Source organism: Carex rostrata, chromosome 18 (genome assembly GCF_964058835.1).
Source record: "Carex rostrata chromosome 18, lpCarRost1.2, whole genome shotgun sequence".
NCBI lineage: Eukaryota > Viridiplantae > Streptophyta > Magnoliopsida > Poales > Cyperaceae > Carex > Carex rostrata.
The window spans coordinates 3,735,312-3,807,400 of NC_135935.1; the positions used below are offsets into that span (position 1 = coordinate 3,735,312).

Below are 72,089 nucleotides of genomic sequence, written 5' to 3' on the forward strand. Positions count from 1 at the left end.
GACACTTGACAAGAAGGCTTCACTATTCAAATCATCCAAATTATCTGATTCAATGACACAAAAAAGGTTCCAATGAATCATTCTCACCAAACATTATGGTTCAAATTTATGGATCATCCTTGTGGTCTCATCTGCTATTAATTGAACGGTCCAATTTGGATATAGAGGCCTTCCTTAAACGCGGATAGCATCAGATTCGATGATTCTTAAAAGAATTGACTCGTTCATTTCAAATTAGACTATCCAGATCTTTTCTTCTTCTTTTTTCTTCTTTTTTTTTTGAATCAGGCAGAGGCTGCAACCAGATCAAAGTCTACTTTCTCATCATTGCCAAGTGCCAACCAATAGATCCAAAACAAATCGAAATATATATTTTCTTCTTTCATGTTATCAACTCAATTAATTAACATGCAATGAGTACAATATGCCGCAGAAGAATTGAAAATGGTTTGGTTCTGTTTCTTTGTACATAATGCATTGATGGTTCTGGACAGATATATAAATTAACATCATATTTATTCTTGATCGTACTGGCAGAGTCCAGAGTTATGCGGTCAAGAATGAGCTATAACATCTTTTATATCCAAGTTGTTCGTTCATTGAGAAGGATTCCAATGCCTCATCCTTTTTATTCCTCGTCATATCTCATATTTTATATCTTTGTTTTCAAAGTACAAATTATCGATCTAAAACGTTCAACATAATATTTATACTAAAATATGCATGGAGGTGAAATTTAATATTTTTTTGATTATTTTTACTATTTTTTAAGATAGATACAAAATTATTATTTTTGAACCGTTAAAAAAACAATGATTTTTCTACCCATCTTAAAAAATAGTAAAAAAATTTCAAAAATTATAAAATTTCATCCCTAACCATATTTTAGTATATATCATGTTGAACGGTTCAGATCGATAATTTGAACTTTGAAAACGAATATATAAAATATGAGGTATGAAAGACATGAGGCATTAGAACCCTTATCTTGTTCATTTTGGTATATGGGTAAGCACCTATGTTGCATGTATATATGTATATAGGGGCAGAACCAGACTTTCAAGTTATGGGGGTCAATCATATAAATTTTTCATGTTGAACGAGGGTCAATTTGACAGTACCAATAGCATTTTATCCTAAACTATATAGAAAATCATATAAAAATACAAAAAAAATGAAAATTAATGGGGTCAATTGACCCCCATTCACTATACATGGCTCCGCCCCTGTATGTATATGGATGTACCGATACAATAATTTTTAAAAGAAAATGAAAACAGGCGATACAGGTAGGGGTGTAAACGGATCGGATATTATTCAGAAAATTGCTTAAATTGTATGATCCGTATCCGAAAAATTATAACGGATAAGGATACTAAAAAAAAAAATTTAACTATCTGTAACAATTCGTATCCGACCCTTACACTCCTGAACCACAACAAATATACTATATATTCTTAAATTGATTTATGAAATTGCATATTCATACCAATGGTTTATTAAACTTGATATACATATATATTTTGATAAACAATAAAAACACTATGACATGATTAGTGGCTAATATTTTGATAATATGATATATGGTTTGTAACCAACATACTTATTATAAAAACTATTAGACCTAATTTATGAATGAAAAATTATATTTAGATATTATTCTTTACTAGAATATACATTAGTAATTTATCTTTAATTATTTGTATATGTCTGATATCCGGTCCATATCTGTAGCGTTTAATATCTGATCCGCATCCGTAACCTAGACTATCCGTATTAGTATTTGTATCAGAAAAATTATAACGGATAATGATACGGTTTGACCACTATCCGATCCGTATCCGACCGTTTACAACCCAAGATTCAGGTATGATGTCATAGATGAAAAATTGAGGTAACATAGATAAGCACGAATATTGATACGGTGTACAATTGTCAATCGTCATGTATTTTACTCACTAAAATACGAGGAGAGAATGTTATTCTCTCTAATATATTTGATTGATTATACTTGTCAGCTGTTAAGGTTTTAAAATATATATGTTCGATTGAAACTTAAATTATAAAATAAAAGATTTAGAATTCGGTTAACTCGTAAAATATGAAATAATTAAACAGACATAAGATAATATAAATTTAATTTTTAAGTCGGTATAACTTAAAGCCGGCCACTACTCAGTGGGTGACTTAAATTTATTCTGTTTGTAGAATCGCTGTTATATTTATTTTTTCTTTTCTCTCTCACACTCAAGTTTTTTTTTTTTTTTTGAGATTTTTCAAAATCGCAAGTTTTAAAAGTGGGACGTACCGGTTAGCCAGCAAAATAAACAAAAAATAACTTTTTTTGGACATAAGCAATGTTATTAGAACCGGTCAGTGTTCTAATACTCGGGCGGGTACGGGTACCCCGGGTATACCCGACTCGGGTACGGGTACAACTCGGGTACGGGTATACTCGGGTAGAAGGGTATTCGGGTACGGGTATGGCGGGTATAGTTTTCAAAAACCATACCCTACCCGCCCTATACCCTTACCCGTGTACCCTTGACGGGTAAGGCGGGTACGGGTACGGGTAGGGCGGGTACGGGTATTTATTTTTTTTTTTTTTTTTTGCTGTTTTTTTTTCTGGTTTTTTTGTTTTTTTTGGTTTTTTTTGGTTTTTTTCTGGTTTTTTTCTGGTTTTTTCCTTTTTTTCTGGTTTTTTTTGTTGGTTTGGGGGGGAAAAAATCAGAATTTTTGAATTTTGAAATGGGATGAACAGTAACTCGGGTATACGGGTACGGGTTTAGTCGGGTACGGGTAAACTCGGGTAGGGTATGGTCGGGTATTGGTCCAAAATAACGGGTCCGGTCCGATTTTTGCCCGTACCCGCATACCCGAGTACCCGACCCATACCCGGGCTCGGGCACGGGTACCCTAGCTGGCGGGTACGGGCGGGTACGGGCGGGTATACCCTTAACGGGTTTTATTCATACACTTCAACCGGACCGGACATCGAACCGCTAAAGCTCCGATTCAACGGTTCACTGGTCAGACCGATGGTTCTACCGGTTCAATTGTTGGTTTTTAAAAATATATATAACAGTCATATATATTAGAGGTAAAGCTCAAACTAAATTAAAGAAATGTGCAAAGCAAGATTTGATGCAGTTGAAGTCATTCCTTATGAACATCGAGCTTGGTTTGTGCTGTTGGGTTGCTTATTACTTGATTAGTTTTGATTTAAGCATTTCATCAAACACTTAGAGTGCATTTCAATTGTTGAATACCCCAAAATGAAATATTAGTCAAATAAAGTTCCAAGTGCTACATACAAACAAAAATCACCAATTAATGAGATTACCAACAGCCTTATCCCTATAATGAGTTTGACTGAAAAATAGTTCGAAATGAAGGTTGAGTTGCCTTCAGGTGATTCACTGAAAAATAGTTAGAAATAGTTGAGCACAGTAAAAAGAAAGAGTAAAAGGAAAATAGACACCAAAACAGTGTGAAAAACAAGAATACAGGGAAAAACAGAAAATCAATGCAAGCTCAAAAATTCATAACGTGATTAAGTATTTTGTGATCACCTCAATAGAGCAACAGGAAAAGGAATTGATCAACACTATAACAGGAGATTATAAACAAAGATTGACTGTTATTCAGCAGCACCGAATAAGGGAAGCAAAGATACGAATTCAGGGCGAACGACACATGAAGAAAGAGATTGGAAGAAAAGAACAAACGAATTGAATTGGCAAAAGATCGGGTTTTTAAGCTGCACGGTTCAAAGTTTTTATAAAAACAACCGGTCGGTTTAACCAATCTTGACCGGTTCAAGTACATACACGGTCATTCTAAAGAACCAAACCGTAGCCCCATTCGGTTCCGGTTTATTCCGGCCGGACCGCCCGGTCCGGTCCGGTTTTAATAACACTGGACATAAGCACATTTTTAATCGATTTTGTTTTTATTTGACATATATTTTTATTAGTTTGCCATGAAATATTAGTAATTAATTGGTTGCTGTAATCACATAACATAATTCTTATTGTAAAAATAATTTAGTTTGAACTATGTACTTTCACTGTTGTATTTTTTTTACGCAATTAATAGATATAACAACACTATAGTCAACTTATAAAAAAACATGCAAGCTTAAAAAACATAAATAAAGTGAGAAAAGTCCAATAAAAATTAAAATTACTTCATACACGGTTTTTTTCATTATTTATAAAATATTTTTTTTCCTCTTCTTTTCCCATATCTTTTCTTTAAATAAAACATTTATTTAAAAAGTTTACATAAAAACTTAAAAAGAGGTCGACTCAGTCAACGTTTTTAAGTTATTTTTATTAATGACAACATTGAAAACTGTAGGAGACAATAAATTTAACTTCATTCAGCCAAGTCAATATAATGTAACAAAGAAGCATCAATTAAATATTTTTTGTCTTAATTTATTGATTTCTACGAATGGTATATTTATGCCATTTTTCAAATAAAAATAAAAGTGGAACTACGTAGTCTATAATCTGATCTGTAAGTCAAGTTTTGTTCTCTCGGAATCTCTATATGAAATTATGAACTGATACTTTTAAATTATGAACTTCTGTTTTTTTTATTGTAATGTTTTTGAAATTGTTATTCATAAATTTTTAATTAGGATGCCACTTATTTTCTTATTATGAAATATTATTTTTATTAGATTATTCTATGTTAATTTTATTTTTAATATGTAAAAATATTCAACTTAAAACAATAAGTTAAATCACAAACTCGAATCAAACATTAAATAAGTTTAATCATGACTAACTTTAGATCTAAAATAACCAAATCTCTTTTAAGCCTCGTCTCGTCAATCGTGTATTCGTGTGAAACAGTAAAGTCTATCATACCTACAATCATGCCTAAATCATTCAACAGCTCCACCCCCTAATCCCCAAAAAAAAAATACACAAAAAATGAATGAAGGAAAGACATGAAAATACAGATTTGATTTCAATGAAATAAAGTTGAATCACACGTCGATTCTCTGTACTTGACCCATTTAATTCCCGAATTTGTGCGCACTTATCGAGGATTCATACCTGCATCATACCCTCCAATCCATAAAGACGGTACGGGCTCTTTGACGGTTTTGCTCTCGGATCCATTTGCTCTTTTTGGATCCACAACCCAATATTTTGCCAAAGATGAGAGAAAAAATATATCCGTCGAGCAGGTCCCTGGAAGATACGCGATTCAGGTCTCCTTTTATAGAAAGAACAAAGTTTCCTGATCCTGCTAGGCTGGCTGCTTTCCAGGGTTTTTATTGCTCAAGCAGAGGTGGGATTGGATGTTAAAATGTAGATCCGACCCGTTATAGGAGGGTGACAACAACTAACAAACAAGAAGTAGCATAATAGACAAGATGCAAGTCCAGGTGTTATAAATGGCTGGTCGGGCAGCCTTTTCAACCTACTTGAATTCCATTAATTTAATGCTCCTCTGTACGGCCAGAAGAGCAGAAAACATGGGAAAAGAGTCTGAGCAACAAGTTCATTTCGTTTTTTTTTCTTCTTTTTCTACTGGGTCAGGTTCGTGTAGACGTACTATTCACCCGTTTGATTTAGGGGTGTCAATGATATCCATTTACCCGTTTACCCTATTCGTATCGCATTAGATAAGACGGCACGGGGAAGATTTTTTTTTCGTTAGCTTATTGGATATGAGTATGAGTAAGAATTTTTTTCGTTAGATAAACGGATATGGGTATGGATAATTATATAAAATAAATTAAATCATGAGAAAATGTATGCATGTTATTGTAAGAAGAATATTATGCTAAATATGTTTTTTTTTTATTTGAATGTTTTGTTATTTAGTTAATGAATTAAATTTGTTAGAAGAGTTATTTGTAATTTTGATTTGTTTTACTTCATAAAAAAATTATTAGTTAGAATTGGTTGTATATTTGTATTTTAATTTTATATATTAGTAATTGTGATTGCATATGCATGAGATGATAAGTTTTGATAATTTATTTGTAAAAATAACAAAACTATTATATTTGTATTATTTGTTATTTGCCCAATACCGTTTCGTTACCATCTAATCTTAACGGGTATGAGTAAGGTAGGGTAGGATAAAACAAATTCTTAACGAGTATGAGTAGGGTATGAATAATGTCAATTTTTAATGGGTATGGGTATGAAAATAGTTCCACCCTACCCGTATTGTACCCACTGACACCCCTAGTTTGATTCCTTAGATGGTTGTAAAAAAATTGTATTTAATAAAACTATAATAAACGACATTTCTGTCATATAGCAATTTTAATAATTTTAATCTTTTTATATTATAATGTTGTAATTGTTAACAAAAAAAAGTTGCTAATACACTTAAAAAAATTTACAATATTAAATTTTCTGCTGTGACATAGTCAAACATGTTACGAGCAAGTTCGCCTGTGGTCATAACAGAAACAAATAACTCTTGGATGTCAGAGTAGTCTAGGTATAAATATATATAGATTAGACTTGGTTGTATCCCTAAATGAGCATGTTTAGCATCTAAACTGGGTCCCCTTGTGAAATGTAGTAGCTATGAGGATCTCTTCCTCTTCTCTAACCTTGCCATTGGTCAACAGGAACAGATAACCCTTTAAAAGGCCCACCTTACCTTATTGATTAAGGATCATTAATTTCCTCACCGCTAAAGCGCTTGACCTATCGTACACTGCATGTAGAAATTGTTAAATGATTTCGAATTTAACTTCTTCTTCTTCTTCTTTTTTTTTAAATATAAAACTTTTAGTGTTACGAGAAGTAAAGCATGACCAGCGGCAAATTAGGAGAGGAAGAAGAATTCAATGGAAGAGACATTTTTTTGAATTTAAATAAGACACTTTTTTTAGAAGTACAAATTTAGTGGTGTTGATTTCTACTTTTTTACCGTATTCTTCTTTTTAATTCGACTCCAGATATAAAGTACGGGCAATGTACACAACATTTATTTTAAGCATTGTCATGTACATAATTTAATGGTGTTAAAGAGATTTGACTAGATATGCTGTTTTTGTTTCTGGATTCAGATCTTCTATATATGAAGCAACTTCAATTTTAAGTTTGGATACGGACTGTCCGATCAAGATCCGGATTAATCCAGCTTCAATCAAAATTTATGAAGCCTGGCTCTTTAATATTTGTGTAGATATATGATAATTGTCGGGGTCCAAATTCAAAATTCAAGTTATTTTAGGAATCGAAATTCCTTTCTCTCTCATAGTTTCTTTGAACATGCAATTAAGTCGTTGTCTTATGTCTCGTTCAAACAATTTCAGGTTGAAGTAGGGCTGCAAACGAATTGAACCGAATCAAACTTACTTCAGTTTGAGTTTGATTTGAATTAATTTTGAACTAAGTTTTGTTTGACTTAATTTCAAATCGATTTTTTTACGAACTCAATTTTGAATCTTTTACGAACTTTTTTACGATAAGGAAGAGTGATCGTAGTCACCGAAAAAGAGAGGTGAAAGTCGTCTAGAGTTTTAGAACTGAGAACGAGGATTACGACTCACGAGTTATGACTTATGACTGGGCGGCCTTATGTTTTAACTTTTAAGTCATCAGCAAACATAAGTCATCAACGAAAATCAACGGTTCACGTTACTTTGAGATTCAAACTAAAATAGTTTGCGAACCTATTTCGAACGAACCATGTCCAATTTGAATTTGATTTAAATTAATTTCGAATCGAACATTTTATGAATTTTTTCGAATAAAACTCGAATCGAATAACGAACTACAAATTTTTTGTGCAACCCGAGGTTGAACAATGAAAATTGCGATAAAATAACATTTTTTTTGGGAATTATTCGTAGACCTTGTATATTAGAATCTTATAATGGTGTTCACCTTGTAAATTTACTTAATTATATATGACTTTTAACATCAGAAGCGTTGATTTTTTTAGTATCTGAAATCTGCACCATTAATTTCATAAAAATAAATAGTAAAAGATATAATAGCATTTAATACAGAACACAACTAATAGTGAAAATACAATTGCTACTGTACTAACGTTAATGCAGAATTTACGCAATTAAATATAATTTATTTTTCCTTTAAATCCACAATAGAAAATTCGGACTTCATTTAATGATTGTTGGTTTCTATGTTAACCAAAAAGAGATCACCTTGAGCGAAATATTATTTAAATTTTCTCATACTCTGGATTGATGTCTCTGACCCTCTGTATTCAAAGGAGAACGCTACGAGGCTATGATAATATACATATTACGGTTCAATCAGTGATTTTTATTTTTATTTTTGAAGTTCAAATAATCATCTAAATTGGTAATATTTATATAAAATTGTATTTGAAATCAAAATTTTACCGTTTTCAGAATTTTTTAGATAGTTAGAAAATCACTACTTTTGAATAGTCCAAAATCTCATGAAGAAAAACCTATCTAAGAATAGCAACAAAATTCCCCCCAAAAAAAAAAACGAAAACTTTGGTTTACAAGCATATTTTTATGTGGAAATCATGTTTAATATATGGAATCGAATGATTGAACTTTGACAATCAAGATATAAATTCGTAGCATAGACAATGAATATTACCATAGCCTCACTCAACTTTTTTTGAACTTCAAGTTTGATCTTTAAAATTCAATACAAAATCAATCTACCAAACTATATTCTGTTGGTATGAAATATGAATGAAGTAATGAGCAAAAGAAAGATTTATAATTTCTAAATTTTCAACAAATTTTCAGTGGTGTTTTTCATGCACGAGTTAATAAATAAATAAACAAATAAAGAGAACAAAAAGAGGAAGACAAAGGTGATGAATGGTACAGATCTTTACGTAACCTAGGCATCCCGAATACTACCAGTCTAGGAACCTATGCCCAGGTACAAGCCTTTCCAGTTTCAAGCAGATATTTCCTCAAAAAATAAAAAAGTTACAAGCTGAAAAAAAGAAGTAACAAAACAGCACAAAATAAATACTAATAAGAAGATCTGCACTATACAAAACATGAAAAGACGCAAATGGTACCAAAAAGACTGAAAGGCAATAACTGTCTAACAGTCTAAGAAATAAATATATAACAAATCAAAGTAGTCGCTTTCATTCATACGGGCAATCTTAAAAAGGCCTACTGTACTCGCCCCAAAATTAGGCGTCCTAGCTAACAGAGGCGAACATGGAGAGTAAAATAAAATTTTCTCTGTTCACCTTCAAACAATAAATCAAAAAAAAAAATACAAAATTTTCTATATTCACCTTCCTTTACCGATTTTTCTTTTAATATCCAACATTAAATATTAATACAAATGTTCAAGTTTATTGAAGAATTTTAAAAATGCCCAAGCCGTCGAAAATTTCGGCGGCTGAATTCCTTATTGGACCGCTGAAATTCTCGGCAACCGACAAACATAATTCATTTTTTTATTTGTTCGATTTCTGTGAAAAATCATTTTTCTTATTTATAGCTTTTTATTAAATTATAAAATGTCATAATTTATTTATTTTTTGTATTGAAATATTAGAAATATTTTATATATATTTTTAAAATAGATAAAATACTATATAATTTGATTTATTATAAAGAATGCAACAAATATTTTATATATTTCAGCAGTCCGAATATTTTTTAAAATTCATCAGAATACTTAGACATTTGTATTATTATTAAATGTTGGATATTAAAAAAAAATCGGCTTCCTTCATCTCTTATAATTTCAAATGGAGAGTAAAATGAAACTTTCTCTTTCTTCCCTCTCCGTTCTCTCTCTTCTCCATTCACTTCGGAAGAACACCTTTATAGGCCATACTGCTCCCTCACTGCTCCCTGGTCCTAGGTATACGGTCAGTAAACACGCTATTGGCTATTGGCTATTGATATATCAAACTATAGTCAATAACCAACTTCATTTAGTAATGTGTTTGCACTTTGCATAATGTTCTAAACATTATATATGTTCTTGGGTTAATATTAAATATATGCTATCATGAATTCATGATAAGAAAATAATCATACCGTACCTCCTCTGCTAATTATAAATATATAGTTGCCTGTTTCTCTGTTTGTTCGTTTGTTTTTGAGTGATGAAAAAAATTCACAAGTTCTACACCATGTTGATCCATTGAAGTTTGAGCTATTAATTTATTTTCCACTACCAGCTAGCTTGTTAGTTGTTAGAACCTCATATTTAACGAAAGCAAGAATAGTCCGATTATTACAATATACAATACAAATAGGAACAATGAAATTCCAATTTGTTCTCTAGGCAAGACGGTGTATAAATAAGAAAACTAGATCGAGGCTGCAATCAATCGACTTTATCAGGTTCAGATTAGTTCAGCTTCAAACAATCGCCGAGTTTGAAGTCGTTCATCTCCGGATCATTTTTAATATCTCGGGTGGGGATCATATCGAGTTGAATTTTGGATCATCTAACTTCGAATCCTCTTCAATCGGTCTCAAATCATCTTGGATTGGGTCCGATTGAATTTCGATCTTTCAGGTCGTTAGGCGGGAATTATTTTTGGTTGTGACATGAATCCTTTGATTGTAGTCATTTTTTTTATTTTATTTTAGATCATTTGAGTTCAGATTGGTTAGGATCTCGAATCATTCAGCTTAATTTAGACAATCTCAAAATTCAGAGCATTCAGGATTGGATCGGATTCTGAATCATACCCTTTCCCAACTCTATAATATGGAACATGCAAATAAGGAAAATTTCCATATCAATAATTGCCATAATTATTGCTGCATATGCACTTGGGCAATTAATATTTTGCCTTTCTAAAACTTCAAAACTTGATTCGGGCCTAACCCAACATTGCACATTATCAGAAGGAAAGAAAATTATAGAACTGAAATCTAATCGCATAAATTAGCTAGTCGAATCATATATACAGCATATAATACCCATAATTAATAAACTGTCTATGAAGTTAAAGCTATCAATATGATTGACTGCAAAACATTAACTAATTAGTTATAAATTATTGCTCAATTGTATCGAATAATTGTTACGGCATTAAATATTGGTTAAATTATTATTTTTCATGTATATATTGAGTTGCATGTTTAAATCTAGTACATGCAGTAAAGATAATTGTTTGTACTTGTACAACATTTAAACAAATATTCAAATATTCTATTTGAAAAGCAAAATATTCAAATGTTCAATTCAAATTGTTCAGGGCAGGGAATCTAAATATTCCAGTACTGAAAATATTTGGTTTATACTATCGATCAACTACCCCAACTTTAAATGTATATTCTATTTGCCAAAAAAAAAAAAAAACACATTAAATGTATATATTCACTGCCATGGCAAAAACTCAAAAGCAGGGGGGATTAAGCAAATGAAAAAGGCTCCTGTTAGACTGGTACGAGTTACAGATTGTATAAAACAAGCTCACAATATAGAAATCGATGAAGCAGGTGACTACAAATTAATAGGATATTTCAATTATATATTATGTTAAGCTAGCCACCTCATGCTACCTGAATTATAAATCTACTATAACTATGAAAAAGAATATGAAATTCTGAAATATTAAAGAGTAGAGAAAAGGCCTCTTCTTTTTCTTAATTCCCAAATGGCAACAAAAAAAAACCTCGAAAACTACGTACACACACAAAAAAAGAAGAAAAACAAGCAGAGAATTGTAACATATTGCTCTCCTTCTCCTTCTTCTCCTCCTTGATCGATATCTCTTTAATTTGAGAAGACAAACTTCACCTGATCGAAATCTCATCTCCTATTATGCAATGGATTTGGGCCAGTTGGTACAAGCCTCTTATCATCATCTACCAAGCTGTCATTAATAGCTCCAATCTTCTTTACCTTGACCCGCTTCACATCCATACCAATTGTATCACTTGTACCAGTGCTCAAATCCGACCCGTTATCTGTCCTCTTTTCTCTCCCAATCTCCCTTGCAAAGCCATGCAAGCTTCCATATGACATGAGGAGAGCTATAGATGCAACCATCAAGAGTCTTGCCCACCTCCTCTTCATGACCCAATAAAATTGTAAAAGAGGTTAATAGGAGCTGGAGAGATGTTGTAGTTTAACTGTGTCTGTGGCTCGGAGAGAGAGAGAGAGAGAGAGAGAATGGGGTCAAAGAGAGCAATAACTAACGCTCCTAGGATTTTTACAATTGTAAGGAACTCCCACCAAACTTCATTAAATTGGCCTTCAATTCAATTCTGACCACCTCAGACCTAGAGAGAGAGAAAGGTGCAGAGATAGAAAGAGACGGAATAAATGAAAAGCCAGATAAAGAAAGCACCGAGAGACCTGACCAGTGACCACTTCTTGTTACTAAAAAATAGCCAAGATTAAATAAATAAACTGAAAATACGAGTAGAGAGAGAGACAAAGAAAGAAGAGAGAAGAAGAAGACGAGGGGACAGGAGAGAAAAATGGAAGAAGGTAAGAGACTTGCAGGAGTGAAGAGAGACAAAAGAGAGGGATGGAGGGTTAAGATGGGGCCTTTTGTTTCTTGTAAAACCTACATTTTGGGGCATTTCATCCCTCTTCTTTGGATCTTACTCCTTTGGGGCTTTGGTTGGTTGTATAGATGTGTTGTATTCTTGTGTTGTGCTGTACTGAGATTTCAGAAGAGAACAAACGCATAACTTCAACTGCCACTTAAAGACTTCCCTGCACTTTGCACTGTTTTGTGCATCACCCATAATGTCATAGTGCTGGATGCATTTCCTTGTTTGATTATATTATTGGCAACGGGAATTATTAAAGCAAGTTGGGTGTACTTGTTGTGAGAGTACAAGAATTGGTCAAGTGCAAAATTTAAGCTTTCTTTTTGCATAGTTAAATTCGTTTGTGGATCGTTGTAATAAAAAGTCTTTTTACATAGGGTGTTCTTAAGTTTACCGTGGTGTTTGGTGAGCTTAACTTCAAAATGTATTATATCGGTTTCAAACAACAAATTCAAGTTGTTAAAATCCATATACTTCACAAAAAATAGTGATGAATTTACATGTAAAAATTTTAAGTTTTCGAATTATTTCAGTATAAAGTTAAGTGGTCAAAATTAGAAAATTTATAAATTAATATAAGTGCATTCATTTTTTAAACATTTTTTTGACCAATTAACTTTATACAAAATTAATTCAAAATTCAAAAAATTTTACATGTAAATTCATCACTCATGAAATAAATTGGTTTCAACGGTTTAGATTTGTTGTTTGAAGCCAATCTAATAGTAGATTTTGGAGTTGAGCTCACCAAACACTTTGGTGATAATTTAACATGTTCGATGCATTCACCAATCCGATCAATGGGTTAATATAATTAGATTATTTAACATGTTCGATGCATTCACTCATAGCATTCAATTAATAGGTAATAATTTTTGGGAGATTGTGGAATAGCAAAAATCTCAATAGAATAAGAGCGGTCGATTTTCTTCATAGAATTTTTGTTTTTTTAAGGTTGATAGAAATATAGTTTCATTGAAAAGAACAATTTGGTATTCTTTATTCTGCTTCTCAAGTGCGTACGGGGGCTCACATCATATGATTGTGAAAGAAATTAGGAGAGCAAATTAATTAAACACATGACATTATATAAGTGTCTAACATCATTTCGGCTTATATGTATTTATTTTCTTAACTGTATTTTTGAAAATAAATAAATAATTCAGTGTATTTGTTGAGCAATTACAAATCAAGTTGGTCAATGTCAAAATCAGTTTGATTAAGAAGCGCAAATAATTAAATCTGAATCAGAGAAGGTCAGATGGATGAACCAAGGTGGGCCCATTAGTTGGGTCCAGTACTTCTATTGATCCTCGTGCTTAGTAAATATGTTTTTCTATTCTAATTTGTTCTGTTATATTAAAAACACTCTATATTATATACTTCTGGGAGAGAACAAATTTAGACAGAAAATCTATCTTATAACCTTGCAATTTAAGAAGATCAATCCTACCCTCCCTGTAAATTCCGATTGTAATATATAGCTAATGAGTAAATTTTTGTAAAGTGTATTATACCAATTTCATGTAATCAAGTTTTTTTTTATATTTTTTAGTTTTTTTTAGTAAAGTCTTAATCAAGCCATACCCAAATGTTTTAATATTCACAAGGGATTCTCCATTTAGATTTTGAATTGAGCCACTATCCGTGAGAGTAAAACGTAACTATTTATGAGGGTACACTGACAAAAACTGCTATTTCTGAGCATATCGATATTACCGACATGAGTATCCGCAAAGATATCATCGGCAAAAAACACTTTTATCCTCGTAGATAGTGACACATTTTTATAGTGGAACCTACAACTTTCCACACAGGGAGTTATATTTGAAACTGTAATTAAAAATAGATTAACTACTGGAAATTGAGCAATAGAGACTTAATCATAACAAAATCTCAAGTGCATTTCATATATATAGCTAGTTTGTTAAATGTTTAAATTCAACAAGGCACTTAGTAATATGGTATATTCAATTTTGTATGATTGTTTTTAATTACATAATTACTCATGACAAAATTAAATCTTTGCTAAGAAGAGTTCCATTTAACAATAATTTTTCACCTTTACCAACAAATAAATGGCATATTTGATATTTCCATGACTAATAGATTGGTAATTTTAGAGAAGTGGTTGTTGGGTCTTATGGCAAGTGGTTGTTGGGTCTTTTCGGGTCCCAACTCCCAAGGAATCATCCAAATACATCAAATTCTAATCCAATTAAATCTGAATCAGGAGATGTACCCCATTTGGGCCGATGTGCTTTCAAAGATATGCACTTTTTTCCTCTGGTGGATGAGGCCGAATCATCTTTTTTATATTGGAAGTTTTTTTTAAATCAAAATGCCCCACTTCTAATTAGGAATATCATTTTTTATTTGCTCAACATAAAGATACTAATACATCATGCTATAATTTTTATAATTTAGTTTCAGAAAATATGATGAAATGCATACTCGAAGAATCTAAAGCGCTAATTAGGGCAATTTATAACAGATATTAACCCAATTTTTTTATAAAGCATACAGAAAACAAGAAGATGTACTTCAATTTTTTCAAAATCATGGGAAAAAAATACACACGAGGAAGAGTACATCACCCTCCTCTCTCCAGAAAACCAAGGAAAATGGATAAAATTGGGTCAAATTGATAAAAACAAAATATTCAACTTCTTGAAAATACAGCTTTAGCCTTCATGTTAAAATATTTTACTCGGATTACATAACTGAAGATTCAACATAGAATAAACATCTTAGATTACCACAGAACTGCAGAGTGCCGAGCAAAAGACTAGCCATCCTTCACACTACTACTGCCATATCGTGTGAAAATTTTGTAACTTTAGCTGTATCAACCTGGAAATGCAACGCAAACACATAACAAAGGTAACACAATCACTATTAACTAACAAAACTGCTGGTTCGCTTGCTAAATTCTGTAGTAAGATTCTTGATTTGGACATTTGTGATATAAGGATGCACATTAGGGCCAGATAAGGAACTTCTATTAGCAATTCACAGCACTTACATCAAAGATAAATGTAATTAGAAGTAAAAAATCTCTGTCAATCATCTGGAGACGTCTCATCAGTTTTACAAAATAGTACTGCCTCTGGCTATTGAAATAAGAGCAACCGTCCCTAGTTTGTCAAAATAAACAGCTTAATTGACTTAATCTATGATGTGAGAAAAAAGTTAAAGTTTTTCACGCTTAAAAATTATGAGAATTTACTTCTGTAGCCCACAGCAATTTTCTTTCAGCTGCATCGTAACCCTTCATTTTCTTTGTTTCTCACTACAAAATGAGAAAAAAAAAAAAAAAAGGGGGCAATTTTAGTACTTCAAAAATCACAGTAAGTAAATTGTATAGATATTGCTGATAGTATACCCCACAGATTTTTTTTCTGATATTATTAGCTTTTCTGTTAACCTGTATTAACCGGCAAGCTTAAGCAGGTTAGCACTAGCAAATAAGCTAGCGAGTAGATGGAAATATAAACGAATTAATAGAGCGGAAAACAATTATAGACCTTTATGTTTGTGTTACTTTTTCTCCGCATAAACGAAAACAATTAGGCCCAACAAGAGGCATAATTCCAAAATATCTACAAAACGAACTGGGCTTGCTGCTTTACACTGGAAATGTACAAGTTTCAACGGGAAAGACAAAAACTATGTTACGTTAAACCCAACTTTAGGCCTTTTATGAGAGGGCATTATTAGGTTTTTAAAGTTTGTCATAAATCTTTCCTATGATCATATTTCAGGGGTTGCATTTGGAAGGAGTCCATATTATACCATTACCGTATATATCGTTCCTACGAATCTTAAAGCACGCCAGACGGTCAAAATACGTTAACTCAAAAAAATATTTTTTGAGTTAATGGAGAGAATAAGAATTCATCGAAAATTTATTTCATGAGTCTAGAAAGCGTCAGATTCGAGGAACCGTGACTTTTTGATTCGGGCCCAACCCATTAACTCTCCTAAATGATTATTATACGGACCTAATCGATCAGGTCGGTTTTTAATATCGCTAAATTCCGTATTCATGTTTGCAGTTTGCAAATTAATCAGATTTATACGGTCTAATATATATCGAAAGTTCGAACTCGGATTCTATGTAATAGCTGCATTATCAGTTCAGGTCTTCCAAAGTATGTTTGAGAAAAGTAAACTTACTTGAACCGACAAATTCAAAAAGAAAAAATATATATCAAATTTGCCCTCGTTAGTACAAATGTCCAATCAAATTTCGTACAGGATTCCTTATCATTTCGCGAGTGAGACGGCTTTTTGCGTGGATCTTGTTTTTAATTTTTCAAGAGGACTTTTGAATTGTATTTCAATACAAAATTTAAAGAAGACGAATGACTCAAATATGCATAGTACGGATTTGTATCTGTTGTTATTCAAGTTGAAAAAGTAAGACTTATTTTTAAATTAATCAATGATTGAAATAGCGATTATAGAGGTACAGCACGACAGTTAAAAAAAATAAACAATTACACTAAGTAGCTAGCTATAGTGCGATAGCTAACTATATATCGCCTATAGCGTTACAGCTTTAGGGTCCAAAAAAACTATAACTAGCTATTTACAACAATAATATTAATACGTACAATTTGATTTAAGAACCATGAAAATTATCAAATTGGGTAGCTATTACCGAAGATTTTAGAAGGAATTTCCGATATCTTCTAACCTAGCATTTACATATTTGATGATAAGAAATCAAAATTTTATAATTTTTATGACATAAATAATAGCAAAAAAGATCTAGAGGAAATGAAATCCCAACTGGAGAGATTTTCATATCACCTAAAGTAACTAAAATTTTGAGTTCAGATCCAGACGTCAAATATGTTTTGATATAAATATTAAAAAGATTCCGTGCGTTTCACTTCGAATCGAAATAGTCCGAATTGTAATATGGACAGTCTAAATCTAACTCGATATTTAAATTTTTAGTACTTGAGAGGATCCTAACTTACTGGATAATGGGTTTAAATCCTTGCTGCACTGCATATATTAAAAAAAAAACATACAAATATAGAACATAATGAGAAAGAGCAGGGGCGGAGCCAAACTTCCGAACTATAGAGGTCAAACATATAATAGGAATCAATCATATAAAATTTACATATTAAGAATGATGATCAATTTATTGTGTTCATGATATTTTACTCTAAATTATATAAAAAATCATATGTAAATAAAAAAAACAGTTCTAAAAAATTGAAAATCAATTGACTCCATTCATATAAGTTACATCAGCCTCTGATAAAAAGAGAGGCTATGGTACTATGCATAGCGCATATTGGTCCGCACTAGGGACTCAGATCTTCAGTTTGAAAGTCCCAATGGTTGAGTCGAACTGTTCAACATGGTTTCCATATGAATATGTACTTATAAACTAAAATTTATTTATTATTTTTTTAGATGAATAGAAAATTATTTGATTTGAAAAGTCTAGACCATCTAAAAATAGAGATTATCTGCCTATCTAAATAAAATAGTTAAAATATATAAAAATATAAAATTTAGTTTACGAGGAGGGGTGTCAATGAGCTGGCTCGGTCAGAACTAGGCTCTAGCTCAACTTGTTAATTCTGGACCGAGCTACAGCCGAGCGAGCTGGATCTAGGGCATCCGAGCTAAAATCTCAACTTGAACTCGTGACAAGCCAGCCCGAACTAGCTCGCGAGCTGACGAGTTGGCTCGCTAGTCTGACTGGATCTTGTTTTAAGAAGAAAATGAATTCTACAAACTTTTTGGATTGAGCTGAACCGAGCTAGATATTATAAAATGCACACAAATTTATACAAATTCACAAATTGATGCCTAACCGAGCTGGCGAGCAAGCTATGCTCCAGCTTAAACTCGTTAATTCTGGACTGAGCTAGTGGCGAACTGACTCGTTAACATCTCGGTCCAGTAACGAACAAGCTGTTAGCAAGCAAGTCAGGTGCAAATCACGATCGAGCCACGAGCTTTTTTGCCACCCTATTTACGAGTACATATTCATATAAAAATTATAATCAACGTTTCATATCAACTAATAAAACTTTGAAACTAAAAATTTAATACATAGTATACGGACTAATCTAAGCTATTCATATTACCACAGCCTCAGTCTGACAATAATATGTATGTGCGCTGGAGAGGTGCCGAACCTCATCGATACAGAGCATATTCAAGTAGTTGAAATCAAATGTTGTCAGATTTGATTAATCGAAGGGAGTGAAGCCATCCAAGTCGGATCAATTTTGCTATTTTTGGTCAATTTCCCTTCTAGTACCAAATAATTGACCGCTTTTCTTCTTCCCGTCCGTATTTTGCATAGCTATTTGACAAAGGTAAGGTAAGGTAATTAATACAACCAGCCAGTTGGCAACTATTGTTGGGTCCTTTTTATTGAGCCAACCAAAAGATACGCTTCTCCATTAAATCCATTACAGATTTAAAATCGTGTTTTATTTCTAACCAACCAATCTTTCATTGTGGAGCACGAAATTCTCAGTTGATTTGTAGAGCTGTTATTTATTTTTAGTATCTTTGTAGTAAAGCTTGAAGGCTATGCTACATAACTGTTTAATATTCATATAATTTTTTTTTATAGAATTTCGAATCTGTAACCTCTTATACGGATTTATAACTAAGTTATATGTTTTGAATTTTATCTAATAAATACTTGTTACTCTGTCTAATATTTAAATGTTTTTCATGAGAATTAAATATACATCTCTATTGCAAAAAAATAATGGAAATTTTGTAAATGATTTTATACTTAACTTTCTAAAGATTGAAGAAAACAGGATTACAGAGGTGCTAATTAAGGAGCTGTAACCTTCAAACAATAAATTAAGGAGCTGTAAATAAATAATAGTAGGAGACTGAAGGAATGTTGAGAAATTTGAACCTTAATTAACAAACGAAAAGGAATCTAAATAAGTAAATAAACAAGAATTAGTTAAATTCGCGTGAAAGATTGAATGTTAGAAATTCATATATTTAAAAAAAAATTATGAACAACGTAAATTAGATGAATTTGTCACGTAGTGACGTATAAGATTAGTGCGAAAGAAATGTGATGTTTGAGTTGCCCACATTTTTTTAAGCCACATGCCGACTAACATTGAAAAAAAAATCATTTCAAATAATTGTGTTCTCCTCCGTAATCCGTACCACAGGAAACAGAATTCAGATCCCTGAAGGCTGAAACAAAGGACAGGTGTCTTTGGAAACAGCTGTCCTTGCAGTCGACGTCACAGGTCAGTCTCTTTGTAGCCTTTTTGCGCCCATACCCTGAAAGTCTATGAATTGTTTCGATGTATGTAAATGGTAGGATGATCGGATCTGACCGAAGAAAATCGGAAGAAAGAAAGAATAGACTGTCTTTATAATTTTTTTGGTTTTGTTCACTTTTGATTTGAGGAGACACGAATAGTAAAGATATTTTAATCCTGTTAGCTCTGTCCGGATTTATTTTCTTATTTAAAATGAACAGAAGTTCAAAAAGAACCCGAAACTCAACGGAAAAATTTTGGTCCCGCGCTCAAGATTTGTTTGTTAGCAATAGAACAACAGCTGTATGCTAGCGGGCAAAGGCATACACGTAACACGTACAAGAGTTTGGTCATTGCATGCAGGATACACGCAATGCCAAATGTGAGTACTTACTAAAAATGCATGAACCCACAACATAAATAAATGGAAAAATAATTGAGACAAACATAATGACATGTGTGTGTGTGTGTGTAAGAACCTTTTATCCCAGCTAAATTGGGGACGATAATTTAATTCGGGCCGGAGTAGAGTATCGGATTTTATTTTTTGATAACAAGTTTATTTCGATTCGATTTATGAGTTGAATCAGATCTGATTTGCTCATTGTTTGAATTTAGGATTCAATTTGAAAAATCAAATTAGTGTTGCTGCTGCTGCTATGTTATTATTGTTATAATTATTGTTCTGATGATGACATCATTATTAAAGATGAAAACTTTGCTTGCATGTTATTTAACTTTTTAAATTTGTCAGTAATAAAGTTATTTGGACATTGTCATATATTTGTATTGAATTACGTATATCGGTATATATAGGTCTTTAAACTTTCCAGCGTCCATCGTACCATCAAATTGAGCAATTAAGCTCATGAAGCATTATTGTGATTTGGTTATATTTAAATGTTGTTTATATCTGGTTGGGTGCCAAATATGGACAGAAATGTGGAGGCTATATTAAAACTGAATTTTAACCTCGAATGTCAATTCAAACGGAAAAAAAAATCGAAATTTGAAACTACGAATCGGATCCCCATTTCATACATTTATGGAATTTATGTTTGCATATAATGTATGAAATAAAAATGAATAAGCGAAATGGGAGAATACATGAGTTATATTTGGAGTTGAATTAGGAGAATACAAGAATTATATTCTAAGTTTATCAAGTTTCTTTGTAAATTCAATTCTAAAATTTTTCGTATGTAGACGTATTACTCATAAGATAGAATAATTTAAACAGTTTGAATTTGTTTATTAAAACTAATTCGATGAACTTTAGAGTTAAGTTTACACAGAGATTTGATAAACTTAGAAACACCAAGGGTTCGTTCGGCAGCCCAGTAGGGAATAGGAATGTGCATGGGTTTTGAAAATTTTGAACTGATTTTTACTGTTCACCGTGGGAATAAAAACTTCACTCTGAACAAATTTTTTTTCCCACGGTGAATAGTAATCTGCCGAACGGGTCCTAATTCTACTCTTATATTTGCATAAATAAAATCAAAAGAAAAATAGAAATGAAACGGGATGGAAATGCATGAACCTCAACGGAACCGAAAGAAGGCAACACGTGCCAGCCGTGACAAGGGTCCACAAATATAATGTAACAAACAGGATCTGAGTACGTACATAATCTCCAGCTGGAAGCTGCCTTGCACGTGACAGCTTCCACTGCAAATCATGCCATGGACGCATGGAGCTTTGCACACGTTTGAATTGATCCTCAATTCACAATCCCGGATTGCAATTTCCACGCACGCCGCTTCAGTACTTATCTACAAGAGTACAATCTTTTGTCCCTGTCTTTATCTCCAGCTGTTGCGTTGCTTCATTTTATGTTTGATAACTTGAGATTTCAGATTCTTTAATAATTTACGCTACAAAATTTGTAAAAACCAATAAAATTCGCAAGTTCAAGTGCATCCATTTTAATACTTGTTAATTTGGTTTTTTATAAAAAGGTGGGGTCCGTGTCTTCTAAATTTTAACTATTCTTAAAAGATTTTTTATACGAATTTCAATTCAGCGATCTTTCGTACTGTGACACTGTTTTTTGCTACAAAACAAAAAACTAATTCTTCATTTTTATGCATTTATGTTAATGAAGAAAGTTAGGCTCTTATGGTACATTTTATTTTGAGAAATTAATGTCATAACCGTAAATAAATGCTCGGCCTAAATAAGAAAAAAAAAGGATGACCAGCTTTTGAATCAGACCATACACAAGGCGAATTATTAGTTATAAGAAAAATATCAACACAACAACAGATGTGAGTTTGAGGAACTAATTAATATGAGGCTATAAAAATCATGCAGCAACAAATATGTTTTTGACGAGTGGAGCCTTGTTGGAGATGCCAGATCTAAACTTTTTTTGGAAGGAAGTTACATTCTAGTTTGTTCTGTCAAAAGCAGAATATATATATACAACGAGGCGGTGCCACTTTATTTCTCTGCTTTAATTTACCACTTGTTCAAGCATAAATTAAAAGGCTCTTTTGGTTATAGGAATCTAACCTTAGCTAAGTAAGCTATAGTTAATTCTTTAATTCATATTTATCCAAGGACAAGGATCGGACCTAAGATTTGAAAAGAGGAAAGAATGATGGTGTCTAGGTAATTTGGCGCAACTCCAACTCTATTCAGCCAGCTGTCATCCCAAGAATAAAAAATTTCGACCGAGGTAACTAAGGTTAAGTAATCATGAAAGGCTTCAACAAGTAGATAAATATGAACTTGGTAATTTGTGATAAATTTGTGATTCTATATCCGTCTTGTTACATTTTCGATCAAGTTTCGTTCAAAACTAAGTTGTTCAAAAAGTTTCAAATAAATAAAAAATTACTTTAATATTAACATTGATGTGTTCATTTTATAATTTTATAATTTTTAATATTTTTAATTACTTTCATTATTAATTTGAACATGGACACGGGTTGTATGAATAATTTTTATGTGATAATTAGTAAATTGATTATAGATTATAATATTCTGGATATCGGAAAATAAAAATGTCAACCATAAGTCAATGGTTTTTACACCGTAGTACTTTATTTTTTTCTCTCATTCTGTGAGTTGAATGTTTGATCAGAATAAATAATTTAGATGCCTCATTCAACCTTCAATGGGTTTAATAAGAGCATAAATACCGAATCTGAACTTCTCAATGAATTTGATAGTGTTAATCGAATCTGAACTTCCAATGAATCTGAATACATGAAAACACAATAAATCATCATTTATGTGGAGAAGGCAAGTCAGAAACTTACACAGACATACTAATTAAGTTGATGTACAACACAAATAATTATATATCACATCATACATGCATCTCTTTATAACTGTGGTAAATAAAAATATCTACTAGATAAATATCATTTTGTACGACTTTAGATGCAAACTACAAAGGGAGACAATCATGCAGGGCTCTTTAAAAGTTCCATGGTTTGTTGACTCTTTTGACCCTCCTCTTTATAAGACAGGGGCCCAATAATAGCTGGCAAATATCCTGAAAACAATTATATGATGATTTTTCTCATCTACCCAAGAAATTTCGCTAATATTCTGACAGTCTCTAGCAAAATATTTGATTATCGGAAAATTAGTGCTAGTAAATGGATAATATGAATTTAATGCTTATACCTTTTTTTGAAGGGTTTTTCTCTAAGAATTTAATCTCTATGTAATTTTAATTTTAACGAGCATAATTGTTCTTCAAAATGATATTAAGATTGTCAATTGAAAATAATTATTTCAGAAGAATAAAATTGTTTAATGCTACGACTTGAAGCATGACATTACTTTTTCGTTAATTGGTATGTGATAAACTGAAATCGAATTTGTTTCTATTTATTCCGACATTTTTATTAATATTCAACTTTAATTAGAAATTATCAAATCTGCTTCCAAAATCCAGCCTTTATTAAAAATATCCAAACCGACCACTAGATGGCTGGTTTGGGAATTTAATTTTTTTTTTTTTGGATAGTCAAAAGCAAAATAAAATAATTATAGTCTCAAAAAAATTTTAGTTTAACCGTATGTTACCGGTTTGGAACTGTATGTTGCCGATATATACTTTGCAAATCAAACTAAGTGTCTAAGTTAACTAGAACTAAATTTTTATAAATAATCCTGCCGAATTTCTACCCAACTTGAGAACTTGTTGTCAATAAGATGGTTATTGATGAGTATGGCTAATATAACATCAGTGTCATTTCAATCTATATAACACTAACTTCAAAGTCTATCAAATAGAATTCAAATGATGAATCCAAACCGTTCAAACCAATTTACTTTATGAGTGATGCGTTTACATACAAAAATTTTATATTTTCAAGTTATTTTAGTATCAAATCAAGCGGCAAAAAAATTGAAAAATTAATGTATTAAAATTAACTTAAAAATTCAAACATTTGACCCCTTGACTTGATATCAAATAAACTCAAAAACTTATAAATTTTACATGTAAACGTACAACTAATGAAGTAGATTAGTTTGGATTCACCATTTGAACTCGATTTGATAGGTTTTGAAGTGGGTGTTATATAGATTGAAATAACATTGATGTTATATTAACCATACTCGTTAGTCATATTAGATGATTTTAATGTTTTGAATGAAAGGTTACTGTGAAAGTTCATTTACATGACTGGACTTTTTCTACCTCACTGACTAACATAGTCTGCTATTTGATTGCCCCTTTCTGAGTTTCAACTAAACACATCTACTTCCTTAACTAGCTACCAACATATAAATGCAGTAACAAAATTTTAGCAACTAATTTTTTTAGTTAGTAATAAAATTTAGCAACTAAGATTACTTAGTAATTCCATCGAAATTGTTTCCACTAATTTAGTCCTAAATTCATTATCTTTTTCATCTCAGAAAATAGACTTCTATTGCTCTCTTTCTTTTCTAGCAAATATTTACAAAACAACAACATTAAGTAATCTTAGATTTCAAATCTTGTTCTAAAAAAAAAAAAAAAAAATTCTCAAACCGGCCACTAAGTGATCGGCTTGAAATAAAAATTGTAAACCGGCCATCTAATGACCGGTTTGGATATTTTTAATAAAAACTAGGATATGGGAGCAGATTTGATAATTTATTATTAAGGTTGGATATTAACAAAAATGCCGGCTATTTATTTGTGTTTTTAAATGCAGAAATTATTGTACAAAAACTAATATAAATTTTTGAAAGAGGAGTGGAAAAACGGTGGAACTACCGCTTTATTCACAAATCTTTATTGTTTTTCAGGTCACTTGTATCAAGCACTCGTTGCTTGCATGCAAACTTCTTGAATTAAAACAGTTTCGGGAAATGGAGGCAATTATTATTGGTGCATCGCTGAAAACCTCCAATCCTCACTGCTCCCTTTTAATACACTGCGCGTCTCTCACACTCTGTACTATTGCCAATCTGGTGCCAACTCAGCACATTAATCTCACCATTTTCTCTCTATTTTTTTTTTTTTTAAATCTTCCACTCTGTTTCCTCCATCTCTATCCCCTTCATTGCTCCTCTATATAAACCCTGGCACTTCCATCTTCATCTCCACATTCAATCACTTCTTTCTATCTTCACTGAAAGAAACTAGAAAACCCATATCTCCCAACATAAATGGATTTTCTAAAAAACACTAGCAAGCTCTCTCTTCTACTCATCTTTTCATGCTCTTGTTTACTGTCTATTGCAAATGCTGGCAGTTTCTACCAGGATTTTGACATAACATGGGGCGACGGCCGTGGCAAAATCGTAAATAACGGCCAACTGTTGTCACTTTCACTTGACAAGACATCTGGCTCCGGGTTTCAATCCAAACATGAGTATCTCTATGGAAAGATTGACATGCAGCTTAAACTCGTACCCGGCAACTCCGCCGGAACTGTCACCGCATATTATGTATGTAACACCTATTTTTACCATAATTCCCTTGCTCATTTTGATTAGTTTTACATAAATCAGTTGCTAATATATCTATTTTCCTTCGTTGGTTATATGTACTTTCAGTTGTCGTCTCAAGGACCGACACATGATGAAATAGATTTTGAGTTCCTGGGAAACCTTACTGGAGACCCATACACGGTCCACACAAATGTGTTCACGCAGGGGAAGGGAAACAGAGAGATGCAGTTCAAGCTCTGGTTCGATCCAACCAAAGATTTCCACACCTATTCCGTCCTCTGGAATCCTAGACATGTCATGTAAGCTTCCCTTTTTAATTACACTTGAGCATAAATGAGGCAAGCATTGATTAATTAAACTAAAATTTTGTTTATGCAGTTTCATGGTGGATAATGTACCTCTCAGAGATTACAAGAACTTGGAATCAAAAGGCATTGCCTTCCCGAAAAACCAACCGATGAGGATCTACTCGAGCCTATGGAATGCTGACGACTGGGCTACACGAGGTGGCCTGGTCAAAACCGACTGGTCCCAGGCTCCATTCACAGCATCGTACAGGAACTTCAATGCCAATGCGTGTGTGTGGTCATCGGGTTCGGCCAAGTGCCCACCTTTGCAAACCAATGTGGCAGGAGATAATTGGTTCAACCAGGAACTAGATTCCACCAGTCTGGCCAGGATGAGGTGGGTCCAGAGGAATTACATGGTTTACAATTATTGTACGGATGGTAAGAGGTTTCCACAAGGGCTGCCACCGGAGTGTAATATGAATTGATAAATGGAGGAGCAGACGGGGACGGTCGATCATAATATTCATTTATTCTTTCTTTCTTTCTTTTCTCTTTTTTTTCCTCCTCTCTGTTTTGTTGTAAAATATAACGTTGATCAATGTACTCTTTGATTTTGTCAATGCAAAGCTATATGTTATGTCTTAGATCGTTCGTGCTATACAGTCTACAAGGTGCATTTCATTATAATTACTACTAAATACATCCAAGAAATAAGCGCCTTCAAATCCAACAAAGTTCATACAAGCATAATATTGGAATTTGATAAGGAAAAAAAAAAAGCAGAGTAAAATTGTATACATTTCAATAGTCATCACCAGTGGCGCATGCTATGATAGTGTAGTGTGTTTTTCTCTTTGGCTTAAGCATTCGATGCTCTTTTACATTCCACACAGCACTTGTTGTCCCTCATGGTTGAAGCTTGTGTCTAGAATTTAAATAAAAACAGAGTCAAAATGATTATGCTAAACATGGCCGAATGGCGTTTCCTCAGGCCACACCTCCACAGACCAAACTTAATAAATAAATAAATGCCAGTCGTTGAGGGAAGTAAATAAATAAAATTGTTACTAACCGACGCTGTTTCCTATTAAAGCTTTGGCAATGCTAGAGCCTAGAGCTGCCTAGGACAGCAAGTGCACCGAGTGACCGACATATGACAAAATGACAAGCTAGGCTAACAATTCTCATCACAAGATATTTATATACCGCCCCCCTTTACATTCAGGCGGTAAGACGTTCACAGGATTAAAACGTTGCATAGTAGTTAAATTGGAAATATATGCACGTGTCACTTGAATTTTACATTCAAGTGTTGGGCCCGATCGCGAGCAGCTTTAAGGAAAATTAATTTACATAAAAAATTTGAATTGTCAAGTCCGTGATTTTTAATAACCCAATATTGCATTGAGTCAATTGATTCAGGGGCGGATTTAACTTAGCCTAATGTGATCTATTAATCTCATTTATTATAATATTTTTAAAAAAACTTGTACTATAAATTATAATATTAAAAATTAAAATTGCTAGATGTATACTAAATTGTATACTAAATTTGACATCCATTTATTTTCTAAAATTTGTAAGTTGACCCATACTTCTTTATATATTAAAATCTTGACTCTCCTGCATTTTTTATTGTATTAATTTAGACGCTAAGTATGACACAATTGAAGAAATCTTGAAACAAATACACCTATAATTGTTAATTGCTGATCGCTAATCCGGTCATCTTGTCATCCGTTGCAGTCCGAATTAAGTGCTTACTATGTTGTATTGGTCAATTTTTTTTTTTTTTAATTTCTCATGGTGAATGACCCTCATTACTCAAATTTGGCTTAACATATAACAAAGATTAAACATTAATTAAACTCTATTTCTAATTTTCCAAGTAGTAAAATTTCTCTTTTCCATCTTTACATGGTTCCCTCTTTCCACGATACTCTGCTGATGGTGATTATACGTCAGTAGGCTTATAAGACTAATTCTTCAAGCAATGAATAAATATAATATCTCTGAACTGCCAACAACTTAATCAATTTTCTTGATACTTATTGATAATATACGGGGTACACGCTAATATAAAGAGTACCCCGAATCAACATCATACCATTATTATTATTATTTCTTTCCGTCGGCACAACAACAGTTGCTACAGTTATGAACATACATAATAACAAATGAGGAGGTTCCCGATACCTCGTACCTTTCATATCTCATCATGCCTCATGTTGAGTAGAGACACTATATTGAAACTAATTTTATTACTCTCTCAAGATATTCTTACAACTCTACTACTTAATAATCTAACCTCCAAGATTACACCCTCTACTACTTATATTATCCTACACCTCCAAACTACTACAACACTCTTCTTTATTACTCTCTTACTCTCTTATTTTGCTTGGATTGCTTTCTTGCTTGGATGGTGAAAATGAGGAGCAAGGCACCCTATCTATACTTGCTCCATGAGAGCCAAAGAAACATCTAGACCTAAGATATTTTTGGACTCTTCTAGATTTTCCTACATCTTACACTACAAGATATTTTATTTGGTAGTTTCTAGACAATTCTTGATATCTTCATGAAAACTAATTTTGGACTTGGGCTTGTTTATAATTTATATGTAGAAGTGGAGACATTGATTATGGGCCTTCAACACCTCATATTTAATATATTCGTTTTCAAAGTTCAAATCATCGATCCGATCCTCCTCAACATGATATCCATACTAAAATATGTATAGGAATGAAATTTTATAATTTTTGAAATTTTTTTACTATTTTTTAAGATAGGTACAAAACCATTGTTTTCAGACCGTTCAAAACAGTGATTTTGTACCTATCTGAAAAAATAGTAAAAAAGTTTCAAAAATTATAAAATTTGGTCTCCAAACATATTTTAATATAGATATCATATTGAACAGTTCATATCGACAATTTAGACATTGAAAACAAAGATAAAAAAAAATATGAGACATAATGAGGTATGAAAAACATGAGTTATATATTAGAACCTCCTCATAACATATATATATATATATATATAGAGTTAGGCTGGGGTGCTATGGATAGCATAGTGGCCTCTGTGCTACGGCTCAATATTCGAGTTTTCAAAATCCAAACGGTCGATCCGAACCGTTCATCTCATTCTCCATATTAATATCTGCTTGGAGACCAAATTTTACATTTTTCTGAATTTTTTTACTATTTATTAAGTATTTTACAAAATTGTTGATCCAACAGTGGCTGCACAAAACAGTAAAACCGTTGGATTAGCAATTTTCAAAGTGGCTTAATAAATAGTAAAAAAATTCAGAAAATTATAAAATTTGGTCTCCAAGCAGATATTAATATGGAGAATAAGATGAATGGTTCGGATCGACCGTTTGGATTTTGAAAACTCGAATATTGAGCCGTAGCATAGAGGCCACTATGCTATCCATAGCACCCCAGCCTAACTCATACATATATATATATATATATATCATTTAGAAATTATTTTATGTTCAATGCCTTGGTACAAAATGAACAAAACAACATAACAATTTGACATAAAAAGTATTAAAAATATATTATTTTGTACAACAATTGTAGTCAAAAGAAACTCGGTGACTGTAGTTCCAGCAATGAAATGCGCTTTCAGCTTTTTATATAAAAAAAAAAAAACAATTGTAGCCGAAAATGACGTCGCTATTAATTTGCTGTAGTTCTTTTTTTTCAGAATCATGTAGCGACATGTAACATACTGCGAATGATTACTTTTATATTTTGGTCAAGTCTGGTAGACTCGTTCAATTATTAAAGAATTTTAAAATAAAATTCTCTTTTCTTTTGTTTTTTGTAATTGTCAAGAGAAAATTTCGATTTCATGTTGGACTAGAGCGGGTTTACGACGGGTATGCAGATCGAAATCCGTCCTATATATGTCGGTTTAGTTTATCTGATTCATGTTTAGATTTGTGAGAGCAAATTTCAATAGTTCCGAGAATTTAACGCGTGTGCATAATCTCGATGCAATGAGTCTGATGCATACCTGCGGTACCCGTTGGAAGTCGATTCACATCCTCTTAGGTTACCGGACTGAGTACAATAGAATTGAACGGCCCACAATTGTTCTTTTTAACTTGGCACGAATCTCAAAGCGCAAATAATACTGTCAGTTTCAATTGTGTTGAATCAGGTACCTGGGAGGATACGGATCCTTGGAAGTCCCCCTATTCATAAATTAGAATCAGGAATTTAGAATTAATGTTTCGAACGATATTTGAATTTAAATAGAAGAGCTACCTCTGTACGTATGTGCTTCTTGTGATTTTCCATTCAACACAATTAAGATTTGAATTTAAATAGAAGAGCTACCTCTGTACGTATGTGCTTCTTGTGATTTTCCATTCAACACAATTAAGATTGTAGGACAGGCAGGGGCGGACTCACCTTGAGCCATTGCTCTCCATTGAATTTTAAAATTCAGTAAAAAAATACGGGTGCTGTATCACTTTGTCTTTCTCTAGAACTGAAAATCTCGCTAGGCTAGTTTAAAAACATTGTTAATGAAAAATTGTGTTATTTTTATATAAATTTTATAAAATTTTACAGATTCAGACTAACTTTAATTGTTATTTTTTAATTTGTAAAATGATATTATTTTGTTATTTTTATTATGTAAGAGGATGTTATTTATATTATTTTTTATCTAGTATCCGATAATTAATGAATTTGAATCCAATTTCTGCTCCTCCTCGACAGAAATTCTGCGTCTGCCTGACCACAGCAAATGAACATGCTCCGATCAGATCGTTTCCATGTTTTAGATAATTACTTATTGGGCCGGGTCGGATCATACGTTCTGGAACATGACATTTCAAGATTGAAATCACCAAAGATTGATTAAAAGGCCACCTCGACGGCCTCTGTCGAGTATTTAAAAAAGAAAAGTATTGATTAAAAGGCCATGTGCTAGGAGTGAATTAGGCTACGGTAATATGACGTATTTATGTTTTTTAAATTCAAACAGTCAATCTTAATTGTTCAATATGATTTTCTATGAAAATGTACTTGAAAATCAAATTTTATAAATTGGTATGTAAATATATTTTTATATGAAGGTCATGTTTAACGGTTCAGATTATCTGTTTTAACTTTAAAAATAGAGATATGAATTCATAGCATGAGTCAATTCGTAATATGCATCTTACCTCTAATAAATAATAATGACTCTGGGTTGTTTTAAAGGAAAATAAGAATCAAGCCCTATTTGTTGTATTGATTATGGTAGAAGGTTACGTCTTGATGAAAGAACTGTTACAATGCATCATATAAGAGAACAGTTGCTCAAATAATTTGAGCCGAAAATGAAATATAAACAGTGACGTAGTCAAAATTTTTATTAGGAGTAAGCAAAAAATAAATTATTAAAAAAATTGTTATTGTTTTTTATTTAATTTTTTTAATATAAATTTAAAATTTGTCAATACACTCTTTCTTAAAAATGATTCTTTTTTTTCTAAATTATTTGATAAAAAAATCAGGTTAAAAATTATATTTTTTTACTATAATTTGTGATTAAGATAATTTTTGTAATGTTAAAAAATAAATAGATTCATTGTATGTTAAAATCGTCAAATAGAAAGACAATGGTCTGAAACTCTGAAATTGAATGTTTAAGGTTCAAATAATTTCTAGTTGTTTATGGTTCTCTGTGAACCAATAATTATTTCTATTTTTATGCAACCAATATACTTAGTCTATTTAGAAAAAAAATATCCAATTATCTTTCTTTTTTCAAAGAGCCTGTTCACTTTTTTTTCTAAATCAACAAAACTCAGTTTTGTTAAATTCAAAATTGACACAAAAAAGATCGAATCAAGACACAGCTAAAAGAGAATCACAGCAAGGGTACGCAATGGACCGAAATAGAGGTAGGCAATGGCATAATTTTAGACGAATGTATAGTTAATTTTCAAAATCCAGGGGCAGACGGTTGCCTACCCCTGCTCTATACTAGCTCTGCCACTGAATATAAATGAAGATGGAAAGAAATGAGTTTAAAACTAGGAAAACATATGCTGATTTTAATAACAAAGTATAAACAGTTAGTAGAGTAAAGCTAGCGTGTGACATGCTCACCAAGAAAGTTTGGTGAGCATGACTCCAAAAGTATATCGGATCGACGTCAAATGCCAAATCCAAACCGTTGAAATCCATGTGCTTCATGAGTGATGCATATATATGCAAAATTTTGAAAGTTTCGAGTTTATTTGCTACACGGTTAAGTGGTCAAAGAAATGAACATTTTATTATAAGTTATTTTATATATTCAATTTTTATTATTTCTTTGACCACTTGACCGTGTAGCAAATAAACTCGAAACTTTCAAAATTTTGCATGTATATGCATCACTCATGAAGTACATGGATTTCAAAGGTTTGGATTTGGCATTTGACGTCGATCCGATATACTTTTGGAGTTATGCTCACCAAACTTTCTTGGTGAGCATGTCACACGCTAGCTTTACTCCAGTTAGTAAATTAGTCTTTCCATCTTGAGGCAGCTCCTCAGTGTTGTATTATGGCCCATTGATCCTGAATTTCATTCACCTGGATTTCTTGCCATTCAAATTTTCAAACGGATTTGTTGCCATTCAAAGTTTGACAGCGGATTTGTTGCCATTCAAAGTTTCAAACGGATTTGTCTTCCTTTTATTCTCGGATCTAGTTGATTTCTAATTGCACCAATTTGAATTTAATACTGGCTCATGGTTCATCAGACCCAATAAACATGATTTGTTGCTGATCGTTTTCTCTTCAACAGGATCCAGAAAATAAATAACTAAAAATAACTAAAAATAACTTTCAGTAAAAAATTTATAAATTGTTCGATCATCTTTCTTTTAATTAACAACTCATGATCAAATTAGTAGTTTGTCGTAAATGATCTTTTTGGATGCATTTTTAGTTGTCCTCAGTTTACCAGTAAGAGCGTTACTATATCCTTTTCACTTATCGAGAAGGTGTTCATTATAAATGATATTTATGTTAAAGAGATAGTTGTCCTCAGTATAAAATTAATGGATAATTTAATTTAATTAAACTAAAATAAAATTCACTTCTACATTAAAATGCCAGCTTATGATACATAAAACTAGTTATTATATTATTAAAAAACCATTTAAGAAAAAAGAATTTTGATCACTTTCATTTACTTTACCGAAATAAAATACATTGACTTGTCAACAAAAGAATAAACGAATATTATGGCTAATAAACGGTCAAGCTCTCTCTTAATCTCTCTATGCAAGGGAACACTCTGGTGGCAAGCCCTGTGGAAACCTCTTAGCATCAGCGCAATAGTTGTAAATCATGTAATTCCTCTGGACCCATCTCATCCTCTCCTGACTGGTAGAGTCCAGCTCCTGGTTGAACCAATTATCTCCTGCCACATTGGTCTTCATAGCAGGGCAATTAGTTGAACCAGACGACCACACACAGGCATTTGCGTTGAAATTTCTGTAAGAGGCCGTGAATGGAGCCTGGGACCAGTCGGTTTTAATCAAGCCGCCTCGTGTGGCCCAGTCCTCAGCGTTCCATAGGCTCGAGTAGATCCTCATTGGTTGGTTTTTCGGGAAGGAAATCCCTTTTGATTCCAAGTTCTTGTAATCTCTGAGAGGCACATTATCCACCATGAATCTGCATAAACAAATTTTTGTTTAATTAATGCTGGTAGAGTAAAAATACTTAAATTAATCAATGATAGCAGATGATTTAATTATGCTCAAGTATAAATTAAACAAACGGAAGCTTACATGACATGTCTTGGATTCCAGAGGATGGAATAGGTGTGGAAATCCTTGGTTGGATCAAACCAGAGCTTGAACTGCATCTCTCTGTTTCCCTTCCCCTGCGTGAACACATTTGTGTGGAGCGTGTATGGGTCTCCGCTAAGGTTCCCCAGGAACTCGAAATCTATTTCGTCATGTGTTGGTCCTTGAGATGACAACTGTTGACAGGCACACAAATTTATCCTCCAATCAGTGAGGCACATTTACAAAATCAATCAAATTAGTAGATATGAAAATAGGGTAAGAAGGTCGCTTACATAGTATGCAGTGACAGTTCCAGCAGAGTTACCGGGTACGAGTTTTAGCTGCATGTCGATCTTGCCATAGAGGTACTCATTTCTGGATTGAAACCCAGAGCCAGAACTCTTGTCTAGAGAAAGCGTCAAAAGTTGGCCATCGTTCAGTATTTTACCACGGCCGCTGCCCCATGTGATGTCGAAATCCTGGTAGAAACTACCGGCAACAACAATGGAGACCAAAGATGAACAAACCAATAAGAAGATGCTAGTATAACATTTAGTCATGATGGAAGAAAGAGGTTGCTATATTGCTATTTAGTATTTACTTGGGAAATTTGAAATGTGAGTGAAGAGAGACTGGGTTGGAGTGGTTTATATAGGAGATGAGAAAAATAAAGAGAGCGTGTGTTGGACTTGTTGAGAGAAAATGAATAGAAGAAATGATTGGAAATGAGCTGGAGACAGGAGTGAGAGGTGGATCCGCAAGGGACTGGAAGCTGGAGCCTGATGGAAGGGATACAATGGTCGTTTCGACTTTTAATGCAGTGACCGTGTAGACGTGTAGTTGAGGAATTAAAATCTCATTTTTTATTTTTATTTTAATTATTCAATTGTTTTTCCCGTTGGAATGTGCATGTGTTGATTTATTCGGAGTTTGCTGTTCTATTAAAGAAAATTTACCTGCTTCGTTTAATGAGTTTGTTTCACGCAAGATTTTTTTTTTTGTTGGTTTAATTACATGCCCGTAGGCTTATTTGACGTAAGATTTATTAAACCTTACATTTACTGTGTTAGTATTATACATAATTAAGCCTTGTCGAGTGTTAGCAAAGCCGGGCTTGTAAATAGTTCAATGTGATCATGAATACTTAAGAGGAGATGATCAATAAATGAATCAAGGAACAAAAAACGTTTCAAAATTGTCCTGCGGGGCAGAAAACGAAAACCTGGAAAGAAACCACTAGCTGCCTAGCTGGCTGCTCCTCACAAGATCCACATTAAACCGCGTTGCATCGGCGGAGCATGGTCCTGCTGCCTATATTTTTCCATGTCACAGCTTGCAGTGCGATATTTTAACTATTTACATTTCCTAAGACCAAGAAAATTTTGTACAAGACAATGGACATACACCCTATTTATACGACTTTCAAAGTACAACTTCCATCTACATATGCTGAAATTTAATTATTATTTTGTTGCTGTTGTTGTTCTATTACAGGAGACTAGTCAGTGTTATTAGATCATAAACGAATTCGGCTAGTATGACATCAGTATCATATGACACCAATTACAACATTGATTGAATAGATTTCAAACAACTAATTCAAACCGTTCAAACCGATTTACTTTATAAGTGATGCATTTACATTCAAATTTTTTTTTCAAGCGGTCAAAAATGTTGACAAATGAATGATTAAAATTAATTTAAAAACTTACACATTTTACTGCTTGACTTGACACTAAATAAATTTGAAAAATTATAAATTTTGTAAGTAAACACGCAACTAATGAAATAGATGGGTTTGAACGGTTTGGATTTACAGTTTGAAGTTAATTCGATAGGTTTTGGAGTTAGTGTTATATAAGCTGAAATGACACTTATGTCATACTAGTCAAACTAATCATCAACTCAGTGAAATGATCGTGGGCTGTATCTCGGTTTATTTTTTATTTTTAAGGTTTCTCTGTTTATTGAAAAAACAAATTGAGGAAACTCATACCGCCGACCTGAATTGCCACTGCGATATATTTATATGGAAAAATTATTTTGAGGAAATAGTATTACCAATATTAAAATTAATGTATTAAGTCAATATTGTTTAAATTGATAAATTAGTAAGACAATATTTAGAGAGGGATGTAGTAATAGTAATTGGGGTCAATTGACTCATATTTTTTTTTGTATTTATTGTTAATTATATATATATAGAGAGAGAGAGCAGGGATCAAGTTACAACAATTTTTGAATTACAACAAGTTACAACAATCATTTTTTACATTTTCAAAGTTCAAATCGTCGATCCAAACCGTTAGATGTGATCTCTACAATAAAATGTCCTTGGAGACCAAATTGTACATTTTTTGAATTTTTTTTTACTATTTATTAAAATGGGTACAAAAACTAGTCAAATTTAGACCATTGAATTTTGTACCCATCTTAATAAATAGTAAAAAAATTTCAAAAAATGTAAAATTTGGTCTCCAAGCACATTTTATTGTAGAGATCACATCTAACGGTTTGGATCAACAATTTGGACTTTGAAAATGTAGAAAATAGTTGTTGTAACTTGTTGTAACTCAAAAATTGTTGTAACTTGATCCCTCCTCATATATATATAGAGATGGGCTACGGTGAGTTGCGATGTAAAATGCGTTTCTACTTCATACCGTATTTTTATTTTGAAAGTCCAAACGACCGATCTGAACCATTAGATGTTTAATCCATATTGCAATGTGCTTAGAGACCAAATTATATATTTTTTGAAATTTTTTTACTATTTATTAAGCATTTTTTTAAATTGCTGTTTTGCTGTGAACAGTAAAAACAGTAAAATTTTCTGGACCATCAGATCAGCAACTTTCAAAAATACTTAATAAATAGTAAAAAAAAATTCAAAAAATGTAAAATTTAGTCTCCAAGCACATTTCAATATGGAGAACAAGATAAACGGTTCGGATCGACGTTTTGAACTTTAAAATTACAAAATATGAGCGTGAAATAAAATAGTCGCTTTACTTCGCAACTCACCGTAGCCCATCTCATATATATATGTATAGAGAGAGAGAGAGAGAGAGAGAGAGATGGGTTATGGTGCATTGCAATGCATAGGCCATGGTGTGCATTGGACCATAAATCACCGATTCAAAGTCCAAATGACCGATCCAAACCGTTAACCTTGTTCTCCATATTAATATGTGCTTGGAGACCAAATTTTAAATTTTTTGAAATTTTTTTACTATTTATTAAGCCACTTTGAAAATCACTGATCCAACGGTGACTGTTTGGAACAGTAAAATCAGAAGCCACCGTTGGATCAGCGATTTTCAAAGTGGCTTAATAAATAGTAAAAAAATTTCAAAAAATTTAAACTTTGGTCTCCAAGCACATATTAATATGGAGAACAAGATGAACGGTTTGGATCGGTCATTTGGACTTTGAATCGGTGATTTATGGTCTAATGCACACCATGGCCTATGCATTGCAATGCACCATAGCCCATCTCTCTCTCTATATATATATAGTTTAGGAAAAAAATATTTTGAATATTGTAAAATTGATTTTCGTTCGTAACAATTTTATCTTATATGATTGAATCTAATTCATATTTGACCCTCATAATTCAAAAATCTGATTCTACCTCTCACTATATTGATACAAGGACATACAACAACAATTGTACTCTTAGATCTGATCTAATAACATATTCTGATTATCTTATCTTAAAGTTAGGACAAATTTTGGTAACATTTATCGTACACGTCTCATTAGCTAGTTCTATGATTTTGATTATAAATTTCTCAAACACAAACTCACTCGTCCCGGCGGCCCGTATTAGGAAAAAAGATACAGTAATATCATGAGTTATTTTTCTTGTTTCTTAAATTTTTAAGAAACATGATTATTTTTATGAATAATTATTTCTGTACCCGTGCTACAGTACCCGCACAGTACCTGCGCTACAGTAATTACATTTAGAGAAATAATGTATTATGGTCCCCACTAATTATATTGTATCAACTAATTATTATTCTAAAAAGATATTATATAGTCTCAACTAATTATTATTCTAAAATCCTAGCAGCACCCTTTCGAAGCCTCGGCACTAATTCCGCGTCAACATTTCTCTAACAAAAATAGTTGACCTAATAAAAATAAATATTTCAGTGCATAGATAAAAATACTTTCAATACTTAGATATTGATACTTTCAGTGTCATATGTAAAAAGAGGACGGATCCAATTACAAGATTATGGCAGTTTAGGTCCCCACAAAGCAGTTATGTAAAAATTACAAGATTGTTTACTATATAGATATAAATACTTGTGTTCTTTGAACTATATACTTCAAGATTTAACTATTAATATTAAAAAAAAAGTTATAGATCTAGAACGATTGCGGTCCCCACAAGCAATTATGACAGTTTAGGTGCGGGTACGATGTCAGAAATTTCAAAAATAGGCGCGGGTACGATTATTTAAAAATAATTAATTTATCATTTACATTGTTTCCTATATAGATATAAATACTTGTGTTCTTTGAACTATATACTTCAAGATTTGACTATTAATATTTTAAAATAAACTTACAGATCTAAAACAGTTGCGGTCCTCACAAGCAATTATGGCAGTTTAGGTGCGGGTACGACATTAGAAATTTCAAAAAAAAGTACGGGTACGATTATTTAAAAATAATTAATTTATCATTTACATTGTTTACTATATAGATATAAATATTTGTGTTCTTTGGACTACATACTTCAAGATTTGACTATTAATATTAAAAAAAAAGTTACAGATCTGAAGTGCAGTTATAACAGTTTGGTCCCCACAAACAGTTATATATGGCAGTTTAGGTGCGGGTACTCATATCAACTTCCTATTTTTATTAAGTTAATATTCTTGTAAGGAATATGCACATGTACACAGCCAAGAGAGTTCACAAACTGCACCGAAAATTTTAAATTTACCATGAAAAAATAGAAAAACTACGAATTCCGCAAAATGCGAAAAACGTTACAAAGACAATGTGGGATTGCGTCCACGGATTGGACGCTCGCCAACTTATTCTTTTTTCATCAGGTCTGTCCATTCAAATGATTTCATTGATTCTAATTGGACCAAATAAAAAACTAATTATAATGGAGACCAAAGATGTCGAAATCCTGGTAGAAACTACCAGCAACAACAATGGAGACCAAAGATGAACAAACCAATAAGAAGATGCTAGTATAACATTTAGTCATGATGGAAGAAAGAGGTTGCTATTGCTATTTAGTATTTACTTGGGAAATTTGAAATGTGAGTGAAGAGAGACTGGGTTGGAGTGGTTTATATAGGAGATGAGAAAAATAAAGAGAGCGTGTGTTGGACTTGTTGAGAGAAAATTAATAGAATAAACGATTGGAAATGAGCTGGAGACAGGAGTGAGAGGTGGATCCGTACGGAAATAAATCTGCTGTGATTTCTCCGGGATCGCAGGACTCTGTTATTCGAAATTCATTCATTTATTTAGAGATTCGTGCATAAATAAAATAAGCGTTGTTAAAATTTATACATTTTAAAAATAAAATGTTAGATTTGTAATAACAGGGTCCTGCAATCTCCGATGAATCACAGCAGATTTATTTCGGGATCCGTACGGGACTGGAAGCTGGAGCCTGATGGAAGGGATACAATGGTCGTCTCGACTTTTAATGCAGTGACCGTGTAGTTTGAGGAGTTAAAACACTCATTTTTTATATTTTATTTTAATTATTCAATTGTTTTTTATGTACGGTCCCGATCTGTCTGGATGTCACGTGATTACACGAAATATAATTTGATGCGATTAAAAATTCAATTTTAAAAAATTGAGAATTCACACGTACAGAACCGATTTTTTTAAAAATACCCAAAATAATAAATATTTTATTTAAAATGACCAAGTTTTGAGGGAAATTTTAAAAATGCCCAGGCCGCAGATTTTTTCTGCGCTCCGAAATTTTTATTCCGGAGCGTAGAAAATATTTGCGCCCCGAAATTTTTTTTTTTTTAGAATTTTTTAGAATTTTTTATCTCGAGCGCAGATTTTTTCTACGGCCCGGATTTTTTTTTTTTTTTTTTTTTTTTTAGAGTTTGGAGAAAAAAATCCATGGTTTGGTATATGTATAATATGTATAATATATATATCTATAATATAATATATGTATATGTATATGGAGTACGGCTAACGCGCTTCCTCTAGCATATGGGCCGAAATGCTTCCGGTGGAAATTTGAAATTTCAAAATCCAAAAAGTCAATCTGAACCGTTCATCTTCTTCTCCATATTAATATCTGCTTGGAGACCAAATTTTACATTTTTCTGAATTTTTTTACAATTTATTAAGCCACTTTGAAAATTGCTGATCCAACGGTGGCTTACCAAACAGTAAAAATCAGAAGCTACCGTTGGATCAGCGATTTTCAAAATGGCTTAATAAATAGTAAAAAATTTCAGAAAAATGTAAAATTTGGTCTCCAAGCAGATATTAATATGGAGAAGATGATGAACGGTTCAGATCGACTTTTTGGATTTTGAAATTTCAACTTTCCACCGGAAGCATTTCGGCCCATATGCTAGAGGAAGCGCGTTAGCCGTACTCTATGTATATGTATAATATATGTAGAGTGTGGCTAATTTGCTATCGGAAGCACTTTGACCGAGGTGCTTCCGGGGCTATATTAGCATATGTGATGTTTAAACAACAAATCCAAACCGTTAGATGTTTAATCTATATTAAAATCTACTTGGGGACTAAATTTTACATTTTTTGAAATTTGTTTACTATTTATTAAGATGGTTTGAAAATCGCTGTTTTTATTAAAATTCTGCACCATAAAAAACAGTGATTTTCAAACCATTTTAATAAATAGTAAAAAAATTCCAAAAAATGTAAAATTTAGTCCCCAAGTAGATTTTAATATAGATTAAACATCTAACGGTTTGGATTTGTTGTTTGAACATCACATATGCTAATATAACCCCGGAAGCACCTCGGTCGAAGTGCTTCCGGTAGCAAATTAGCCACACTCAATATATGTATATGTATATGTATATGTATATGTATGTATATATATGTATATGTATATATAATATATGTATAATATATATTACATATATTATATATACATATACATATAATGTATATATAATATGAGGAGGGATCCACTTACAACAACTTGAAAGTTACAACATCTTACAACATCGTTTTTTTTCATTTTCAAAGTCCAAATCGTCGATCCAAACCGTTAGATATTCAATCTATATTAAAACGTGGTTGCAGACCAAATTTTACATTTTTTGGAATTTTTTTGCTATTTATTAAGATGGGTACAAAATCGCTGTATTTATTAAAATTCTGCACCATTAAAAAACAGCGATTTTGTACCCATCTTAATAAATAGCAAAAAAATTCCAAAAAATGTAAAATTTGGTCTGCAACCATGTTTTAATATAGATTGAATATCTAACGGTTTGGATCGACGATTTGGACTTTGAAAATGAAAAAAAACGATGTTGTAAGATGTTGTAACTTTCAAGTTGTTGTAAGTGGATCCCTCCTCATATAATATATGTATAATATATATTACATATATTATATATACATATACATATATTATACATATATTATATTATATACACATATATTGTATTGTACATATATTATATTATATTATATATAGATATCCATATATTATATCATATATACATATACATATACATATATTATATTATAGATATATATATATATTATACATATACATATACATATACATATACATATACATATACATATACATATACATATACATATACATATACATATACATATACATATACATATACATATACATATACATATACATATACATATACATATACATATACATATACATATACATATACATATACATATACATATACATATACATATACATATACATATACATATACATATACATATACATATACATATACATATACATATACATATACATATACATATACATATACATATACATATACATATACATATACATATACATATACATATACATATACATATACATATACATATACATATACATATACATATACATATACATATACATATACATATACATATACATATACATATACATATACATATACATATACATATACATATACATATACATATACATATACATATACATATACATATACATATACATATACATATACATATACATATACATATACATATACATATACATATACATATACATATACATATACATATACATATACATATACATATACATATACATATACATATACATATACATATACATATACATATACATATACATATACATATACATATACATATACATATACATATACATATACATATACATATACATATACATATACATATACATATACATATACATATACATATACATATACATATACATATACATATACATATACATATACATATACATATACATATACATATACATATACATATACATATACATATACATATACATATACATATACATATACATATACATATACATATACATATACATATACATATACATATACATATACATATACATATACATATACATATACATATACATATACATATACATATACATATACATATACATATACATATACATATACATATACATATACATATACATATACATATACATATACATATACATATACATATACATATACATATACATATACATATACATATACATATACATATACATATACATATACATATACATATACATATACATATACATATACATATACATCTACATATACTATATTATAGATATATATATTATACATATACCAAACCATGGATTTTTTTCTCCAAACTCTAAAAAAAAAAAAAAAAATCCGGGCCGCAGAAAAATCTGCGCTCGGGATAAAAAATTCTAAAAAAAAAAAAAAAAAAAAATTTTCGGGGCGCAAATATTTTCTGCGCTCCGGAATAAAAATTCCGGAGCGCAGAAAAAATCTGCGGCCTGGGCATTTTTAAAATTTCCCTCAAAACTTGGTCATTTTAAATAAAATATTTATTATTTTGGGTATTTTTAAAAAAATCGGCGTACAGAATGCAGACAATTGATTATGAAAATTTGAAACAATGAGTGTTCATTTGTATTATGAAATTAATTATGAAAAAAAAATTATATTTTTAAAAATATATATATCTATTTAATTATTTTAGTTTAGTTTAGCCATAAGTAATTTTTTATTTCATTATTGTTTTTAAATAGTATAACGTTATGTTCTGTATTCATTTTCACCAATTAAGTTAAAGTTGACTTAATAGGAGAGAATAATATTAAATATAAAATTACATTAAAAAAAACTGTTGTGCCACCATCTATTTATTTAAATCAATAATATATTGCAAATTTAATATTTTAATGGTTATAATTTGTAACATTTGGTAAACATAATTTTTTTTAAAATTATATTATATATAAATATTATATTTATAAATTTAAAGGTTAAAGTTGGATAAATTCAAACTTAAGATAAAATAAAGATTCCAACGTGGCATCTAAGTCCACCTCTCTCCTGTAGTCGCGTGAAAGGAAGAATAAAATAACGACAAGAAAAGAAAAGGTTTGACAAGTGTTGTCCGAATTCCATAGAATATTTAGTTCCACAAGACAAGTATAAAACAAATAGAGGTATTTACATACAACTTTTCGAAGGGTATTCTGTTTCTCTTAAGTTCAATCTGTACATTGAGCCAGTCAGGGCTGACAAGTAGAAAAATTATTGTTTTTAAATAGTATAACGTTCTGTTCTATATTGATTTTAACCAATTAAGTTAAAGTTGGCTTAATATAAGAAAATAATATTAAATATAAAATTACAATGAAAAAAAACTGTCGTGCCGCCATTTATTTATTTAGACCATTAATATATTGTAAATTTAATATTTTAATGGGTTGTAATTTATAATATTTGGTAGACATAATATTTTTTAAAAATTATATTATATGTAAACATTATATTTATAAATTTAAAGGTTAAAGTTGCATAAATTCAAACTGAAGATAAAATAAAGATTCCATCGTGGCATCCAAGTCCTCCTCTCTCCTGAAGTCGCGTGAAAGGAAGAATAAAATAACGAAAAGAAAAGAATAGGGGAGACGAGTGTTGTCCGAATTTCATAGAATATTTAGTCCCATAAGAGAAGTATAAAACAAATAGAGGTGTTTTTATACAACTTTTCAAAGGGTTCTGCTTCTCTTAAATTCGGTCCGGACGTAGAGCCAGCCAGGCCTGACAAGTAGAAAAATTATTGTTTTTAAATAGTATAACGTTCTGTTACTTATTGATTTTAACCAATTAAGTTAAAGTTGGCGTAATATAAGAAAATAATATTAAATGTAAAATTACAATGAAAAAAAATACTGTCGTGTCACCATCTATTTATTTAGACCAATAATATATTGTAAATTTAATATTTTAATGGATTGTAATTTGTAACATTTGGTAGACAATTTTTTTTAATTATATTATTTGTAAATATTATATTTATAAATTTAAAGGTTAAAGTTGCATAAATTCAAACTTAAGATGAAATAAAGATTCCAACGTGGCATCCAAGTCCTCCTCTCTCCTGTAGTCGCGTGAAAGGAAGAATAAGATAATGAAAATAAAATAATAGGGGAGACAAGTGTTGTCCGGATTTCATAGAATATTTAGTCCCACAAGAGAAGTATAAAGTAAATAGTGGTGTTTATATACAACTTTTTAAAGGGTACTCTGTTTCTCTTAAGTTCGGTCCAGACGTAGAGCCAGCCTAGCTTGACAAGCAGAAAAATTATTGTTTTTAAATAGTATAACGTTCTGTTCTGTATTGATTTTAACCAATTAAGTTAAAGTTGTCGTAATATAAGAAAATAATATTAAATATAAAATTACAATGAAAAAAAACTGTCGTGCCACTATCTATTTATTTAGACCAATAATATATTGTAAATTTAATATTTTAATGGGTTGTAATTTGTAACATTTGGTAGACATATATTTTTTTTAAATTATATTATATGTAAATATTATATTTATAATTTATAGGTTAAAGTTGCATAAATTCAAACTTAAGATAAAATAAAGATTCCAACGTGGCATCCAAGTCCTCTCTTCTGTAGTCGTATGAAAGGTAGAATAAAATAATGAAAAGAAAAGAAAAGGGGAGACAAGTGTTGTTCGGATTCCATATAATATTTAGTACCACAAGAGAAGTATAAAGCAAATAGAGGTGTTTATATACAACTTTTCAAAGGATATTTTGTTTCTCTTAAGTTCGGTCCGGACGTAGAGCCAGCCAAGCCTGACAATCAAAAAAAGAGTGATTTGACTGCTGTAGGAAAAAAAAAAATTTTGGTCTAAGGTTATAAATTTTTTCCCATAATTTTACGCTTGCGTGGGTACAAGTTACACCTGGTTTGGATGGAGAGTAGAGGAAGGAAGGGAATGGAAATAAAAGAAAATTTTTCATCGAATCATGTTTAGTTGACAAAATTATGTCAGATGTTAAGTGTACAAGAGTTTGAAGGTTCAACCCTGTATCATTGTAATTAATAGAATATGTATCCCTCCCAATTTGAAGTGGAAAAAATTGTTGCAAATATTTTTGTTAAAAATAACACAAATGTCTAACTCTATATCTTATCAATATAATTCTCATACAAGTTTTTTTATCACAAACCTACAACAACAACCAAATTTCTCATTAACATTCTAAATTTTAATTAACCAAACAAGAAATAAGACGGAAATGGAAGTTAAATTTATTTTCTCTCATTAATCAGTCAAACATAGGGCTGGCAAAAAAATTCGAGGTTCGTGATTCGATTTGGGTTTGATTCGGGTTTGATTCGAGTTTAATTCGATTCGAAATGGGTTCGAATTGAAACGAACCAAACTAGGTTCGGTTCAGAATTAATTCAAACCAAACTCAAACCTAGCCTGGTTCGATCGAAATAGGTTCGTGATTTTTTTGTGGTTCGGATCTCATAAAATCACCGGCCATTCATTTACTTGATGAAATTAAAATTGAAGATAGAGAGTCATAATTTAACTTAGCCGACACTCCCTCGCTCCCAAATCTCAATAACCTAGTTCTCTCTCCACCTCTCCCTAACTCACTCTCCCTCTAGCTCTAAAATCTAGCCGATGCTCTCGGCGACTGTCTGTCTGTCCGGCTGTCACTCCTCTCTCCGGCCTAGATGACTGTCTCTCCTCTCTCTTCGGTCGTCTCTCATAGTTCATATCAAGAAAGTCATCTCTGATGTATTTTTTCATGAACAATTTTTCAACTTAAAAACACTTATTTCATAGTTTATACCGATAAAAGGAAGCCATGTGAATTTTGTCCCGCGAGAAAAAATTAATGTATAAACTACCGGTATAACTAGGGCTGCTAAAAAATAATTTAGTTCGTGATTCGATTCGGGTTCGATTCGAAAAATGTGTAGTTCGCAATTAATTCGATTCGAAATGGATTCGGTTCGAAACGAATCAAACCAGGTTCGGTTCGAAATTAATTCAAACCAAACTCAAACCTAAGATAAGTTCGGTTCGGTTCGTTGCCACCCCTAGTCAAACACGAGAAAGTTAAATACATTAATCTTCCTTTCTATTCCATTACATTCCATTACATTCTATTATTCACCTTTTCTTCTTTTCCCTACTCTGCATCCAAACAGGGTGTTAGGGAAAACTAATAGGTAAGAGTGGGAACAAAACATGCATCCGAACAGGCTTGGGAATAAAATTTGCAATTAGCCCGAATTCCTATCGATTCCCATTAAAATTTTGCTTACCGACTAAGTTTAATAAGTTTGTTTCACGCAAGTTTTTTTTTTTGGTTAGTTCAATTACATGCCCGTAGGCTTATTTGACGTAAGATTTATTAAACCTTGCATTGACTGTGTTAGTATTATACATAATTAAGCCTTGTCGAGTGTTAGCAAAGCCGGGCTTGTAAACAGTTCAATGTGAGCACTAATACTCGAGAGGAGATGCTCATATATAAATGAATCAAGGAACAAAAAAGTTTCAAAATTGAGGAAACAGTATTAACAAAACTAAAATTAATGTATTAAGTCAATATTGTTTAAATTGATAAATTAGTAAGATAATATTATTCAGAGGCGGATGTAGTAACAGTATATGGGGGTCAATTGACCCCTATATTTTTTTTCAAATTTTTTGTATTTATAGTTAATTTTCTCTATAGTTTAGAAGAAAATGTTTTGAATACAGTAAATTGACTCTCATTCACAATTTCTTTTAATATGATTGACTTCTATTCATGTTTGACTCTCATAGTTGAAAGGTCTGATTCCGCCACTGATAATATTGGTACAATTAAGGACATACAATAGCAATTGTACTCTTAGATCTGATGTAATAATCTATTCTGATTACCTTATCTTAAAGTTAGAACAAATGTTGATAACCTTGAGTCCTTGATCGTAATTGTAGGTAAGGTCTGCTAGTTTTACAATTTTGATTATAAATTTCTCAGAGGCACTCACCCGGTCCGGCGGCCCGTACAAGGAAAAAAAATACACAGAATATCGTGAGTTATTTTTCTTGTTTCTTAAAATTTCAAAAAACATTATTTTTTTTCTTAAGTTAATGTTCTTGTATGAAATATGCACACGTACACAACCAACAAGGTTCACAAACTGCACTGAAATTTTAAAATTTACCATACAAAAATAAAAATAAAAACATAAAAACTACGAATTCTGCAGAATGCGAAAAATATCACAAAGACGCTGATCAACTTATTCGTTTTTCATCAGGTCTGCCCATTCAAATGGTTTCATTAATTCTAATTGAGCCGAATAAATAACATGAGGCTCACCTTTTTGTGGTCTCAACTCTCAACATCGGATTGCGTCTATAGTAAATATGAAATTCTTACAAAATCGTGATTTATGGGTTTATTTTTATTTTTTTAATGATAAATATAAAAATTTCAGCACAATGCACGCTATGCTTATAATAATAAAAAAAAAATTAATCGACCAAACCAAGATAAAAACTAAAAACGAAGAGCACAATTACTCAATTTTTTGTCCTATGTTCATCCCTCCTATATTAACAATAATACCGTGAATTTGACAGACAGATATTGATCCTAAGGGTTGAACTATATATTCTGTCCAGTCCTAATTAAGTCATTCTTACTTCTATTTTTCAATCAAATATAGATTAATAGATACAATTTGTTATTTGTCCATCAGAAATAGGATCATTCGGATGGTGGAGCCTGCTACTTAAAGTTAGAATAGCAGGCGGTACAGACCCGGCCCCTAATACGACTTCAGCAGTGGGTCGTCATGATGATAATTGATAAGACATTCTGCCTGTTCAATATTAATATCCTATAGTCCTACTCGTGCTGAAATTCTTTGCCGTGTAGCAATTGTGCTGCACACTTTTTAATCGTTCTACTGCTTCGAAATTAGTATAACACCAATCTAAAATCCTCTCTTGATAATTAATATCCGTTCGTGTCAAGTGCTATGCAATACGTGATGCGCGTCAGAGGAGGACAAGTTCTACCATGGATAAAATGGTAGAGAAAAACATATTTTTGTTTTGAAGTTTATTTTGTTTAGGCACTACTTCGCTTCGTCTTAATTTGTTTGATGAAATCCAATAATAGCAGGCCTTCTAACTCGAGAGAAAAAAAATACACAAGCAAAAGCCCAAAAATAAGAACTAACTGTTAAAAAAAAAAAAAAAAAAAGTCTTTGATCTAGTGTCAAAAACACATATTCTCTATGTGAAAAATTATAAGTTTGAAATTCGGATGGGAAACTTTTTTTTTTTTAATAACAAGGGTATTAAATAGTTTGGTGACTTGACCTCCAACTAGGGGGGTCAATGGCACCCTTTTATCCGTTTATCCAACCTGTACCGTATTCGATAAGATGGGTACGAGTAAATAATTTTTTTGTTATCTAAACAAGGGTATATGTAAAGCATATTCTGTACCCATTACCCGATCGGGTAATTATAAACAAAATATAATATATATTAATGAGCAATGAATATTAATTCTCCAACTATTTTTGATAGTTGTGTTACGATTAATTAACCATTAAATCACGTAAATAAATTTTAGCAAATCACAATAAAGTTTAGACTTTTAAAACATGTGTGTGTATTTGTAAAATAAATATGTTATAATGTATTATTTAGTAAATATTTTTTTTTTATAATAGCATTACCCGTTATAAATTTATCTGCTACCGTTTCGTTATCCAACAACTATAACAGGTAAGAATAGGGTATGGATAAAGTAATTCATAGTGAATAAGAGTAGAATACGGATATAGACAATATGTAATGGATATGAGTATAAAAATATTTCCACCTGACTCTTATCATACCCGTTAACACCCCTACCTCCAACCTTTACTCATAAAAAAATGGATCTACTTTGTTTGATGAAATTATGACAACCTAGAGGGGTTTTCAATTAAAAGAATAACAGCAAAAGCATAAGCCCATTAAATGATAGGATTCACTTCTTACTTACATATAGTAGGCCTGATACTATAAGTTAAGAAAAAGGAAAGCTGAAGGAAGCATCATGAAAAATTCGGGTGAGTTTTTGTTTGATGAAAATCTAGTGGTAAGCGTTCCTGTTCATCAAATATAAAGAACATTAAAGATAATATTAATGTTCTTCATATATTTGATATAAAGAACATTAACTCTGTCATATAATAAAGTTCGGATATATATTCTAATTGTACGATTTTTTTATAAATATGTTCAACGTCTTGGTCCCCAAAAAAAAAAAACTAAATTTTGACGATTGAAATTATTAAAAGCTTATTATTATACTCAAGTTGGATAATATTTTGGTTATTTTGTACACTAATTGTAGCTACAAAAATATCGCTATATGTTTGCTTTAGTTTTGTATTATATTTTATTTTATTTATTTATTTTTACTTTTCAAATTCACGTGACTAGGGTTGGCAAAAAAAGTTGTAGTTCGTGATTCGATTCAGGTTTGATTTGGGTTTGATTCGAGTTTAATTCGATTTGAAATGAGTTCGAATTGAAACGAACCCAACCAGGTTCGGTTCGAAATTAATTCAAACCAAACTCAAACCTAGCCTGGTTCGATCGAAATAGGTACGGTTACTTTTATGGTTCGAATCTCATAATAACATCGGCCGTCCATTTACCTGATGAAATTAAAATCCAAGATAGAGAGTCATAATTTAACTTAGCCGACACTCCTTCGCTCTCAAATCTCAATAACCTAGTTCTCTCTCCACCTCTCCCTAACTCACTCTCCCTCTAGCTCTAAAATCTAGCCGACGCTCTTGGCGACTGGCTGTCTCTCCGACTGTCACTCCTCTTTCCAGCCTAGATAACTGTCTCTCCTCTCTCTTCGGCCGTCTCTTATAGTTCATACCAAGAAAGCCGTCTCTGATGTATTTTTTCATGAACAATTTTTCAACTTAAAAACACTTATTTCATAGTTCATACCGGTAAAAGGAAGCCATGTGAATTTTGTCCCGCGAGAAAAAAATAATGTATAAATTACCGGTATAACTAGGGCTGCTAAAAAATAATTTAGTTCGTGATTCGATTCGAGTTCGATTCGAAAAATGTGTAGTTCGCAATTAATTCGATTCGAAATGGGTTTGGTTCGAAACGAATCAAACCAGGTTTGATTCGAAATTAATTCAAACCAAACTCAAACCTAAGAGTAAGTTCGATTTGGTTCGATTCGTTGCCACCCCTACACGTGACGACATACTGCGAATTATTATTTTAAATTTTGGTCAAGTCGGTTGACTCGTTCAATTATTAAAGAATTTCAAAACAAAATTCTGCATTTTTTTGTTTTTCTAAATTGCCAACAGAATTTCATCTAATGTTTGAAAATATTCGTAACTTGAAGTAAAGAATTTAGAATTAATGTTTGGAATGGTATTTGAATTAAATTAGAAGAGCACCTCTGTACGTATGTGTTTTTTGCGATTTTCCATTCCACATTAGATTATAGCGATAGCAAATTATTAACATACTTGGAGGCTTGGAGAGATCATTTTCATGTTTTTATAATTACTTATTGGGGTCAGATCTTTAGTTCTAGCATATGGCTTTTTAATCAATTTTGGAGATTTCAAATCTTGTTCTTTAAACTTTGGGTTATTTCAGGTTATAATACTAATTAAATTTTGGAGCCTGATAATTGTATCCCAAATAAAATCTCCGAGCGTGTCCTCAAGTAGTTTCACAAAAAACCTTTCAATACTATCTAACTTTCATTTCCAGCGCTAATATTCAAACATTTAAAGCTTTGTTTATATCATTTTACAATGTTACTCTCAAGAATTTAAACCTTTGTCTGCTAGCATTAAAATTATAAATATGTATAGTTTTAACTCCTAACTACTTTTGTTTTCAAGCCAAAAGTATTTTTTCTTGGATCTTATTTGAAAAATAAAATCGAATTAAAAACGTTCGTATTTTTAGATTCGTAAAATTTATCACGGATCGTGAGAAAAATAAATTATAATGATCAGAGAAAAAATAAAAAAGTGTGGGTGAAAAAAATCTTTCCGTTTTTGCCTTGAAAACAAAAATAGTTAGGAGTTAAAACTATACATATTTAGAATTTTAATGCTTTTAGAGAGAGGTTTAGATACTTGCGAGTGCATTGTAAAATGTTATAAATATAGTTTTAAATGTTTGGATATTAGCGCTGGAAATGAAAGTTAGACAACATTGAAAGTTTTTTTTTGTTAAATTACTTGGGGACGTGCTCGGATATGATGGCTCGGGGTACCAAAACATTTCTTTTAAATTTTAATTTGAATTTGCAATCAAATGTTTTTACTTATGGCCGATAACGGATTTGTTGCCAATCAAACGGGTTGGACTTACTCTTTTTTTTTGTTTGATGAAAAGTTGGACTTAATTTCCATTTTCAGATCTGGTGGATTTCTAATTGCACAAAATAGATTTTACAAAAAAAAGGTTCACCATTTTGGATTTAATACTGGTTCAAAGTTAATCAGACCAAATGAAACATAAATTTAACAACTCGATCTTATTTGAAGTAGTTCGTCGTAATTAATTATCTTATGGTTTACATTTATAGTTGTCCACAGTTTACCAGTAAGAGGGTCACTAATCACCAGTGTAACAAAATGCGGTCTATGCGGCCGCATATGCGTATGCGGTTCCGAACCGCATAGAAAATTAATATGCGGCCTAATATGCGGTTCCGCATATGCGGCCGCATATTCGGCCGCATAATTTTTGACCGCATACCGCATATGATCCGCATATGATCCGCATACCGCATATGAACCGCATATGATCCGCATATGAACCACATATGATCCGCATACCGCATATGAACCGCATATACCGCATATGAACCGCATATGAACCGCATATACTGCATATGATTCGCATCTGAACCGCATGTGATCCGCATATGATATTGTTATTGTGTATTCTTATATATATATGTTGCTTTTATATTAGAGAATAATGGATATAAAATAGTTCTACAAATATGTGTATTCTTATTCTTGTTGTGAGATTATGCTTCCAAATATATATAAATTTTTATTTTAAAATCTGCATAAAAATCCGCATATGCGGCCGCATACCGTATATGCGGTATGCGGTGACTTTCCGCATACCGCATAGAAACCGCATTTTATAACATTGCTAATCACTATATACATCTCTTCTTCAGTTTCGAAGCAATATCATTTTTTATCTTTCTTCTAAATAGCATTTAAGCCATCATCTATGGTTAAGTTATTCATCATACATTCATACGTGATCTTTTTGTTGAAGAGATAGTCGCTACATTCAATTTATAACTTCCAATTATTACTTTCAAATTGTAACTTACCAGTAAGAGGGTCACATGTTTACTGACGGAAGCCATGCACTTCTTCATGAAAAGGAATGCTGATTTTAGATAAAACTAATTATAATACTTAAAAGCCATTAAGCTAAAAGATATTTCACCACTTTCATTTACATGACTGAAATACAATAGAAAGACTTCCATACAAAAAGAATGAACGAATATTATGTTTAATTAACGGTCAAGCTCTCTTCTCTCTCACTCTCTCTCTATGCAAGGGAACACTCTGGTGGCAAGCCCTGTGGAAACCTCTTAGAATCAGCGCAATAGTTGTAAATCATGTAATTCCTCTGGACCCATCTCATCCTCTCCTGACTGGTGGAGTCCAGCTCCTGGTTGAACCAATTATCTCCTGCCACATTGGTCTTCATAGCAGGGCAATTAGTTGAACCAGACGACCACACACAGGCATTTGCGTTGAAATTTCTGTAAGAGGCCGTGAATGGAGCCTGGGACCAGTCGGTTTTGATCAAGCCACCTCGTGTGGCCCAGTCCTCGGCATTCCATAGGCTCGAGTAGATCCTCATCGGTTGGTTTTTCGGGAAGGAAATCCCTTTTGATTCCAAGTTCTTGTAATCTCTGAGAGGTACATTATCCACCATGAATCTGCATAAACAATAATTTATTTAATCAATGCTGGTAGAGTAACAATACTTAAATTAATCAATGATGACAGATGATTTAATTATGCTCAAGTGTAAATTAAACAAACGGAAGCTTACATGACATGTCTTGGATTCCAGAGGATGGAATAGGTGTGGAAATCCTTGGTTGGATCGAACCAGAGCTTGAACTGCATCTCTCTGTTTCCTTTCCCCTGTGTGAACACATTTGTGTGTAGTGTGTACGGGTCTCCGCTAAGGTTCCCCAGGAACTCGAAATCTATTTCGTCATGTGTTGCTCCTTGAGATGACAACTGTTGACAGGCACACAAATTATCCTCCAATCAGTAAAGCACATTTACAAAATCAATCAAATTAGTAGATAAGAAAATATGGTAAGAAGGTCGCTTACATAGTATGCAGTGACAGTTCCAGCAGAGTTACCGGGTACGAGTTTGAGCTGCATGTCGATCTTGCCATAGAGGTACTCGTTTCTGGATTGAAACCCAGAGCCAGAACTCTTGTCTAGAGAAAGCGTCAAAAGTTGGCCATTGTTCAGTATTTTGCCACGGCCGTCACCCCATGTGATGTCGAAATCCTGGTTAAAATTACCAGCAAGAGCAATGGCGACTATAGAAAAAGAAACTAATAAGGAGATGCTTGTATAACATGTAGTCATGATGGAAGGCAGAAAGAGGTTGCTATAAGCCTATAACTTGGGAAACTTGAAATGGGAGTGAAGAGAGACTGGGCTGAAGTGGTTTATATAGGAGAGGAGGAAATAAAAGGAGAGCGTGTGTTGGACTAGGGGAGAGAAAATGAAAAGAAATGACTGGAAATGAGCTGGAGACAGGAGTGAGAGGGGTGGTGAACTGGTAATGCAGTGACCGTACAGGGCTGGAAGCTGGATGGAAGGCAGACAATGGTTGTCTCGACTTTTAATGCAGTGACCGTGTGGTTGAGCCGTTGAGGAATTGAACGCTGCTTTTTTTTATTATTCAATTCTTTTTACCGTTGGAATCTGTGCTGATTTATGCAAAGTTTGCTGTTGTATAAAAGAAAATTTACCGACTTCGTTTGAATAATTTAATTTCACTTAAGCCTTCTCAAATATTAACAAAGCCGGGCATATAAACAGCTCAATGTGATATATTTCAATTAAAAATGGAATAGAAAAGTTTCAAAGTTGGCCTGCGGCGCACAATCAAAACCAAGGACACCACTAGTAGGCTGCTCCACACAAGATCCCCATAAAACCCTGTTTTGCTTAACCGCGTTGTATTGGCGAAAGCATGGTCCTCATGCCAACCTTTATTCCATGCCACAGGCTCCCACCTAGCAGTACGGTCCATAAAATAATGGGAAAAGAAAGGAAATGATATACGATAATTTAATCATTTAAGCCTACGGGCAGTTAAAGATGCAAAAAAACTTTTGTTACACCGAGAAAACTGTTGTATACAAGACATACGCCCCTATATCACATGGGGAATGCTATATTGAATCCAGAGATTGATATTTTGAGAGTTTGAAATTTTAAAAACTAATTTTGCTCTTTACTTTTATCTCTTTGACTCATTTAATAATTCTATAAGAGTAAGACTACGGTGCTACGGCTCAATATTTGATTTTTCAAAATTCTAACGGTCGATCAGAACCGTTCATCTTGTTCTCAATATTAATATGTCTTTAGAGACCAAATTTTATATTTTTTGAAATTTTTTTACTATTTTTCTAAATAGATAAAAAATCACTTGATCAAAAAAATTCTGAACTATTCAAATATTTGATTTTCAATTGGTAAGAGTGCAGAACTTATCCAAAGCCCTTTGGACCATTTTTGTCCAAAGAGGTTGATATAGTAATAAGTTTTTCCATTTTTACAGAATGTCGTATAAAAATAAAAAAATTCAATTGTTTCACTAAAATCTAAATACAACATACAATATGTTATTTTGAAATCTCAATTTTTCCTATAAATGGAGGCATCCGTTGTTCTTTCTTTGATATGCAGTATATAACAATTTAATTTCGTTATAAATAAATTTGCTGTATGATTATAAAGATTTTAAATTTAATTATTAATACTTGTAATTATTAATTACAGAGATTGATTTATTTATAATAAAAAAATTGTAATATCGTATAAAAAATTCATTAAGTCATGAAACTAAAATTATTATTTATCTACTTATAAAGCAAGTTATTACTTTAATAAAATTAATTTGCAGTATGAATCGATTAACATCACACAGTGCTTATCACCCTTTGGACAAAGATGATCCAAAGGACTTCAGACAAGTTTTGCACCCAATTGCTAAAGACTTCAAACAAAATTGGCTCTCTTTTTGCCAATTCGATCCCTCTAATGAAAGAAAAAGCAAGTGCGACCCCTCAGCAGCCTCGGCCACCTTTTGTCCTCTACACGATTTCTCTATCTTCTCAGTCCTCTTGCATTTGTCTCCCACTCCTATGCTGCTAAGACGATCTCCGTCGCGCTCCTGCTCAGCCTCGCCTCGCTCTCTACACGCCTTGCTTCTCGTTTATGATATTTCTTGTTAGACTTCTATGCCCGCTCTAACCGCGCCTCTCTCCACAGTACTTGAAATTGGGCATGCAACTTTGCAGAGACGTAATTGAAAATTGTACATTCATGACATTCTTATGTCTATGGCATTATCTGAAGTACAAACTAAAAGGAAAAAAAAAATGGATGATATTTATTGTGGAATTATAATCCAACATTGAGTATATATGTAATATAATTATGAATTGTATACTGTCATATATAATTGTCACAATTAAAGTGATTTAATATGGAATTAGAATATTAGACAATCTATGTATTTAATAGGTTGTGGTTCATAAACGTGCAGAACAATTTAGGCGAAGATTAAATAATTGATGGACTGATTTTGAAATTTGCAATTCAGAAACTACCTATTTAGAGAAGCCGTGTAGCCAGTAGTGCGGCCCTAAGAGGCCGCACAAAATTTCAGTAAATGTGCAAGGATGAACATTGAGTTGGATTGGAAACAGAGAGCTCATGTGGCCATAAGTGCGGCCACCCCAGGCCGCACAAAATTCCAAAGTGTTGTGTTTAAGCCTTACAAAAAAATTTGTGCGACCACCCGTGGTCGCACAAAAATTCTGCAAGGTAGTTTTTGACTTGGGAATTTGGGCTGAAAGAAAGGCGGTTGTTGGACACGTTTGGACGTTTGTGCGGCCGCACACATAGATGTGTCATCCTATATAAGGATGGGTCCACAAGGCATAAGATAAAACACATAACTCATATTTCTTAACATAAGTTATTTTATATAGAATTTGAGTGCCTTCTCCCTTCTTCCACCATCAAAAACTGAGAAGAGAAATCCATTAGAAAATTTGAAGATGATTTATCAAGGGCTATATGTTGCTGCTTTGGAAGACCTATTCCACGATTCAACTACAAAAGACGAGGACTTCTTGCCTTCTAGAGTCTAGTCTCGCGCTCACGGCGACAATTGTTGCTTTACCAAAGACTTTGGATATTCTATGACAAACATCATGGAATCAGGTATTGTATTTCACACTTAAGATTATGTTTTGAGTCTCTTTGGCATAAAATGGTCCTTAGGTTAAGGTGGGGATTGTTTCTTCTTTGTCGGGGTGTAAGTGTTCGACCCCTCATATTATTTTGCGTATTGTATGTCCTAATGAAGTCACTATTAGCTAAATATGAGAACTTTATACGAACTAAGGCACCAATATGCAATTGGAGATTTCCTGATGGGCCGGGCCAGGAGCACTAGAAATGTAAATCAACATATTCAATTGGGCCAAGTTTTTGGATATAAGTTCCATTGTTGATCAAAATTAGTTATTTCTGAGTTATGCATTATAATTGAATGTTATCAGTCAATTTAGGATTATACTTTTAGCCACTGTTATCAAAACCGGTAAACCGGAACCGGGCTTGTTTCCGGTTTGATTTGTTGTTAAGACCGGATGTGCAATGAAAGTTTTAGCAACTTAAGAATGATCCATATTTTTTTTTGAACATTTAGCATTTTGTTTCTTTTTTCATACCAAAAGTTCATGTGGCTCACCAGTCCTCCAGTTAATGGATTTTAATGTTGATTAATGGGTTAATATCTGTTAAGTCCATTTATCTAATTTGGCTTGTTATTCAGAATATTCAGGCATTCACAAGACCCATCTTTTATTCGACGACATTGAACCCTATGTATCCTTTTGATCAACTTAGCACTATTTGTTCCAGACTTATATGGAAAATTCAAAAAAGCATACACCCAAGTTTAAATATACACCTTACCTAATTAGCCTCTTTAATATATTCATATGTTAAATTTTATATTTATGTGATATAATAAATTTTATTTACAGCTAAAAAATATTTTAGACAATTTGTTGTCTTCAAATGTTCAAATCTAGATATGAGAAATATTACATATTATTCAAAATGACTTTTCTGCCTTTTAAAAATTAAGGAGTGTTATTTATGATGTACGCGAAGGTAGGATATTGTCATATAGATATCTTAAAACTTGAATGCATGTCAATTAGAATTATTTCAAAATATATACCGGATGCACTATAAACTTAACAGAGGTAGCCTATGACGATGACATAAATAGAAGACTAGTTAACATATTCAAATTATTTAACGGATAACAATCATTGGCAACAAGAGTTCAATAGATCAAGTACAAAATCACAAAGTGCATACCATGCGGAAATATTTTGTCAATAATCTAAATAGTTTAATATTGATTTTACATGTATTTTTTATTATTGTATCTCCGCTAGATTGATTAGGTAGACGGAAATTTAATTACAATGATATATAGACCATAATAATAATACCATATGGCATATCGATGTTCCCTAAAAGAATTTTCCTCTCTCATACACATTCTCAGAGTGCAATGTCAATACATCACATTGCATACAACCGAACTCATGATAGTTACAAAACAGAGCAAACCTTAATAATACAATGAACTTTTCTTATTCTTTCCGTATGCACATAATGACCACACAGGTGGAAGCTTATTTCATCTTTCAATAATTATAATGAAACTAATTGGAACTGCACTCAGGTGGCAACCCTTGTGGAAACCTCCTAACATCAGTACAATAGTTGTAAATCATATAGTTTTTCTGGGCCCACATCATCCTTTGTTGCCCCACTGAATCCACCTGTTGATACATCCAGGTGCTGTTCGCCTTAGAACACGCATTAGTGTCTGACGAGGTGCATCCATTGGCGCTGAAGTCGCTATAACTGGCTGTGAAGGGCGCCTGGGACCAGTCGGTCTTGACCTGACCGCCCCTGGTGGCCCAGTCCTCAGCGTCCCATATGCTAGTGTACACTCTCATTTGTTGGTTTTTCGGGAATGACACGCCCATTGACTCTTTGTTCTTGAACTCTCTAAGAGGCGTTCCATCCACATAGAAACTGCATATATGTTAATATGATATCAGTGCAACTGCATAATATCCCAGTTATATATTCTGTTTTATGTACACATCATGTAAAACCTCTCTTTTGGTTTAATACAAATTTTAGGAGATTCACTTGCCTTTTACTGCTTAAAAAGGAGCATTTTTTTTTCAGTGCTCTGGCTAAGTGGGTGTTTGGATGAAAGTTCTTAAAAAATATTTTCCTAAAATAAGTTGTCAAAACAAAATTTATTATGCATACATTTATGTAATTTAGTATAGAAAAAGAAACTATGTATTGATAGAGACTTACACAATATCACTAGGATTCCAGAGAACAGAGTAGGTGTGAAAATCCTTGGTTGGATCAAACCAGAGTTTGAATTGCATCTCTCTGTCTCCCTTCCCTTGTGCGTACACATTCGTGTGCACTGTATACGGGTCTCCACTTAGGTTCCCCAAAAACTCAAAATCGATTTCGTCATGTGTCGAACCTTGCGATGACAACTGCATAGTACTTTAAAATAAGCAATGATTTTTTGGTAACTAGTAGAAATGAGAATAAGGATAAAAAATAACACACATAGAATGTGGTGACTGTTCCGGCAGAGTTGCCTGGTACGAGTTTTATCTGCATGTCGAACCGACCAAACAGATACTGATTCTTCGATTGGAACCCCGAACCTGACGACCTGTCTAGAGAAAGAGTGACGAGTTGTCCGTTATTTAAGACCTTACCACGGCTATCTCCCCATGTAAGATCTACATCTTGGTAGAAATTACCAGCATTTGCCAGAGATAATAACAGAGAAAAAAGCAAGACAGAGGCGAATCCTTGGTTTGAAGAAAACATCATTAATTGTGGGTTTTTAAGATTACTTTGTAGCGTGTACTATAAGTTTGTTTGCTGTGCCTGTGTGGAATGGTAAATGGGGTGGTCTGGTACTTATAGTGTGCTTTGGGTTGGGTTAGGACCTAATAGATAACTTTGATAGGTCAAAATGGGATGACTAATGAAAGTGATTGGGTTAGAATAGGCTATGAATGAGAAGAGCTGGATCCAGTAAGAAGAGTCTGACAGGAGGCAGCACGCCATTGGTTATTAATTGTTCTTTTTCTAGATATTGCTATTTGATTTTTGTAATGATAAGGCTATTAATCCTTCACAATTGGGAGCAAAGTGGATATGTTAGAGAACCGCTGCGATGTACCCATCATTCTTTTCGTGTATTATGTAAACTCGTAAACAATTATTTGTTTATGTGTTTCCAAAATTAATGTCGGATATTTACGTACTACATGCTCTTAAATTATATCGAATGATTTATGTCGTAACGCAACGTGTGGTATGGAATCCACTCGTCCGGTTTCGTACCTTTCTTAAATTTCAACAGCAAGCCCATGAAGCCATGAGGTCATTACTTTGTTAGAATAAATCACTTTAATTTAACTTCAGAACCACACTCAAACAACAAGTTAAACCACGCTTTCCTGTTGTTAATTATCCTTTTCATCAAGATTTAATTTCTAATTTTGGAATTTATTTGAGCAAAAGTATAGGAAGAAGGGCATGCAGTGCATTCATCCTTAAAAAAAAACAAAGAGAGAAAACACAAAGGAATTCCAAACGTGTAGCACTCGGCGCTACCCTCAATATTTAGTCAAAACAGACATCATTAGTAAGCTGTGGATAGGGGTGCAAACGGATCGGATAGTAGTAAAACCATATCTGTATCCGTTTTTATTTTCCATATATGGATATGGATCAGATATTAAACAGATACATATATAGATCGGATATTAACTAGATACGGATACGGATATCCGTTTTTCATAATAGTAAATAACATAAATTTTTTCATAATATATATTAAACTATATAATATATATCTACTATTCGGATATGGATCGATAATTAAAATTTAAAACCATATCCGTATCCATATCAAATTTTTAGATACGGATTAGGATACGGTCGGATAATATCCGACCCGTTTGCACCCCTAGCTGTGGAGGCATCAAAATACTCCCGATTTTTTTATATATATCCAAAAAATAAATAAAATTTTAAAAAATAACCAACTAGCTATTGAAATTGCAAAACTACCCAAATCGGTTAACCAGTAACCGGACTCAAATCAAATTTCCGGTTAACCATTTCCTGGACCCGTTGAAATAGTCCGGTTAACCATTAATCGGAAATTTGATTTGAGTCCGGTTATTGGTTAACCGGATTTGTGCATTTTGCTTCTTTTTTTTCTTTTTTTTTTGAAAACAGAAAAAAAAATTTGTATTAAAATATTAGAAATGTTGAATATATTTCTTTGAAAATAGATGGAATACAATATAATTTGATTTATTAGAAAGATTGCAACAAATAACCCGGATCAATATTTTTCAGGCCGGATTTTTCGCGGCTGTAAGAAAAATTAATATATTTCTTTATGTGCTATTGGAAAAAAAATAAAAATGCTTAGATTCTGAGTTATTGATCCCGGTTCAAAAATCACTTCTAGGTAATCTAGAAAATATTGTGATCCATCTAGTACATTTAATTAATAAAAAGTTGTATATATTTTTGAAAAAAAACAAAAACTTTAATTTATTTAATGATTGTTTTTCAAAAAGAATTATCAAAATATATACAACTTTTTATTAATTAAATGTACTAGATGGATCACAATATTTTCTGGATTACCTAGAAGTGACTTTTGAACCGGGATCAATAACTCAGAATCTAAGCATTTTTATTTTTTTCCAATAGCACATAAAGAAATATATTAATTTTTCTTACAGCCGCGAAAAATTCGGCCTGGAAAATATTGATTCGGGTTATTTGTTGCAGTCTGTCTAATAAATCAAATTATATTGTATTTCATCTATTTTCAAATAAATATATTCAACATTTCTAATATTTTAATACAAAAAAAATTATGTTTTAAAAAAAAGAAAAAAGAAAGAAAAGAAAAATGCACAAATCTAGTTAACCAATAACCGAACTCAAATCAAATTTCCGGTTAATGGTTAACCGGACTATTTCAACGGGTCCGGGAAATGGAGGACCGAAAATTTGATTTGAGTCTGGTTACTGGTTAACCGGTTTGGGTAGTTTTGCGATTTCGACAGCTAGTTGGTTATTTTTTAAAATTTTATTTATTTTTTGGATATATATAAAAAAATCGGAAAATACTCACTCTCTAGTTATTTTATCATACTCATTGACAACTTTAACATATAAACATAGAGTAGTTTTAGTGTAAACCAACTTTTATCATAACTATTTGATATTTTGAAAAAAAAAATATATTTCTCATGTTGATAACTAATATTATAGATATGTTCTTTTATATTTCAAATATTGTATATCAAATTTGAACTAATGTATTAACTTTTAGCATTCTATCAAATAATTTTTACATATTTAATATTGAAGTTCAATTTTTTTTCATCAATTAAACATTAACTTGACTCAAATTTAGACATGTTCTACCTGAATAATTAATAATACATCTACAATTTTACATTTTTAATGTGAATGATATTTGTATGCTAGAATAATCTATAAATATAATTACATAATTTAATACACACCCATCAAATTTTCTCGTTTAGATAATTTTTTATTGTGCCGCCCTAGGAGTAGTCTTCTGACTCAAAAATGTTGAATCTTTGTTCAATCCCTCAAATTATTGAAAAGAAAATTAAGTAATACGTTCATTATGCGTCATATTATGTATTCATCATGCTTTGTATTCTAATACTCAGAAATGCTTTGTATGATTTGTAAATTCCGCTTTCAGTATGACAGTGCGGTTAATTAATTTGTTTTCATCATGCTTTGTATTCTAATACTGGATAGCACTTAATTAACTTATTTCTTACTTGATAATTGAGGCACCGGTGTCAAATTGACCAGAAAAAAAACTACAAAATCGAATGTTTGCTAAAAAGAAATGGAAGAATAGTGACAATGTTAGAAAACGAGGGCATGCATGTCGAATTTTTTTTCATAAACCATAATTAATAAATCGAAAATTAGGAAACCAATATGATTAATTTTTTTTTGAAAAACCATAAGGACCGTATGGTCCCTACGGTCTCCAAAATTGCATTTCTCCAGACCGTAGGGACCATACGGTCTTACCAATTTTTTTATTTTTTTTATAAAACAGAAATTTTTTAAACTTTTTTATTTTTTGTATTAAAATATTAGAAATATTGAATATATTTCTTTGGAAATAGATGAAATATAATATAATTTGATTTATTAGAAAGACTGCAACAAATAACCCGGATCAATATTTTTGAGGTCGGATTTTTCGCGGCTGTAAGAAAAATTAATATATTTCTTTATGTGTTATTGGAAAAAAAAAATAAAAATGCTTAGATTCTGAGTTATTGATCATGGTTCAAAAGTCACTTCTAGGTAATCCAGAAAATATTGTGATCCTTCTAGGATATTTAATTTATAAAAAGTTGTATCTATTTTGAGAATTCTTTTTGAATAACAATAATTAAATAACTTAAAGTTTTTATTTTTTTTCAAAAATAGATACAACTTTTCATAAATTAAATGTACTAGAATGATCACAATATTTTCTGAATTACCTAGAAGTGACTTTTGAACCGGGATCAATAACTTGAAATCTAAGCATTTTTATTTTTTTTCCAATAACATATAAAGAAATATATTAATTTTTCTTACAGCCGCGAAAAATCCGACCTCAAAAATATTAATCCGGGTTATTTGTTGTAGTCTTTCTAATAAATCAAATTATATTATATTTCATCTATTTTCAAAGAAATATATTCAATATTTCTAATATTTTAATACAAAAAATAAACAATTTAAAAAATTTCTGTTTTATAAAATTTTTTTTTGGTAAGACCGTATGGTCCCTACGGTCTGGAGAAATGCAATTTTGGAGACCGTAGGGACCATACGGTCCTTATGGTTTTTCAAAAAATAAAAATAATCATATTGGTTTTCTAATTTTGGATTTATTAATTATGGTTTATGAAAAAAATTCCATGCATGTCAGCACAAAGAGCAATAATGAGAAATTGACCTGTTCCGATAGAGCAACTATACCAGTGCATCAATGAAGGCACTGGTTTTGTGTTTTCCGAATAAAATATATATCCATGCCGTCAGTGGCGTAGCCAGGATTTTCATTGGGGGTGGGCAAAATAAATTATTATTATATTAATAATAATTATTATTTTATTTAAATAATTAAATTATAAAATATTATTAGATAATTTTCATTGGAAGTGGAATCGGTAATTAACCATGAATTAAAATTGAGAAAATCGGTAGAAATCCACCGAATTAGATCGAAAACTCGATTTTTTTAAAAGTTTAATTTGAAGCATAGTTCACAAGACTCTTCTATTAAAATTCAGCTCATTTTGAATAGTTAAACATAATAAAAAAAATTTAATGCATTACATTAAATTTCAGTATATTACTTTATAAAACATTTTAGTCTATTCCTTTCACAAAAAATAACAAATTTATTGTGGTCCCACTATCATACCATTCTTATTAACCTTCTTCTTGTAGGAATATTTCAAAATAGATTGATGAAAGACTATCAAAATTGTAACGACTCAGCCAATTTCACTAATCGAGAGTTTTGACTCAGTTGGGAGTAGACAAAACTCAAATCCAGAGGTAGACAAAACCTAAATCCAAACCAACTATATACGAATTTGATACTGTATTTCAAAATCCAGGGGTAGGCGGCTGCCTACCCCTGGATAAAGGTGGCTCCGCCACTGCATGCCGTTTATGGTAAATAGGGACAAAATATCCTCTTGTCATTCATTTGGCTTGGTGTCGGAAGTCAGAGTAGATAAAATTTGATGGAAGCAATTGCAAATGCATACACTAGGAGAGGGACTCGAGTGATGAAAATTGAAAAGAGGAAGAAAAGGGATAAGATGAAAAGCATCTTTAATCGGTGCCATGGAATGATGGAATCATCTAGTTATTTTCACTTTTTTTTTTACTTTTTAAAAAAAACAATAGCGAAGTTATAACAGAAATCTACTTTTGTTTTAGGATCTCAAATGTTATGTTATGTTATAAAATGTACGAATATAGGAATTCACATCTCCTCAGGTTACCTGAGTACAATTGAAATGGACGGCCCATGATCCGTCTTTTAACTTGGCATGAATCTCAAAGCACAAATAATATTGGTCTCTTGTGCCATCCCGAATAGGCACCGGCTGAGAGTAAATCTGAGCAGTCCGTTTTAATTGTGTTGAGTCAAGTGGATGCCACTACGCTGCTCTTCAAATAGGAGAGTAGGATTCTGTTATTCAAAATTTAACCGTTGATTTTTTTCGTGCACCAATTTCAACATAGATGAACGGTTGGATTTGAAATAATAGAGTCCTGCTCTCCTATTTAGAGAACAGCGGAGTTGGCTCCTGAATCAGGTACCTAGAAAGATACTGATTCCGAATATAGTACCATACTACTGTTATATTAATCTAATAATAGAACTAATATGTAGTGCTATTTTATGTTTGAGCACTCTACATAAAGCACTTTCTGTCTTTAGTGGCTATTTCACTAATCCAATAAAATATTGAATTATCGATTAAAAAGTTAACTTGAATTAATTGTTATTCTCACTAATTTTGTGTTTGTAACTATAATAACCAGCTACTATATTTTGGTTTAATTTTATGTTTTTAAGACTTGATTCATGTAACATATTTATTTTACAATATAACAAGTTAAATACATATTTATTAAACCAAAATGCTTCGGTAGAAAAACTGGTAAAAAAGTTGAATCTAAGCTGCAACTTATTTAAATTGAAGAATTCATTGTTTTGAGTTGAGTTGCCACACCTCTTTTCTATGTTATCTGCTATCTTTGTAATTGTTGGAGTTTAGCATTCATATGTTTCTCTTTTAATCTATTTCTAGTTATTCGATTTCAGATATAATTAATTCTAAGTTCCAATAGTTTAGCTATTCGCCTGGCCTTCTTTCATAACTCACGTCTACAAAGAACAATAATTGCTATTAAATCTTTAAAAGGACAACATTGTCATTTGTATATATTTTTTTTAATATCTAACTGGAATTTAATAGAATTTTTTTGATTTTGGGGAAATTTTCAGAGGCAATGAAATAATGAAAGCAAATATCCAATTCTAATTCTAATTTATTGTTTTTTTTTAACAATTCTAATTCAATTCTAATAATATTTGTCTTGCTTGATTTTGTTATATATTTTTCTTCGTAAATATTTTTTTTCCGAGAATTAAACATGTATATCTCTTAGTAAGAAAGGAAAAAAAATATATCATCATTTGTATTAAGCCTGCATATTATTCTAGTTTTGTTATATAAATTCAACATATGAATTTCAAGTTTGGAAAATTAATTTAAAATTTGGAAATTTAAATTTCAAGTTTTGTTATATAAATTCAACATATGAAAATATCAATACACCATATTAATTATAATGAACCCATTTATTTTCAGTCTATTGGTCTTACGATGAAATAAAACTCCAAAATTATAATTTTTTTTTTTGAAAGAGAAATGTGAAGGTCGAGCCTTCAGATTCCATTAATCAGACACTAATGGTGTCAAAATTATAATTTTTTTTTCTTAAAAGTTAGTCTTTAGTCATAAAATCACTAGAGAAATACTCTTTACGTAAACGTTGCATTTTTAAAGTAAGAAATTCTTATAAATATTAAATAGTTTGAAGTCTTTACCAAAGTTTTTTTTTTTTACTTTTTCCGTACAAGAAGATGAGTGGTTTAATTGACGGTTAGAATTTGAATTTCGATGACTTGAAAGAAGAAAGTCAAATGAACTTTTGACCCGTCACTTTGCAAATCCTTTCAAATCCAATGTAACCAAATACGGCTATAATTTGAAGTCTTAAACCGGAGACTGTCAATGGGGCCCAGTAACAACGGGTAGATTCGATGAATACTATTTAGTATTTAGTATAGTCCCCCAGAGCGGTCCACATTTCCGACGAGGAAAACTGTGATTCAGTGATTGGGTGCGCGTTCGAATTAGATATATTACTTTAATTTAATAAGCATTTGTGGGCTGTCACTTAAAAAAATAAAAGTTGATTAATGATTAATGGGGCGGTTTTGTAGCTTTTTTTCCAAAAAAGAAAAAAAAATTATTGGGGCGGTTTAGATGTCATATATTTTAACTTGGGTGTCGTTTTCTCTTTTGCCCGAGGTGCGTTTTTCTCACGTCCCACTAAGGGCGGTTGATTATGTGCATTTTGATTAGGGAGTATAGTGCTCTTGAGTCGGTTAACGGGGCTAATTCGATAACATGCCATCATTTTTTTCTTCAATTAGAGTGCATTACAGAAATTAGTTTGTGAAAGAAATACCCAAAATTTTTATTATAATATTAAAGTATTATCTTGATTTTAAAATTTTCAATTTATACCAAAATAGTTTGTATAATACGGATGGGTTCATACTATTTAAGAAGTTCAAATAATTAATATTAACCATTCAGTAGGATCTTTATATAAAAATGTATTTACTAACTAAATTTTTTATTAATAAACTTATTTTACTATTTTTCAAGTGTTTTCTACCTATTTAAAAAAAAATATTAAAACAAATATAAAAATGTAAAATTTAATCTACAAGTACATTTTCATATAATACTGTTGATCTTTGAAAATGAAAAATATGATTCTTAGTGCGGATCAATCCGAGCTATGAATATTGTATAATACTATAAGCTCAGTAAATAATGATGATTTTGTTGCACAAGAATGCAAAGGATCTGGATACTAATATATTATTATTATTCTCCTCCATTATATATTGCTTTAACGAATACGAGCATCATAAATTTGTTAAAAGTGATATTGATATGCATCCTCTTTTTGGAAAAGTCTGATAGAGACTATCAGAGTGTTACAACAGTACATACAGTCCACTGAAATTGGTAAATAACAGGAATACAACAGTACATACAGGCCCCTGAAATTGATATGCATCCTCATATTGTATTATCATGATATAGATGCCAATATGAATTTCATCTAATTTATTTTTGGCAGCAATAGTGATGCAATCAATTTGGTAAAAGTACAAAACTTAATTTTTAGTCTTGAATATGTTTGATTGCAAAATAAGAATAGTTACCCCAATGAGCAACCTTCTGGTGTAAAACTTTACATTCTGGCTCTCTACTTAATTTGTCTTTAATTATGCCTATGGACACTAATGATATGCCTTGTCAGGTAATTACTTTAATAGGTACCCCAATGAGCAGTCCCGCAATTGGTTTAGAGGAGGGGGAAGGGGAAATTCCAGTAATCCTGGATCAAGGAGGTTCAAACCTTACGCTTGGGTCAGAATCCCATGATACTGTCTCATTCTAGATCCTATTTTGTTTCTAGGTGTTTTTTATGCCTTGTGTTGGTTTGCTTTTATATTAGTTCTGTGTGCCATGTGTAGTAGAAACCTTGTGGTTTTTGTTTTGTCATACTGGTATTGTCCAGTTTTTTCTGGTTTCTACAAATCCAAAGTATGTAATTGCTTTTTACTCCAGTCATTTGGAGTAAGCAGCTGACATTTTATGGTTTCTAATGAAATCGGTGGGTAACCACTTTTTCGAAAAAAAAAAGAAAAAACTATAGTTAGAATTTTTTTTTTTCATTTATTTTATTAGAATAGTTAAATCCAACTTTTTATAAAAATATAATATTTTAATAAGACAAACAAATTAGCTTTCCTATTCTAGCTATTTAAACCCAATCAAACACAAAAATAGACTATTTTGAATAGTCTAACTCTAAAAAATAATCTAGTTTCAACCAACCAAACATACTAAAGATAGAAAACAATAGAATTATAAGAACATAAATTTTCATTATCATTTCCGTTGGATTGGTTTGCCTAGTCAATAGCTCGACGAGGAACATGTAATAAATTACAAACAAAATTTAGAATATGTGTCTTTTGCATAATTATTTTGTTGACTTGGATGAAGTCACCTTAATCTATATTCTTTTGAATTGCAACGCGGTAGATTGTAATGATTGGTTGTGTTCAGTCTTTAAATAATACGTATTGTACTAATCTTCAATCTTAAATTCAAAGGATACATGATAAAAGGGAGGAAACAAATAGAAGGTAAAAAGTATGCAGATAATAACAGTTCATTAGTTGTTTTAGAGAGAAAAAAGATTGACATGCCAATTATATATATACATGTCGAATTGACTTGTGTAAGAGGACAGCGACATGAAAATTGGTCGCGCACGGAACATGATGAATCTTATCGTGTATTGAAACTTTAAAGTGTAGTTTAAGTGGATTATGTGGGATGCAAAAACATTTATAAGTTGAGATCTAATTAGATGCGACCTTCAATAGCACTCATTTTGTATTTTTATAGCATGCTATTTAATTATTTCCTCTTTTAAGATTAAAAAAAAAACCAACAATTATATAACGCGTAAAATAAATTGCTTGCATATGAAACCTTGTATCCTAGTGCATTGCGTATGGATCGAGCCCATAAAGCCACAAGGGTTTAAAATTATATATGTATATTTCTTTCATACGGAACCGAATTAATCATAGCATAGTGGATAAACAATGGGAGAAAAAATTGATTCGACATCAAACCTACCGTATTATTTGAGATTTGAACAAAACAGACAAATGAAAAAAAAAGTACAAGCGCTTGGCCTCCAAATAAAATAAAACGATCGAGTACATTTAGAAGGAAACATACCAACTTCCATTTTGTACATGTAGGTTAAATCGTATATGTGGGTTAATCTCATAACATTCAATAAAAAGACAAATTATTTAACCATTAAACAGCATATATCCTTTTTGGTGGGATTAATTAATGTGACACATAATTAGTTTGACAATTTCGATAATAGTTAAAAAAAAAAAGTTTTGAAATCCGATATTTGATATGTAAATTGTATTGTTTGTATATCACACAGATTAAATATTATGAAATTTAGTATAAATTTTATCGAGACCAAACACGGCCCAAAAAAGCAATTGGGCTGTATTGATTATAGCTCAAGCAGAAATCAATTTTTTAAAATATCCTTAATTTTTTTGGATTGTAAAGCGCAAGTCAATTGGATACCAACCTGATGATTCCACGCGGTGCTTAATTGGAATCGCTCTCTGTTTCATTTTTTTTCCCTTTTTGGATTAAACGAATTACAATATATTTTTTTTTTTGAAAGAACTGATAGTGGCTATCAGAGTGAATTACAATATTAATAAAGCTGGTAACATGGACATCTATTATTAATTTGTCAACACGTTCATGCACGTTAAACGAGAATATCTTATCTATTTGGTTCTGAAAGGAAATTCAAAGTCTCACCAATATTGTGTCTGAATTGTATTCACACATATTTATTATTTTTTTAAAGAATAAATATTGATGGTCCCCATCTGAATAGAACACAGAAAGTTTAACTGTAAAATTAGTCTGACCTTTTTTTACAGTAAAGAAATTAGTCTGACCTTTAAAAAATAAAAAATAAATTTGAGAAATTTTAGGTCCACATATAATATCTTTGTTTAACGCAGAATCGACAAAAAAAATACTTATTTCCTTCTATAATGCACATTATTTATTGAAATGGTTAATAGCAGTGTTGCTAGGACACACGCTCATCGAACAGGGAAACACTATACAAGAAATTTGGCAGAGTTCTATATCCAGAACGGTGGGAAGACCGCGAGATTGGGTATTGAATGGGCCAGTTAAGCTTCTATGTGTCTGCTGGGGGATATGGCGCCAAAGGAATGCTGTAATTTTTTCAAATAAACTTGCTAGGCCACAGCAGTTGGCAGAAGCAATCTGCATGGAAATAGGCATGTGGATACGTTACTGTAGATGAAATGCAAATTTGATGGGATGATGGCATGCAAGGGATCAAGATGTTCTCTTTAACCATTTAATAGGAATAATAAATGTAATAATTGTACTAATGATGGTGATAATGATAGACAAGAATCTCTGGAGTTGCAAAGATGCTGGTACGGTGAGGGCTGTAAGGCCATGGTTATAGGAAGATTAGTCAATAGGATCTTCTGTAACAAAAAATTAGGGCCTATTGATAGGCGTTGTAACATTCTCTTTATTAATATACACTTAGCAGCAGCTGCTAAGATTTCAAAAAAAAAAAGTTCAAATAGTTGATTCGAACCTTCCAATGTGTTCTTCATATTAAAATGCGCTTGGAGGCCAAATTTTACATTTTTTAAAAAAAAACTTACTATGTTTTTAGAATTTTTGATTAAACTAAACAATAATAAAAAATTACTTTGTTAGTTGTCAATGTATAATCAAATACCGTCTATCTTGCTAATTGAGATCAGTGTACATCATTTTTTTTTCTTTTACCAATTTGACCCTGTAATTTAGATTAATATTCAATTAACCCCTTGTGATCTGTTTCTATTATTCAATTGGACTAAATAAAGTCTTTAAAGCGAATTCAAAAGGCAATGAAGTAGCATTAGTCTTACTGCATCATTAGTATATATATTTCCTTTTAGTCACATAATAATATCACCTGTATGATACTGTAAAAGCTTCCTGGTGTTCATCGTAACCATCCCTCTTAAGGACTTTGCTTAATTCTTTCATGAAATGAACAGGCCAGATACTTAATTATCAGTGTAAATAAACTGAATCTGGAGTAATCCACCATATTTCCTTCTTCCACTAGAGATTCCAACTTGTAGAGTGGGTCTTTGCTTTGGAGTTCTTTATAAACTTGATCCACATGCACCTAAAATATGTTGGACATTCATTTACTAACTGCCTATATATACCGATAAACAATGTTGAGTGTTCTTTGCAAGTACAATTGGCAACGGTTGTGATAGTGTTCTCTTAATTTTTAAGAGACTCTGATAGGGCCATGTAACCAATAAGGCCTTGTCTAACAACCTGCGATCGAATGTAAACAGCTCGGTGTCCGTTAGCGCCTAGGCCCAGTATAGCCCAATAAGGCCTCGCCTAGCATGAGTCCAGCCCGGACTCGACCTACAGTCACCGCCTTTATGCGAGGATAACTGTCTGTATGCGAGCATAACCGCTCCTATGCGATCTCCCCTGACCGTTCTGACAACGCGGAATAACGATTAGGGGACGACCTATTTAAGACAAAACGCCCCGTTAAACAGCGGTGGGATTTTCATAATCTAAGCGAGATGTCATAGAGGCT

General features: G+C 31.9%; 4 protein-coding genes across 4 annotated transcripts; 1 reads left to right on the forward strand and 3 right to left on the reverse strand.

Annotated features, from left to right (window-relative positions):
- Positions 1-25,294: 25,294 nt before the first annotated feature.
- On the forward strand, positions 25,295-26,625 carry LOC144569289 (xyloglucan endotransglucosylase protein 1-like). Its single transcript, XM_078319556.1, has 3 exons — positions 25,295-25,692; positions 25,801-25,994; positions 26,074-26,625. Exons 1-3 carry the CDS (start codon positions 25,411-25,413, stop codon positions 26,468-26,470), a joined length of 873 nt encoding a protein of 290 aa, XP_078175682.1. The 5' UTR covers positions 25,295-25,410; the 3' UTR covers positions 26,471-26,625.
- Positions 26,626-33,089: 6,464 nt separating this feature from the next.
- LOC144569316 (putative xyloglucan endotransglucosylase/hydrolase protein 23) lies at positions 33,090-34,403 on the reverse strand. Its single transcript, XM_078319601.1, has 3 exons — positions 34,079-34,403; positions 33,786-33,979; positions 33,090-33,669 (listed from the first exon to the last, which is right to left on the reverse strand). Exons 1-3 carry the CDS (start codon positions 34,343-34,345, stop codon positions 33,273-33,275), a joined length of 858 nt encoding a protein of 285 aa, XP_078175727.1. The 5' UTR covers positions 34,346-34,403; the 3' UTR covers positions 33,090-33,272.
- An 18,467-nt stretch (positions 34,404-52,870) lies between these two features.
- LOC144569317 (putative xyloglucan endotransglucosylase/hydrolase protein 23) lies at positions 52,871-54,285 on the reverse strand. The gene is made up of 3 exons (XM_078319602.1): positions 53,805-54,285; positions 53,513-53,706; positions 52,871-53,396 (listed from the first exon to the last, which is right to left on the reverse strand). Exons 1-3 carry the CDS (start codon positions 54,069-54,071, stop codon positions 53,000-53,002), a joined length of 858 nt encoding a protein of 285 aa, XP_078175728.1. The 5' UTR covers positions 54,072-54,285; the 3' UTR covers positions 52,871-52,999.
- Positions 54,286-58,322: 4,037 nt separating this feature from the next.
- LOC144569274 (xyloglucan endotransglucosylase/hydrolase protein 24-like) lies at positions 58,323-59,774 on the reverse strand. Its single transcript, XM_078319542.1, has 3 exons — positions 59,424-59,774; positions 59,154-59,347; positions 58,323-58,856 (listed from the first exon to the last, which is right to left on the reverse strand). Exons 1-3 carry the CDS (start codon positions 59,694-59,696, stop codon positions 58,478-58,480), a joined length of 846 nt encoding a protein of 281 aa, XP_078175668.1. The 5' UTR covers positions 59,697-59,774; the 3' UTR covers positions 58,323-58,477.
- Between the last annotated feature and the right edge of the window lie 12,315 nt (positions 59,775-72,089).

Bases quoted from the DNA above. Each gene is read 5' to 3' on its own strand.
- LOC144569316 (XM_078319601.1), bottom strand. From the start codon at position 34,345: ATGACTAAATGTTATACTAGCATCTTCTTATTGGTTTGTTCATCTTTG. The intron at 33,980-34,078 runs GTAAGCGACCTT...GCCTGTCAACAG, and splicing joins GAACTGTCACTGCATACTAT to TTGTCATCTCAAGGACCAAC. The intron at 33,670-33,785 runs GTAAGCTTCCGT...TTGTTTATGCAG, and splicing joins TGGAATCCAAGACATGTCAT to ATTCATGGTGGATAATGTGC.
- LOC144569274 (XM_078319542.1), bottom strand. From the start codon at position 59,696: ATGATGTTTTCTTCAAACCAAGGATTCGCCTCTGTCTTGCTTTTTTCT. The intron at 59,348-59,423 runs GTGTGTTATTTT...AGTACTATGCAG, and splicing joins GAACAGTCACCACATTCTAT to TTGTCATCGCAAGGTTCGAC. The intron at 58,857-59,153 runs GTAAGTCTCTAT...ACATATATGCAG, and splicing joins TGGAATCCTAGTGATATTGT to TTTCTATGTGGATGGAACGC.
- LOC144569317 (XM_078319602.1), bottom strand. From the start codon at position 54,071: ATGACTACATGTTATACAAGCATCTCCTTATTAGTTTCTTTTTCTATA. The intron at 53,707-53,804 runs GTAAGCGACCTT...GCCTGTCAACAG, and splicing joins GAACTGTCACTGCATACTAT to TTGTCATCTCAAGGAGCAAC. The intron at 53,397-53,512 runs GTAAGCTTCCGT...TTGTTTATGCAG, and splicing joins TGGAATCCAAGACATGTCAT to ATTCATGGTGGATAATGTAC.
- LOC144569289 (XM_078319556.1), top strand. From the start codon at position 25,411: ATGGATTTTCTAAAAAACACTAGCAAGCTCTCTCTTCTACTCATCTTT. The intron at 25,693-25,800 runs GTATGTAACACC...ATGTACTTTCAG, and splicing joins GAACTGTCACCGCATATTAT to TTGTCGTCTCAAGGACCGAC. The intron at 25,995-26,073 runs GTAAGCTTCCCT...TTGTTTATGCAG, and splicing joins TGGAATCCTAGACATGTCAT to TTTCATGGTGGATAATGTAC.